Raw genomic sequence first — 72,089 nt, forward strand, 5'->3', positions numbered from 1 at the left:
AATGGAAACTCTGGGAAGAAGCCCAACCCATTCAACAAGGGACAAGTGAACCACGTGAATGTGGAGGAGGTTGAAGAGCAGCCAGATGCAGTTATCGGTAAGTTTCTGGTTAAGTCATTTACCGCAATAGTTCTTTTTGATACTGGTGCATCGCATTCATACATTTCAAGGGGTTTTGTGGACAAGTTTAAGTTACCCACCTTAGCCCTTAGTACACCCTTGCTAGTGAGTTCACCAGGTGCAGAGTATATGGCCAGCCGATGGTGCGACCGGTTACCCTTAACCATTGGCAGCCATGTTTTCCCCTCAGACTTAATAATTTTGGAATCCCAAGGATTTGATGTGATACTCGATATGGATTGGTTATCGAAGTATGGAGGAAACATTGATTGCGCTAGTAAGTCGATTTTTCTCACCACCCCGGAGGGAAAAAGGATCAAGTATGTATCCCGGCATACTCCTAAGAGTACTCACGTAAATTCTCTCATGGGAGTTGTTCAGGAAGAAGTGCCTGTAGTGAAGGATTACCCGGATATATTTCTAGAGTAATTACCAGGCATGCCGCCCGACCGTGATATTGAGTTTTTGATAGAGCTATTGCCAGGCACCGGACCGATATCGAAGAGACCCTACCGGATGCCCACAAATGATCTGGAGGAGATTAAGAAGCAGATCAAGGAGTTATTGGAGAAGGGTTACATTCGACGAAGTTCATCACCATGGGGAGCCCCAGTGCTCTTGGTTGAGAAGAAGGATAAATCTCTAAGAATGGTTGTTGATTATCGCGCATTGAATGAAGTGACGATCAAGAACAAGTACCTACTGCCGATGATCAATGATTTGTTTGATCAGTTGCATGGAGCTAAAGTATTTTCCAAGATTGATCTGCGATCAGGGTACCACCAGCTGAAGATTCAAGAAAAGGATATACCTAAGACAGCTTTCACCACAAGGTATGGGCTATATGAGTATACGGTTATGTCATTTCGACTGACTAACGTCCCTGCCTACTTCATGAGAATGATGAATAAGGTGTTCAAGGAATTCTTGGATAAGTTTGTTGTGGTGTTCATTGATGATATCTTGGTATACTCAAAGGATGAAGAGGAACACAAGGAGCATTTGCGTTTCGTTCTTGAGAAGCTCAGGGAACATCAGTTATATGCCAAGTTTAGCAAATGTGACTTTTGGTTGAAGGAAGTTGGATTTCTTGGACATGTTATATCAGGAGAAGGTATAGCAGTGGATCCTACCAAGGTTCAGTCAGTCACTAACTGGTTGGCACCCACCTTAGTTGGAGAGATCCGTAGTTTTCTTGGACTCGCGGGATACTACCGGAGATTCATTGAGAATTTTTCCAAGATTGCGAAACCTATGACGACATTGTTGAAGAAGGACACCAAGTTCCATTGGACTGAAGAATGTGAAGCAAGTTTCCAGGAGTTGAAGAAACGTTTGATTATGGCCCCAGTGCTAATTCCGCTAGATATACGTAAGGATTTCCAAGTGTATTGCGATGTGTCTCGCTTAGGACTTGGAAGTGTACTTATGCAAGACGGAAGAGTTGTTTTGGATGCCTCACGACAACTTCGCCCGCATGAGTTGAATTATGCCACGCATGATTTGGAGTTAGCAACTGTAGTGCATGCACTCAAAACCTGGAGACATTTTCTTATTGGGAACCGTTGTGATGTGTACACGGATCATAAGAGTTGGAAGTACATTTTCACACAGAAGGTGTTGAACCTCAGGCAGAGGAGATGGTTGGAGCTTATAAAGGATTATGATATGAAGTTGCACTATCATCCATGCAAGGCCAATGTCGTAGCAGACGCTTTCAGCCGGAAGAGTTATGCCAATACCCTAGTAATATAAGGTTTGCCAAGGGAGTTAGCAGAAGATCTCAGGGAGCTTCATTTGGAGATCGTCCCTAGAGGTTTTGTTACAACCATGGAAGTTCAGTCGACATTGTTGGGAAAGATTCGAGAAGCTCTGAAGGATGACAAAGAAATTGCCGAGATAAAGGAGAAGATGGCTGAAGGCAAAGCCAAAGGTTTTCGTGAGGATGAACATGACACCCTGTGGTTTGAGGACCGTATATATGTACCCAATAATGCCGAGATCAGTAAGTTGATATTACAGGAAGCTCATGACTCGCCATACTCGATACACCCCGGAAACACCAAGACGTATTTGGATTTGAAGGAGCATTTCTGGTGGACTAGAATGAAGAAGGATATTGCCGAGTATGTAGCCATATGTGATGTATGTCAGAGAGTGAAGGCAGAACATCAGAAGCCAGCAGGATTACTGCAGCCTATGCCGATACCCGAATGGAAGTGGGATAATCTTGGCATGGATTTTATCACCGGGTTACCCAGGACCCGATCGGGATATGATTCTATCTGGGTAGTAGTGGACCGCTTGACCAAAGTAGCTCACTTTATCCCAGTGAAAACCACCTATACAAGTGCGAAGTTGGCCAAGATATATATGACCAGGATCGTATGTTTGCATGGAGTTCCGAGGACCATCATATCGGATAGAGGAACGCAGTTTACTTCAAAGTTTTGGCACCAGCTGCACCAAACTTTGGGAACCAGGCTAGAGTTCAGTACCGCATTTCATCCGCAGACAGATGGACAGACCGAGAGAGTAAATCAGATTCTGAAGGACATGTTGAGAGCTTGTGCGCTTGATTATGGATCTAGTTGGGACGACAACTTGCCTACGTAGAGTTCTCACACAACAATAGTTACCAGGCTAGTTTGAAGATGGCACCGTTTGAAGCCCTGTATGGACGAAGGTCCAGAACACCGTTAATGTGGGATGAAGTTGGAGACCGTCAGTTGTTTGGACCAAATTTGATTAAGGAATCCGAATAAAAGGTTCAACTAATTCGGGATAGACTGAAGGTAGCTCAGTCCAGACAGAAGAGTTATGCAGACTCAAAACGCAAGGAGGTAGTCTATGAAATCAGAGACAAAGCATATCTGCGAGTGTCACCTCTGTGAGGAGTTAAACATTTTGGAGTTAAGGGAAAGTTAGCCCCGAGATTTGTAGGACCGTATCGAGTTTTTGAACGCATGGGAGAGGTTCCCTATAAGTTGGAATTACCCGAAGGATTGTCAGGAGTACATAATGTGTTTCACGTTTCCTAGTTGAAGAAGTGCCATGCAGAGATGGCCAAAATCCCTCTGAGAGATATGGTGCCCCTGGAAGCAATTCAGTTGGATAGTGATTTGACATATGAGGAAAAAACCAGTCAAGATTCTCGAGTTTGCCAGCCGAGTTACTCGTAGCAAGGTTATCAAGTTTTGCAAAGTTTAGTGGAGCCACCATACAGAGGATGAAGCCACCTGGGAACGAGAGGACAATCTATGCAAAGACCACCCACACCTATTTTCTAGCAAACCCGAATCTCGAGGACGAGATTCATCTTAAGGGGGGTAGGTTTGTAACATCCCAAATTTTCAATTTGGAATGTGATACATAGGTCATTCATGCATATCAGATTTTATCGCATTTTGTTTCGCGATCCTCGAAATTCTAAGCAACTCAAGGACCCACGGACAGAGTTGGGAATTTCGTTATTTTCATATTTGAGCTTTCTCAAATTTTAAAAAGAGAATCATTTGGTTTAATTAATTTTTCCCTCTGAAAATATTTCATATTAAAATATATGAGGGGAGATAATATGACTTCTCCAAAATAAAGGGAATATTGGAGGAAAAATATTAAAATCGAATAAGTTATTTTATTTGGGTTTTATTGCTATTTTATTTGAATTAGGAAAAAAATTGTTTTTCAAAATTGCATTAGAGGCCTAAATAAATGTTCACTTTGTCCGCAATATTATTAGAGGACCGTGAAAATTTATATCAGGATTTTTGGAGTCCGTTTAGTATTTCTTTTATTTGTTTTTACGCGTCAGGATTTAAAAAAAAGTAACCGACCTAACCGGGCCGTGTCCGGCTAGGACACTGCACCCGGCCGGACTTATAAGCCGAGGCCGCAGCGCCCCGAGGCCCAGCTCGCGCCCCCGCCCTGAAACCCTAGCGCGCCGCCCGATCCGCCTCGCTGCGCCGCCGCCTTGCCACGCCGCCGTCCGCCGCCGCCCCGCTGCCGAGGTAGCCGCCGCTGTCGCCGCCGGTTTTCCCAAGAAAACCATTCGGGTTTTTTTTCGAAACCCTGGATCGGTTTTTGTTTGGTTTTTTTTCTTTGGTTTAGTTAAATAGCGGACGTTCGTCCGTACATTCATTTTAACGAATGTCGTTCATCCGTTAGCCGTAGAAAGAGAACGTTCGTTCGTTAGCCTGTTTGTCAGTTTTCTTTTTCCAGGGTTTTTCTGTGATTATTTTCGATCGCGATTTCTGCCCTAATCTTTGTTCTAGTATATCTTTTCGCTCGTTTATCCGAATCAGGTGAAACAAGCGCCTAGATCTTCGTCTCAAAGCCCTCTTTCCATTTAACCAACTTGAACAAGATTTTGATACAATAAAATTTGACTTTAGTCCAGATTAGTATTCGGATCTTGTTTCTTTCATAGTTTGAGTTTCGTTGCTCCGTTTGATTCGATTCTTTTTGCAAACCGGAGTTCTTTAGTTGAACTTTCTGGTTAGATCTTCTTATTTGAGTTTTACCCGTGCATCTTTTCTTGAGTGTTTATGTATGCTATTGTTTTGTTTGCGATAGAATACCCGAAGTGTGAAGCGTGCTACTACGAGTCTTTAGGTTTTGCGGATCGTCAGCAAGGCAAGTAACCCTTTATTACCCAGTTTTTATGCATTAGTTTCAACCCTCACACATTGCATGAGTAGGATCTCTTAACATGTGGGTTTGGGAATTAGATGATGAGGTAGAACCTATTGCATTTTTATTATCAACCCCTGGGAGTTACTTCTACGTTATGCTTATATTGCTATGCTATGCTCATAGACGTGGATTGGGTTTGAGTGTATCCATGACAGATGTGAGTTAGTAATTAATGGTTCAACTTAAGGTGGCAACTTTAATACACATCTGGCTGGATTGCTTGTGGGCACCTGGAGAATTCAGTGTTGTCCTAGGATATCCCGAGTACCCGTGTGATCATCCTACGGTCCGCCACCCAGGCTCAAAGGGATCATAAGATTATTCATGCTAGAAACTTCTGTGTGCAGCCACAAGCCATTATGGGCTCTGGCATAGTTGAGTATGTTGTGTGACCTCTTCCAGTGTGGTAGACTGGCAGATGTAGGGGATGTAGGTTGGTATGGTCTACCCAGGGTTAGAGTTAATGCTTCTGAAAGACTGTGTCTCGGTCATCCGTTTCTCAAACACCATGTAGTGCGAGAAATCCAACGGAGGAGATCGAGTCTTGTGGGGAAAAGTGTGCAAACCTCTGTAGAGTGTGTAAACTAATCATGGTTAGCCGTGTCCCCAGTTATGGACATCTTGAGTATCCGGTACTTGAATTATTGATTTGATCTCATTACTCTAATTAATTTGTTGGGATGTTAATGACTACTTTAATTGGGATTGAGTTGGAGGAACCTTCTCAATGTTGTTTCAACTACCATGATAGTTAAATAAAATATATTCCTTTGTTGTAGGGAAAAATTGGATTTTCGCAAAACAATATAACCATAGAGCCTCCACCAGCCATATATGCATGTAGTGATAGCATTTATCTATTCATTGCTCTCTTGTGTTATATTGCCAGCATATTCCATGTGCTGACCCGTTTCGGGTTGCAACATATCATGCTGCGGACTTTTCAGACGACGAGTAAGATGTCGTAGGTCATTTGTCATGCACTCAGCTATGCCGTTGGAGTTGATGGACTCGCTTTATCTTCCAAGCCTTCCGTTGTTATCTTATTTAGATGGCCTTAAGCCACACTTATTGTAATAAGTTCTCTTTCAAGACCTTTGATGTAATAAGTGTGTGATTGCTACTCTGTTATAAATCCTTCGAGTACTGTGTGTGTCAGCATTACCGATCCAGGGATGACACTGAAACACAGAGACTTGACCATTTGAGGTCGGGTCACTGCATAAGTGATGGTGATGGGATACTCCCCCACCGAGCGCCAGAGTATAACTGGCCGTCTTAATTGTCAGCTAGATTCGTTCCCCATGACCTACCTAGGGATACCCATTAGTGACTCATGGTTATCCGTGGCGGACTTGCGATCAACAGTGAACAAGCTCCAGCACCGTGTCGAGCCCTAGCAAGGTAGATTGTTGTCTAAGGCGGCGCGGACGATACTCATCAATTCATCCCTCTCCAGCCTGCTCCCGTTCATCATGAGCTTCTACAGCCTCCATGAGACTCTCCATCATGACATCACCAAGGTCCAGGCTAGATTCGTCTGGGCCGGGGATGGTGATAAGCAGAAGTATCATATGGTCCGTTGGCCCGACATATGGAAGCCACGTGACCAGGACGGGCTTGGGAACATGTCCTCTAAGCGCATGAATGTTGCTCTCCTGACCCGCTGGTTGTGGCAGATTATGAATGGGGAGGGCGGCCTCTGGCTTGACATCATCCAAAACAAATATCTGCAAGGCCAGTCGCTCGCCTTTTGTCAGCGGTCTGGTGGTTCACAGTTCTGGTAATCCGTCATCCAGTTGCTCCCAATCCTCCGCAACGGGACCTCCATCGTGGTTGGATCAGGAGCTTCCACCCTGTTTTGGTTTGACAGATGGGTCGGGGATCTCCCCTTTGCTGCCCGGCTCCCAGACTTGATCTTCATCACTGTGGAGGCTCGAATCTCCGTCGAGTTGGACCTTATTTACTTAGGGCGCCTCACGTTTCGGCGCTCGTTTGGGCCTCCGGAACTTATCGCCTGGCATTGATAACCCACAAGTATAGGGGATCGTTTGTAGCCTTTTCCGATAAATAAGAGTGTTGAACCCAACGATGAGCTAAAGGCAGAAAAAACATTCCCTCAAGTTCTATCGACCACCGATACAACTCTACGCACACTTAACGTTTGCTTTACCTAGAACAAGAATAAAACTAGAAGTACTTTGTGTTAGGTAACGTAGTAATTTCAAAAAAAATTCCTATGCACACGCAGGATCATGGTGATGCATAGCAATGAGAGGGGAGAGTGTGTCCATGTACCCTCGTAGACTGAAAGCGGAAGAGTTTGCACAACGCGGTTGATGTAGTCGTACGTCTTCACGATCCGACGTACCGAGTGTGTCCAAGTACCGAACGCACGGCACCTCCGAGTTCAGCACATATTTAGCTCGATGACGTCCCACGAACTCCGATCTAGCAGAGCTTCGAGGGAGAGTTCCGTCAGCACGACGGCGTGATGACAGTGATAATGATGCTACCGACGCAGGGCTTCGCCTAAGCACTGCTACGATATGACCGAGGTGGATTATGGTGGAGGGGGGCACCGCACACGGCTAAAAGATCAATGATCAATTGTTGTGTCTAGAGGTGCCCCCTGCCCCTGTATATAAAGGAGAGAGGGAGAGGCGCGCCAAGTGTGGGGAGTCCTACTAGGACTCCCAAGTCCTAGTAGGATTCCCCTTTCCTTTCCGGAGTAGGAGAGAAGGAAAGAGGGGGGGAGGGGGAAGGAAAAAGGGGCTGCACCCCTTGTCCAATTCGGACCAGAGGGGGGGCGCGCGCCTCCTTCCTTTTGGCCTCTCTCCTCTATTCTCGTATGGCCCAATAAGGCCCAATACTTTTCCCCGTGAATTCCCGTAACTCCCCGGTACTCCGAAAATACCCGAATTACTTGGAACCTTTCCGATGTCCGAATATAGTCGTCCAATATATCAATCTTTACGTCTTGACCATTTCGAGACTCCTCGTCATGTCCCCGATCTCATCCAGGACTCTGAACTACCTTCAGTACATCAAATCACATAAACTCATAATACAATCGTCACCGAAACTTTAAGCGTGCGGACGCTACGGGTTCGAGAACTATGTAGACATGACCGAGACACGTCTCCGGCCAATAACCAATAGCGGAACCTGGATGCTCATATTGGCTCCCACATATTCTATGAAGATCTTTATCGGTCAAACCGCATAACAACATACGTCGTTCCCTTTGTCATCGGTATCTTACTTTCCCGAGATTCAATCGTCGGCATCTCAATACCTAGTGCAATCTCGTTACTGACAAGTCTCTTTACTTGTTCTGTAATACATCATCCCGCAACTAACTCATTAGTTACAATGCTTGCAAGGCTTATAGTGATGTGCATTACCGAGTGGGCCCAGAGATACCTCTCCGACAATCGGAGTGACAAATCCTAATCTCGAAATACGCCAATCCTAATCGGAGCACCTTTATAATCATCCAGTTACGTTGTGACGTTTGGTAGCACACAAAGTGTTCCTCCAGTAAACGGGAGTTGTATAATCTCATAATCATAGGAACATGTATAAGTCATGAAGAAAGCAATAGCAACATACTAAACGATCATGTGCTAAGCTAACAGAATGGGTCAAGTCAATCACATCATTCTCCAAATGATGTGATCCCGTTAATCAAATGACAACTCATGTCTATGGCTAGGAAACATCACCATCTTTGATCAACTAACTAGTCAAGTAGAGGCATACTAGTGATACTCTGTATGTCTATATATTCACACATGTATCATGTTTCCGGTTAATACAATTCTAGCATGAACAATAAAAAGTTATCATGATATAAGGAAATAAATAATAACTTTATTATTGCCTCTAGGGCATATTTCCTTCAGTCTCCCACTTGCACTAGAGTCAATAATCTAGTTCACATCGCCATGTGATTTAACACTAATAGTTCACATCGCCATGTGATTAACACCCATAGTTCACATTGTCATGTGACCAACTCCCAAAGGGTTTACTAGAGTCAATAATCTAGTTCACATCGCTATGTGATTAACACCCAAAGAGTACTAAGGTGTGATCATGTTTTGCTTGTAAGAGAAGTTTAGTCTACGGGTCTGCCACATTCAGATCTGTGTGTATTTTGCAAATTTCTATGTCAACAATGCTCTGCACGGAGCTACTCTAGCTAATTGCTCCCACTTTCAAAATGTATCCAGATTGAGACTTAGAGTCATCTGGATCAGTGTCAAAATTTTCATCGACGTAACCCTTTACAACGAACCTTTTGTCACCTCCATAATCGAGAAACATATCCTTATTCCACTAAGGATAATTTTGACCGTTGGTCAGTGACCTACTCCTAGATCACTATTGTACTCCCTTGCTAAACTCAGTGTAGGGTATACAATAGATTAGGTACATAGCATGACATACTTTATAGAAACTATGGATGAGGCATAGGGAATGACTTTCATTCTCTTTCTATCTTCTGTCGTGGTCGGGCTTTGAGTCTTACTCAATTTTACACCCCGTAACACAGGTAAGAACTCTTTGTTTGACTGTTCCATTTTGAACTACTTCAAAATCTTGTCAAGGTATGTACTCATTGAAAAACTTATCAAGCGTCTTGATCTATCTCTATAGATCTTGATGCTCAATATGTAAGTAGCTTCACCAAGGTCTTTATTTGAAAAACTCCTTTCAAATACTCCTTTATGATTTCCAGAAAATTCTACATTATTTCTGATCAACAATATGTCATTCACATATATTTATCAGAAATGTTGTAGTGCTCCTACTCACTTTCTTGTAAATACAGGGTTCACCACAAGTCTGTATAAAACTATATGCTTTGATCACTTTATCAAAGCATATATTCCAACTCCGAGATGCTTGCGCCAGTCCATAGATGGATCACTGGAGCTTGCTTACTTTGTTAGAACTTTTAGGGTCGACAAAACCTTCTGGTTGCATCATATACAACTCTTCTTTAAGAAATCCATTAAGGAATGTAGTTTTGACATCCATTTGCCAGATTTCATAAAATGTGGCAATTTGCTAACATGATTTGGACAGACTTAAGCATCGCTACGAGTGAGAAAATTTCATCATAGTTAACACCTTGAACTTTGTCAAAACCTTTTTCAACAAGTCTAGCTTTGTAGATGGTAACACTACTATCAGCGTCTGTCTTCCTCTTGAAGATCCATTTATTTTCTATGGCTTTCCGATCATCGGGCAAGTCAACCAAAGTCCACACTTTGTTCTCATGCATGGATCCCATCTCAGATTTCATGGCCTCAAGCCATTTCGCGGAATCTGGGCTCATCATCGCTTCCTCATAGTTTGTAGGTTCGTCATGGTCAATTAATATGACCTCCAGAACAGGATTACCGTACCACTCTGGTGCGGATCTCACTCTGGTTGACCTACGCGGTTCGGTAGTAACTTGATCTGAAGTTACATGATCATCATCATTAGCTTCCTCACTAATTTGTGTAGGAGTCACAGAAACAGATTTATGTGATGAACTACTTTCCAATAAGGGAGCAGGTACAGTTACCTCATCAAGTTCTACTTTCCTCCCACTCACTTCTTTCAAGAGAAACTCCTTCTCTAGAAAGGATCCATTCTCAGCAACAAAAATCTTGCCTTCGGATCTGTGATAGAAGGTGTACCCAACAGTTACTTTTGGGTATCCTATGAAGACGCACTTCTCCGACTTGGGTTTGAGCTTATCAAGATGAAACTTTTTCACATAAGCATCGCAACCCCAAACTTTACGAAACGACAACTTTGGTTTCTTGCCAAACCACAGTTCATACGGTGTCGTCTCAATGAATTTAGATGGTTCCCTTCTTAACGTGAATGCAGCTGTCTCTAATGCATAACCCCAAAACTATAGTGGTAAATCGGTAGGAAACATCATAGATTGCACTATATCCAATAATAGTACGGTTATGATGTTCGGACACACCATTATGCTGTGGTGTTCCAGGTGGCACGAATTTGTGAAACTATTCCACATTGTTTTTAATTGAAGACCAAACTCGTAACTCAAATATTTGTCTCTGTGATTAGATCCTAGAAACTTTATTTTCTTGTCACGATGATTTTCCACTTCTGGAAGTGCGTTATATCGACTAGAGGGGGGTGAATAGGCGATTTTTATGAAAGTCTTCAGAACATAGAAGTTTTAAAGACAAACGATAAAATTAAACCTATTACCATGCAGCGGAAGGTAGACTACACTAGGCAAACCATAGTCAAGTATTCAATGAAGTGAAAGCACAAAGACTAATAGCAGCTAGGTAGTAAGGATCAGGTAGGAAGATATTGTGAAGCCAAACAGAACACGCAGTCACTCAGTGAAGACAAATGATAGTGCAAACATACAATGACTTCACAAGGAGTAACAGTAAGTAAAGGGAAGTGAAGATGAAACCAGTGACTCGTTGAAGACAATGATTTGTTGGACAAGTTCCAGTTGCTGTAACAACTGTACGTCTAGTTGGAGCGGCTAGGTATTTAAACCTTAGGACACACAGTCCCGGACACCCAGTCCTGAACACGCAGCTCAGGACACCCAGTCCTCACCGTATTCTCCCTGAGCTAAGGTCACATAGACCTCGCCCAATCACTCTGGTAAGTCTTCAAGGTAGACTCCCAAACCTTCACAGACTTCGTTCACTGGCAATCCACAATGTCTCTTGGATGCTCAGAACGCGACGCCTAACCGGCTGGAGGATGCACAGTCCTCAAGTGTAATAAGTCTTCAGATCACACAGACAAGAAGACTTAAGTGATGCCCAATTCTCTCTGGCTCTGGTGGTTAGGGCTTTATCCTCGCAAGGAATTCTCTCTCAAAGGCTTCGAGGTGGGTTGCTCTCAAATGACAAAAGCCATACTTTCAATCTGAGCAGCCAACCGTTTATGGTTGTAGGGGGTGGGCTATTTATAGCCACTTGGCAACCCGACCTGATTTGTCCGAAATGACCCTGGGTCACTAAGGAACTGACACGTGTTCCAACGGTCAGATTTCAAACTCACACGGCAACTTTACTTGGGCTACAAGCAAAGCTGACTTGTCCGACTCTGGACAAGATTCGCTCTCATAGTCTTCACTCGAAGACATAGGTTTTTGGTTTAGGCATCACTTCAGTCATTCTGACTGGTTCTCTTGGACCCCACTTAACAGTACGGTGGTTCCTATGACTCAACACAAAACAAAAAGAACTATGAAAGATCTAAGTCTTCAAGCTCCATAGGCTTCATATAGTGTCTTCTCTTGTCATAGTCTTCAATGTGAATATCTTCATATACCACCTTTGACTTCAATGTCTTCATACATTTTTAGGGGTCATCTCTGGTAGTAAAACCGAATCAATGAGGGACTTCTACCTGTGTTATCCTGCAATTCTCACAAACACATTAGTCCCTGAACTAGGTTTGTCGTCAATACTCCAAAACCAACTAGGGGTGGCACTAGATGCACTTACAACTTCACTCTGAAATTCTTTGAACCTTCCAAATGTTTCAGACTTATGTTTCATCAAGTAGATATACCCATATCTGCTCAAATCATCTGTGAAGGTCAGAAAATAACGATACCCGCCGCGAACCTCAACACTCATCGGACCGCATACATCAGTATGTATTATTTCCAATAAGTCAGTTGCTCGCTCCATTGTTCCGGAGAATGGAGTCTTAGTCATCTTGCCCATGAGGCATGGTTTGCAAGCATCAAGTGATTCTGAAAGCCCATCAGCATGGAGTTTCTTCATGTGCTTTACACCAATATGACCTAAACGGCAGTGCCACAAATGAGTTGCACTATCATTATTAACTTTGCATCTTTTGGCTTCAATATTATGAATATGTGTATCACTATGATCGAGATTCAACAGACCATTTTCATTGGGTGTATGACCATAGAAGGTTTTATTCATGTAAACAGAACAACAATTATTCTCTAACTTAAATGAATAACCGTATTGCAATAAACATAATCAAATCATATTCATGCTCAATGCAAACACCAAATAACACTTATTTAGGTTCAACACTAATCCCGAAAGTATAGGGAATGTGCGATGATGATCATATCGATCTTGGAACCACTTCCAACACACATTGTCACTTCACCCTCAACTAGTCTTTGTTTATTCTGCAACTCCCGTTTCAAGTTACTACTCTTAGAAACTGAACTAGTATCAAATACCGAGGGGTTTCTATAAACACTAGTAAAGTACACATCAATAACATGTATATCCAATATACCTTTGTTTACTTTGCCATCCTTCTTATCCGCCAAGTATCTAGGGCAGTTCCACTTGTGACCATTTCCTTTGCAGTAGAAGCACTTAGTCTTAGGCTTAGGTCTAGACTTGGGCTTCTTCTCATGAGTAGCAACTTGCGTGTCGTTCTTCTTGAAGTTCCCCTTCTTCCCTTTGCCCTTTTCTTGAAACTAGTGGTCTTGTGAACCATCAACACTTGATGCTTTTCTTTATTTCTACCTTCATAAATTTCATCATCATGAAAAGCTCGGGAATCGTTTTTGTCATCCCTTGCATACTATAGTTCATCACGAAGCTCTACTAACTTGGTGATGGTGACTAGAGAATTTTGTCAATCACTATTTTATCGGGAAGATTAACTCCCACTTGATTCAAGCGATTATAGTGCCCAGACAATCTGAGCACATGCTCACTGCTTGAGCTATTCTCCTCCATCTTTTAGCTATAGAACTTGTTGGAGACTTCATATCTCTCAACTCGGGTATTTGCTTGAAATATTAACTTCAACTCCTGGAGCATCTCATATGGTCCATAACGTTCAAAATGTCTTTGAAGTCCCGATTCTAAGCCGTTAAGCATGGTGCACTAAACTATCAAGTAGTCATCATATTGAGCTAGCCAAACGTTCATAACTTCTGCATCTGCTCCTGCAATAGGTCTGTCACCTAGTGGTGCATCAAGGACATAATTCTTCTGTGTAGCAATGAGGATAATCCTCAGATCACGGATCCAATCCGCATCATTGCTACTAACATCTTTCAACTTAGTTTTCTCTAGGAACATATCAAAAATAAAACAGGGGAGCTAAACGCGAGCTACTGATCTACAACATAGATATGCTAATACTACCAGGACTAAGTTCATGATAAATTAGAGTTCAATTAATCAAATTACTTAAGAACTCCCACTTAGATAGACATCCCTCTAATCTTCTAAGTGATCACGTGATCCATATCAACTAAACCATGTCCGATCATCACATGAGATGGAGTAGTTTCAATGGTGAACATCACTATGTTGATCATATCTACTATATGATTCACGCTCGACCTTTCGATTTCAGTGTTCCGAGGCCATATCTGCATATGCTAGGCTCGTCAAGTTTAACCTGAGTATTGCGCGTGTGCAACTGTTTTGCACCCGTTGTATTTGAACGTATAGCTTATCACAGCTTATCATCACGTGGTGTCTCAGCACGAAGAACTTTCGCAACGATGCATACTTAGGGAGAACACTTATACCTTGAAATTTAGTGAGAGATCATCTTATAATGCTACCATCGATCTAAGCAAAAAAAGATGTATAAAAGGTAAACATCACATGCAATCAAAATATGTGACATGATATGGCCATCATCATCTTGTGCCTTTGATCTTCATCTCCAAAGCATCGTCATGATCTCCATCATCACCGGCATGACACCATGATCTCCATCATCTTGATCTATATCAATGTGTCGTCACATGGTCATCTCGCCAACTATTGCTCTTGCAACTATTGCTATCGCATAGCGATAAAGTAAAGCAATTATTTGGCACTTGCATCTTATGCAATAAAGAGACAACCATAAGGCTTCTGCCAGTTGCCGATAACTTCAACAAAACATGATCATCTCATACAACAACTTATATTTCATCACGTCTTGACCATATCACATCACAACATGCCCTGCAAAAACAAGTTAGACGTCCTTTACTTTGTTTTTGCAAGTTTTACGTGGCTGCTACGGGCTGAGCAAGAACCGTTCTTACCTACGCATCAAAACCACAATGATAGTTCATCAAGTTAGTGCTCTTTTAACCTTATCAAGGACTAGGCGTAGCCACACTCGGTTCAACTAAAGTTGGAGAAACTGACACCCGTCAGCCACCTGTGTGCAAAGCACGTCGGTAGAACCAGTCTCGCGTAAGCGTACGTGTAATGTCGGTCCGGGCCGCTTCATCCAACAATACTGCCGAACCAAAGTCTGACATGCTGGTAAGCAGTATGACTTTATATTGCCCACAACTCACTTGTGTTCTACTCGTGCATATAACATCAACACATCAAACTCACACGGCAACTTTACTTGGGCTACAAGCAAAGCTGACTTGTCCGACTCTGGACAAGATTTGCTCTCATAGTCTTCACTCGAAGACATAGGTTTTTGGTTTAGGCATCACTTCAGTCATTCTGATTGGTTCTCTTGGACCCCACTTAACAGTACGGTGGTTCCTATGGCTCAACACAAAAGAAAAAGAACTACGAAAGATCTAAGTCTTCGAGCTCCATAGGCTTCATATAGTGTCTTCTCTTGTCATAGTCTTCAATGTGAATATCTTCATATACCACCTTTGACTTCAATGTCTTCATACATTTTTAGGGGTCATCTCTGGTAGTAAAACCGAATCAATGAGGGACTTCTACCTGTGTTATCCTGTAATTCTCACAAACACATTAGTCCCTCAACTAGGTTTGTCGTCAATACTCCAAAACCAACTAGGGGTGGCACTAGATGCACTTACAATCTCCCCCTTTTTGGTGATTGATGACAAACTAGTTCAAGTTTTCAACGGGGAATATAATCTGTGAAATTGTAAAGGATAAGGAATTGTCTTCATAAGTTGCAAGGGCTCCCCCTGAAGATGTGCATATGAGTTAATTTGCTTTTGGAATGCAAATGCACATGGCAGGTTGTACTTGTGGAGATCCACTTCAACTTATGATGACAATCCACTATGCATGTGAAAGTATATGAAGATAATGACATGCATAATGGAAAATGGACGTCTGCAGAATTAGCTAAGTGCGGAATTTATTGTCGCACATGCGGAATTTATCTTCGCAAAACAAGGTGGCAAATAAGTAGCAGACGACCATCTAGTTTAAGTGTTACAACGCATAAGAACCAAATGTAGCAAAAACGAGAGTTGTAAGCACGAAGCAAAATATAAAGCACCCGCCCATATGGACCCGCTTGAAGACTATCAATCGCATATGCTTCTCCCCCTTTTGTCAGTAATGAAAAAAGGGTTTGAAGACATAGAGCCTCTACTCGTTCCCATGAGGAGTAGGTGAAGTAGCAGGGTTGTTGGTATTGTTTGGTGGTGCAGAAGAGCTTGGAGGTGCTGAAGGAGGTGGCGGTGAAGTAGCATCGTCTTCTTCCTCAATAATTCTGGCAGTCACTGTGGCAGCAGAGGAAGAGAACTCAGAGTCTTCAAGGGATGGAGTTCCTAGCAGCACAGCCCTTCGAGGAGGTGTGGAGTCAAACTTGAATCTCTCAGTGAAGCCATCCTCTTGAAGATCAGCTTCAGAACACATCATCGTGAGCCCTTTCCATGTGCGGTGACAGGTTTCATGGGCAACGAAAGCATTCTTGGTGGCAAGATTTCGAGTGCGATTAACATCCACCAAGAGGCTTTTCATCTGACGCTTCAGCCAGTCATGATGCCTATCCTGTTTCTGATGTAGAGCCACAAGAAGCTCTCGGTCGTTGAGAACACGAGTGCGCTTCTTGGGTCTTGGAGCAGTGGCACTGTCAGTGGCTTCAGTGGAAGCAGGGTGTGGTGCACGTGTAGTGCCAGCCAAAGGATACACCCGAGAAACTGCTTCAACTCCTTCAACGTTCTGAGTAAAACTCTGATGTTCTGCATTCTGAAGACTTAGAGGTTGCTTGGCAGGCTCAGAATATATGGCTTCAGTAGACATGTCCACGTCAGGCAAGAAGATCCGATGGTTGCGGGCTGAGGGCTGATACGAGATGGCGGAGTGTAGCTTGATCAACCGCATGACCCAAGGGGCGTAGAACTTCAAACCAAACAGATCAATGCCTGATGCAGCAAGTTGGCGTATGAAGAAGTCCTGTGCATTGAAGCATTTGCCATGAAGTATATAGAAGACCAAAGTCTTCATTGCACCCTGAAGCTTGGCATTTGGAGAGTGCCCTTTGATAGGCCAGAGAGTTCGCCTGATGATGTGATAGATGGTTCTTGGCAGGTACTCAAGGTCTTCAACGAAGAACTCTGTGGGATAAGCAGCATCTTGGGGCAATGGCTTCATCATGCTGAGCATCTGACTCATATCAGGTTCTGGCCGCTGAAAGATGCTCTCAATAGCTTCAGCATGCAGCTGACAACCTTGCTCGAAGAGATCGCCAGGAGTGGGCAAGCCAGTGAGCTCAATGATGTCAAATGCATTGGCTTCGTGATGAACGTTGCCGGTCATCCACTCCAGGACCCAAGTCTTCGGATCTCTGCTGTACCCTCTGATGTGAAGTGTGGCATAGAATTGAAGCAGCAGCTCTTCATTCCAATGCTCTTCGTCAGTAATGAACGGCAGCAGTCAGACTTCCTTGAAGCAATCTAAAGCTTCTTCCAAACAGGGCAGACCAGCTATAGCTTCAACATCAAGGCGCTTGTGTGGGAAGATGCGACCTTGCGCTTCTCAGCCTCATTATAGGCTTGCACACATCTGTCAGCCAGAGTCTTCATGCGCTCACGCAAACCCTGAGCTTCTGCACGCTTCTTCACAAAGGCTTCCTTGAGCTCGTGCATCATTGTCTTGAAGTTCTTCACTTCTTGCACGCTGAGCTTGGCCATATGCTTCTTGAACTGAGCCTTTTCATAGTCAATCTTCTGCTTCAGTTCAACAATGCGCTGGGCAATAGCAAGTTCTGAAGCAATGGCGCCTTGGAAGGTGACACTGAGGCCAATGGGTAGCTGCAGATCTTCAAAGCTAATGTTTGGCGTGTCAAACCACTCGTCAATGAAGTTGTCGATGATGGTGACATCAAAGAGAGGCAGATCATTGAAGATTTCTGCTTCTTCTTTGCTCTTGATGAGTTGCTCAAGAGCGTCATCTGCAAGATCTTCATCACTTGACAGATCAATGTTGTCATTGCGCAGAATGGCAGCAGCTGTTAGCTCTTTGCCAGTGTGAGACAGAGGCATCTTGGCCTTCTGGGGCTTGGAGACGCGTGATAAGTCTTCAGACTGCACACTGTCTTCAGGAGGTGCAGTTGCCAATGGCTTTGCCCTTGAGATTTTTGGTGAAGGGGCCGGCTTTGAAGCTTTTGGCTTCTTCAACTGCTTTGGCTTCGGCACTGCAGGCGCGTCATCAGACTCAGTGTTAGCTGCAGGCTCATTCACTGCAGTCCCTTGAACCAAGATGTAGGTGATGAGGCCTTCAAGGTTGGCGAAAGGACCGATGACATTGGGTTCTGCATGTCGTGTGCCATCTGCCCTTGGAGATGAGGGACCAGGGTTGAAGTCTAACCCAAAAGTCTTCTTGTTCTGCTTCGCTGAGTTCTGAGCAAACTAGAAGTTGCGCTTGAACAGATTGTCGTCACGACACCATAGCAGTGACGACGAGTGTGCATCAGCAGGCTGTGGTCCACTCGGGTATTTGCTTGAAATATTAACTTCAACTCCTGGAACATCTCATATGATCCATAACGTTTAAAACGTCTTTGAAGTCCCGATTCTAAGCCGTTAAGCATGGTGCACTAAACTATCAAGTAGTCATCATATTGAGCTAGCCAAACGTTCACAATGTCTGCATCTGCTCCTGCAATAGGTCTGTCACCTAGCGGTGCATCAAGGACATAATTCTTCTGTGTAGCAATGAGGATAATCCTCAGATCATGGATCCAATCCGCAGCATTGCTACTAACATCTTTCAACTTAGTTTTCTCTAGGAACATATCAAAAATAAAATAGGGGAGCTAAACGCGAGCTACTGATCTACAACATAGATATGCTAATACTACCAGGACTAAGTTCATGATAAATTAGAGTTCAATTAATCAAATTACTTAAGAACTCCCACTTAGATAGACATCCCTCTAATCTTCTAAGTGATCACGTGATCCATATCAACTAAACCATGTCCGATCATCACATGAGATGGAGTAGTTTCAATGGTGAACATCACTATGTTGATCATATCTACTATATGATTCACGCTCGACCTTTCGGTTTCAGTGTTCTGAGGCCATATCTGCATATGCTAGGCTCGTCAAGTTTAACATGAGTATTGCGCGTGTGCAACTGTTTTGCACCCGTTGTATTTGAACGTATAGCTTATCACACCTTATCATCACGTGGTGTCTCGGCACGAAGAACTTTCGCAACGGTGCATACTCAGGGAGAACACTTATACCTTGAAATTTAGTGAGAGATCATCTTATAATGCTACCATCGATCTAAGCAAAAAAAGATGTATAAAAGGTAAACATCACATGCAATCAAAATATGTGACATGATATGGCCATCATCATCTTGTGCCTTTGATCTTCATCTCCAAAGCATCGTCATGATCTCCATCATCACCGGCATGACACCATGATCTCCATCATCTTGATCTATATCAATGTGTCTTCACATGGTCATCTCGGCAACTATTGCTCTTGCAACTATTGCTATCGCATAGCGATAAAGTAAAGCAATTATTTGGCACTTGCATCTTATGCAATAAAGAGACAACCATAAGGCTTCTGCCAGTTGCCGATAACTTCAAAAAAACATGATCATCTCATACAACAACTTATATTTCATCACGTCTTGACCATATCACATCACAACATGCCCTGCAAAAACAAGTTAGACGTCCTTTACTTTGTTTTTGCAAGTTTTACGTGGCTGCTACGGGCTGAGCAAGAACCGTTCTTACCTACGCATCAAAACCACAATGATAGTTCATCAAGTTAGTGCTCTTTTAACCTTATCAAGGACTGGGCGTAGCCACACTCGGTTCAACTAAAGTTGGAGAAACTGACACCCGTCAGCCACCTGTGTGCAAAGCACGTCGGTAGAACCAGTCTCGTGTAAGCGTACGTGTAATGTCGGTCCGGGCCGCTTCATCCAACAATACCGCCGAACCAAAGTATGACATGCTGGTAAGCAGTATGACTTTATATTGCCCACAACTCACTTGTGTTCTACTCGTGCAGATAACATCAATGCATAAAACCTGGCTCTGATACCACTGTTAGGTAACGTAGTAATTTCAAAAAAAAATCCTACGCACACGCAGGATCATGGTGATGCATAGAAACGAGAGGGGAGAGTGTGTCCACGTACCCTCGTAGACCGAAAACGGAAGCATTAGCACAACGCAGTTGATGTAGTCGTACGTCTTCACGATCCGACCGATCCAAGTACCGAACGCACGACACCTTCGAGTTCAGCACACGTTCAGCTCGATGATGTCCCACGAATTCCAATCCAGCAGAGCTTCGAGGGAGAGTTCCGTCAACACGACGGCGTGATGACAGTGATGATGATGCTACCGATATAGGGCTTCGCCTAAGCACTGCTACGATATGACCAAGGTGGATTATGGTGGAGGGGGCACCGCACACGGCTAAAAGATCAATGGTCAATTGTTGTGTCTAGAGGTGCCCCCCTGCCCCCGTATATAAAGGAGAGAGGGAGAGGCCAGCCCTAGAGGGGGCGCGCCAAGTGTGGGGAGTCCTACTAGGACTCCCAAGTCCTAGTAGGATTCCCCTTTCCTTTCCAGAGTAGGAGAGAAGGAAAGAGGGGGAGAGAGAGAAGGAAAAAGGGGCTGCACCCCTTGTCCAATTCGGACCAGAAGGGGGGCGCGCGCCTCCTTCCTTTTGGCCTCTCTCCTATATTCCCGTATGGCCCAATCAGGCCCAATACTTCTCCCGGTGAATTCCCGTAACTCCCCGGTACTCCGAAAATACCCGAATCACTCGGAACCTTTCTGATGTCCGAATATAGTCGTCCAATATATCGATCTTTACGTCTCGACCATTTCGAGACTCCCCGTAATGTCTCCAATCTCATACGGGACTCCAAACTACCTTCGGTACATCAAATCACATAAACTCATAATGCAATTGTCACCGAAACTTTAAGCGTGCGGACCCTACGGGTTCGAGAACTATGTAGACATGACCGAGACACGTCTCCGTCCAATAACCAATAGCGGAACATGGATGCTCATATTGGCTCGCACATATTCTACGAAGATCTTTATCGGTCAAACCGCATAACAACATATGTTGTTCCCTTTGTCATCAGTATGTTACTTGCCCGAGATTCAATCGTCGGTATCTCAATACCTAGTTCAATCTCGTTACTGGCAAGTCTCTTTAATCATTTCGTAATACATCATCCCGCAACTAACTCATTAGTTACAATGGTTGCAAGGCTTATAGTGATGTGCATTACCGAGTGGGCCCAGAGATACCTCTCCTACAATCGGAGTGACAAATCCTAATCTCGAAATACGCCAACCCAACAAGTACCTTCAGAGACACCTGTAGAGCACATTTATAATCACCCAGTTATGTTGTGACGTTTGGTAGCACACAAAGTGTTCCTCCGATAAACGGGAGTTGCATAATCTCATAGTCATAGGAACATGTATAAGTCATGAAGAAAGCAATAGCAACATACTGAACAATCAAGTGCTAAGCTAACGGAATGGGTCAAGTCAATCACATCATTCTCCTAATGATGTGATCCCGTTAATCAAATGACAACTCATGTCTATGGCTAGGAAACATCACCATCTTTGATCAACAAGCTAGTCAAGTAGAGGCATACTAGTGACACTATGTATGTCTATGTATTCACACATGCATCATGTTTCCGGTTAATACAATTCTAGCATGAATAAGAAACATTTATCATGATATAAGGAAATAAATAATAACTTTATTATTGCATCTAGGGCATATTTCCTTCACTTTGAGAGAATAAAACTACGAATAAATTGCAAGATAATAAAAGTAGATAGCTTTTGTCACACAAGAAAGTCATTTGTCCCTAGGTGATCGATAACTAAACCAGTTATCATTATTGCAATTTTATATGAGGGAGAGGCATGAGCTAACATATTTTCTCTACTTGGATCATATGCACTTATGATTGAAACTCTAGCAAGCATTCGCAACTACTAAAGATCATTAAGGTAAAACCCAACCATAGCATTAAGTATCAAGTCCGCTTTACTCCCATACACAACAACCCACTTACTCAGGTATGTGCTTCTGTCACTCACGCCACCCACCATAAGAAAATCATGAACATATTGCAACACCCTACAGCAGGGATCCCACATGCTTGTACGACACGGAGGGCACCATAGGACAACACCAAGATAAAACATACAACTCAAACCAATCACGATCACCAATCAACCCATAGGACAAAACGAATCTGCTCAAACATCATAAGATAGCCATAGATCATTGAGAAATAATATATAGCGTTGAGCACCATGTTTAAGTAGAGATTATAGTGGGAATAAGAGAGGTTACACCGCTGCATAGAGGGGGAGAGAGTTGGTGTTGACGGCGGTGAAGTTGGAGGAGTAGATCACAGTCATGATGATTGCCCTGGCGGTGCTCTGGCGCCATCGGGAGAGAGGGGGAGAGAGCCCCCCTCCTTCTTCTTCTTCCTTGGCCTCGCCCCTATATGGGAGGAGAGTTCCCCCCTATGGTCCATGGCATCCATGATGGCCGAGGGGCAGGTGCTGTTGGGGAACGTTGCAGAAAACAAAAAAAATTCCTACGGTTTCACCAAGATCCATCTAGGAGTTCATCTAGCAACGAGTGATTGGATTGCATCTACATACCTTTGTAGATCATGCGCGGAAGCGTTCAAAGAACGGGATGAGGAAGTCGTACTCGACGTGATCCGAATCACCGGAGATCCTAGCGCCGAACGGACGGCACCTCCGCGTTCAACACACGTACGGTCAGCGTAACGTCTCCTTCTTCTTGATCCGGCAAGGGGGAAGGAGAGGTTGAGGGAGATGGCTCCAGCAGCAGCACGACGACGTGGTGGTGATGGAGCTGCAGTACTCCGGCAGGGCTTCGCTAAGCACTATGGAGGAGGAGGAGGTGTTGGAGAGGGAGAGGGAGGCACCAAAGGCAAAGTTAGGAAGTCCTCCATCTCCCCACTATATATAGGAGGGCCAAGGGGGGGGGGCGCCGGCCCTAGGAGATCTAATCTCCTAGGGGGGTGCGGCCAAGGGGAGGAATCCCTCCTCCCCAAGGCACCTAGGAGGTGCCTTCCCCTCCTAGGACTCTTCCTTTAGGGTTTCCCCCACCCTAGGCGCATGGGCCCTAGGGGGAAGTGGCGCCCCAGCCCACTTTGGGCTGGATCCCTTCCCACTTCAGCCCATGGGGCCCTCCGGGATAGGTGGCCCCACCCGGTGGACCCCCGGGACCCTTCCGGTGGTCCCGGTACAATACCGGTGACTCCGAAACTTGTCCCGATGGCTGAAATAGCACTTCCTATATATAATTCTTTACCTCCGGACCATTCCGGAACTCCTCATGATGTCCGGGATCTCATCCGGGACTCCGAACAACATTCAGGTTACTGCATATACATATCCCTATAACCCTAGCGTTACCGAACCTTAAGTGTGTAGACCCTACGGGTTCGGGAGACATGTAGACATGACCGAGATCGCTCTCCGGTCAATAACCAACAGCGGGATCTGGATACCCATGTTGGCTCCCACATGCTCCTCGATGATCTCATCGGATGAACCACGATGTCGAGGATTCAAGCAACCCCGTATACAATTCCCTTTGTCAATCGGTATGTTACTTGCCCGAGATCCGATCGTCGGTATCCCAATACCTCGTTCAATCTCGTTACCGGCAAGTCACTTTACTCGTACCATAATGCATTATCTCGTGACCAGACACTTGGTCACTTTGAGCTCATAATGATGATGCATTACCGAGTGGGCCCAGTGATACCTCTCCGTCATACGGAGTGACAAATCCCAGTCTTGATCCGTGTCAACCCAACAGACACTTTCGGAGATACCCGTAGTATACCTTTATAGTCACCCAGTTACTTGTGACGTTTGGTACACCCAAAGCACTCCAACGGTATCCGGGAGTTACACGATCTCATGGTCTAAGGAAAGGATACTTGACATTGGAAAACTCTAGCAAACGAACTATATGATCTTGTGCTATGTTTAGGATTGGGTCTTGTCCATCACATCATTCTCCTAATGATGTGATCTCGTTATCAATGACATCCAATGTCCATAGTCAGGAAACCATGACTATCTGTTGATCAATGAGCTAGTCAACTAGAGGCTTACTAGGGACATGTTGGTGTCTATTATTCACACATGTATTACGATTTCCGGATAACACAATTATAGCATGAATAAAGACAATTATCATGAACAAGGAAATATAATAATAATGCTTTTATTATTGCCTCTAGGGCATATTTCCAACAGTCTCCCACTTGCACTAGAGTCAATAATCTAGTTACATTGTGATGAATCGAACACCCATGGAATTCTGGTGTTGATCATGTTTTGCTCTAGGGAGAGGTTTAGTCAACGGATCTGCTACATTCAGGTCCGTCTGTACTTTACAAATATCTATGTCTCCATCTTGAACATTTTCACGAATGGAGTTGAAGCGATGCTTGATGTGCCTTGTCTTCTTGTGAAATCTGGGCTCCTTGGCAAGAGCAATAGCTCCAGTGTTGTCACAGAAGAGCTTGATCGGCCCCGATGCATTGGGTATGACTCCTAGGTCGGTGATGAACTCCTTCACGCAAATTGCTTCATGTGCTGCCTCCGAGGCTGCCATGTACTCCGCTTCACATGTAGATCCCGCCACGACGCTCTGCTTGCAACTGCACCAGCTTACTGCCCCACCATTCAAAATATACACGTATCTGGTTTGTGACTTAGAGTCATCCAGATCTGTGTCGAAGCTAGCGTCTACGTAACCCTTTACGATGAGCTCTTCATCACCTCCATAAACGAGAAACATTTCCTTAGTCCTTTTCAGGTACTTCAGGATATTCTTGACCGTTGTCCAGTGTTCCTTGCCGGGATTACTTTGGTACCTTCCTACCAAACTTACGGCAAGGTTTACATCAGGTCTGGTACACAGCATGGCATACATAATAGAACCTATGGCTGAGGCATAGGGTATGACACTCATCTCTTCTATATCTTCTGTCGTGGTCGGACATTGAGCTGAGCTCAATTTCACACCTTGCAACACAGGCAAGAACCCCTTCTTAGACTGATCCATATTGAACTTCTTCAATATCTTATCAAGGTATGTGCTTTGTGAAAGACCTATGAGGCGTCTTGATCTATCTCTGTAGATCTTGATGCCTAATATATAAGCAGCTTCTCCAAGGTCCTTCATTGAAAAACTCTTATTCAAGTAGGCCTTAATGTTGTCCAAGAGTTCTATATCATTTCCCATCAAAAGTATGTCATCTACATATAATATGAGAAATGCTACAGAGCTCCCACTCACTTTCTTGTAAACGCATGCTTCTCCATAAGTCTGCATAAACCCAAACGCTTTGATCATCTCATCAAAGCGAATGTTCCAACTCCGAGATGCTTGCACCAGCCCATAAATCGAGCGTTGGAGCTTGCACACCTTGTCATCATTCTTAGGATCGACAAAACCTTCCGGTTGCATCATATACAATTCTTCCTTAAGGAAACCATTAAGGAATGCCGTTTTGACGTCCATTTGCCATATTTCATAATCATAGAATGCGGCAATAGCTAACATGGTTCGGACGGACTTCAGCTTCGCTACCGGTGAGAAAGTCTCATCGTAGTCAACCCCTTGAACTTGTCGATAACCCTTAGCGACAAGCCGAGCTTTATAGATGGTCACATTACCATCCGCGTCTGTCTTCTTCTTAAAGATCCATTTATTTTCTATGGCTCGCCGCTCAACGGGCAAGTCAGTCAAAGTCCATACTTCGTTTTCATACATGGATCCTATCTCGGATTTCATGGCTTCTAGCCATTTGTCGGAATCCGGGCCCGCCATCGCTTCTTCATAGTTCGAAGGTTCACCGTTGTCCAACAACATGATTTCCAAGACAGGGTTGCCGTACCACTCTGGTGCGGAACGTGTCCTTGTGGACCTACGAATTTCAGTAGGAGCTTGATCAGAAGTATCTTGATCATCATCATTAACTTCCTCTCTAGTCGGTGCAGGCACCTCAGGAACATTTTCTTGAGTTGCGCCATTTTCCGGTTCAAGAGGTAATACTTCATCAAGTTCTACTTTCCTCCCACTTACTTCTTTCGAGAGAAACTCCTTCTCTAGAAAGGATCCATTCTTGGCAACAAAGATCTTGCCTTCGGATTTGAGGTAGAAGGTATACCCAATAGTTTCTTTAGGGTATCCTATGAAGACGCATTTTTCCGACTTGGGTTCGAGCTTTTCAGGTTGAAGTTTCCTGACATAAGCATCGCATCCCCAAACTTTTAGAAATGATAGCTTAGGTTTCTTCCCAAACCATAATTCAAACGGTGTCATCTCAACGGATTTCGACGGAGCCCTATTTAAAGTGAATGCGGCAGTCTCTAAAGCATAGCCCCAAAAAGATAGCGGTAAATCGGTAAGAGACATCATAGATCGCACCATATCTAATAGAGTGCGATTACGACGTTCGGACACACCATTACGCTGAGGTGTTCCAGGCGGCGTGAGTTGTGAAACTATTCCACATTTTCTTAAGTGTGTGCCAAACTCATGACTCAAGTATTCTCCTCCACGATCTGATCGCAGGAACTTGATTTTCCTGTCATGTTGGTTCTCAACCTCACTCTGAAATTCCTTGAACTTTTCAAAGGTTTCAGACTTGTGTTTTATTAAGTAGACATACCCATATCTACTCAAGTCATCAGTGAGGGTGAGAACATAACAATAGCCCCCGCGAGCCTCAACACTCATTGGACCGCACACATCAGTATGTATGATTTCCAATAAGTTGGTTGCTCGCTCCATTGTTCCTGAGAACGGAGTCTTGGTCATTTTACCCATGAGGCATGGTTCGGACGTGTCAAATGATTCGTAATCAAGAGACTCTAAAAGTCCATCAGCATGGAGCTTCTTCATGTGTTTGACACCTATGTGACCAAGGCGGCAGTGCCACAAGTATGTGGGACTATCATTATCAATCTTACATCTTTTGGTATTCACACTATGAATATGTGTAGCATTACGCTCGAGATTCATTAAGAATAAACCATTCACCATCGGAGCATGACCATGAAACATATCTCTCATATAAATAGAACAACCATTATTCTCGGATTTAAATGAGTAGCCATCTCGTATTAGACGAGATCCTGATACAATGTTCATGCTCAAACTTGGCACTAAATAACAATTATTGAGGTTCAAAACTAATCCCGTAGGTAAATGTAGAGGTAGCGTGCCGACGGCGATCACATCGACCTTGGAACCATTCCCGACGCGCATCGTCACCTCGTCCTTCGCCAGTCTCCGCTTATTCCGCAGCTCCTGCTTTGAGTTACAAATGTGAGCAACTGCACCGGTATCAAATACCCAAGAGCTACTACGAGTACTGGTAAGGTACACATCAATTACATGTATATCACATATACCTTTTGTTTTGCCGGCCTTCTTGTCCGCTAAGTATTTGGGGTAGTTCCGCTTCCAGTGACCACTTTCCTTGCAATAAAAGCATTCAGTCTCGGGCTTGGGTCCATTCTTTGGCTTCTTCCCGGCAGCTTGCTTGCCGGGCGCGGCAACTCCCTTGCCGTCTTTCTTGAAGGCTTTCTTACCCTTGCCCTTCTTGAACTTAGTGGTTTTATTCACCATCAACACTTGATGTTCCCTTTTGAATTCTACCTCTGCTGATTTCAGCATTGCAAATACTTCAGGAATGGTCTTTTCCATCCCCTGCATATTGAAGTTCATCACAAAGCTCTTGTAGCTCGGTGGAAGCGACTGAAGGATTCTGTCAATGACCGCGTCATCCGGGAGATTAACTCCCAGCTGAGTCAAGCGGTTATGTAACCCAGACATTGTGAGTATGTGCTCACTGACAGAACTATTTTCCTCCATCTTACAGCTGAAGAATTTGTCGGAGACTTCATATCTCTCGACCCGGGCATGATCTTGGAAAACCATTTTCAGCTCTTCGAACATCTCATATGCTCCATGTCTCTCAAAACGCTTTTGGAGCCCCGGCTCTAAACTGTAAAGCATGCCGCACTGAATGAGGGAGTAGTCATTGGTACGTGCCTGCCAAGCGTTCATAACGTCTTGTTCTGCAGGGAGAACAGGTGCGTCACCTAGCGGTGCTTGTAGGACATAATCTTTCTTGGCAGGTATGAGGATGATCCTCAGGTTCCGGACCCAGTCCGTGTAGTTGCTGCCATCGTCTTTCAGCTTGGTTTTCTCTAGGAACGCGTTGAAGTTGAGGACTACGTTGGCCATTTGATCTACAAGACATATTGTAAAGATTTTAGACTAAGTTCATGATAATTAGGTTCATCTAATCAAATTATAATGAACTCCCACTTAGATAGACATCCCTCCAGTCATCTAAGTATAACATGATCCGAGTTAACTAGGCCGTGTCCGATCATCACGTGAGACGGACTAGTCAACGTCGGTGAACATCTTCATGTTGATCGTATCTTCTATACGACTCATGCTCGACCTTTCGGTCTTCTGTGTACCGAGGCCATGTCTGTACATGCTAGGCTCGTCAAGTCAACCTAAGTGTTTTGCATGTGTAAATCTGTCTTACACCCATTGTATGTGAACGTTAGAATCTATCACACCCGATCATCACGTGGTGCTTCGAAACAACGAACTGTCGCAACGGTGCACAGTTAGGGGAAACACTTTCTTGAAATTATTATGAAGGATCATCTTACTTACTACCGTCGTTCTAAGCAAACAAGATGCAAAAACATGATAAACATCACATGCAATCAAATAATAATAGTGACATGATATGGCCAATATCACATAGCTCCTTCGATCTCCATCTTGGGGCTCCATGATCATCTTGTCACCGGCATGACACCATGATCTCCATCATCGTGTCTCCATGAAGTTGCTCGCCAACTATTACTTCTACTATGGCTAACGCGTTTAGCAATAAAGTAAAGTAATTTACATGGCGTTTCTCAATGACACGCAGGTCATACAAAAAATATAGACAACTCCTATGGCTCCTGCCGGTTGTCATACTCATCGACATGCAAGTCGTGATTCCTATTACAATAGCATGAACATCTCATACATCACATATAGATCATTCATCATTCATCACAACTTTGGCCATATCATATCACAAAGCACTTGCTGCAAAAACAAGTTAGACGTCCTCTAATTGTTGTTGCAAGTTTTACGTGGCTGAAGTAGGGTTCTAGCAAGAACGTTTTCTTACCTATGTGAAAGCCACAACGTGATTTGTCAACTTCTATTTACCCTTCATAAGGACCCTTTTCATCGAATCCGCTCCAACTAAAGTAGGAGAGACAGACACCCGCCAGCCACCTTATGCAACTTGTGCATGTTAGTCGGTGGAACCGATCTCACGTAAGCGTACGTGTAAGGTTGGTCCGGGCCGCTTCATCCCACAATACCGTTGAAGCAAGATAAGACTAGTAGCGGCAAGAAAGTTGACAACATCAACGCCCACAACAAATTGTGTTCTACTCGTGCAAGAGAACTACGCATAGACCTAGCTCATGATGCCACTGTTGGGGAACGTTGCAGAAAACAAAAAAAAATTCCTACGGTTTCACCAAGATCCATCTAGGAGTTCATCTAGCAACAAGTGATTGGATTGCATCTACATACCTTTGTAAATCACGCGCGGAAGCGTTCAAAGAACGGGGATGAGGAAGTCGTACTCGACGTGATCCGAATCACCGGAGATCCTAGAGCCGAACGGACGGCACCTCCGCGTTCAACACACGTACGGTCAGCGTAACGTCTCCTTCTTCTTGATCCAGCAAGGGGGAAGGAGAGGTTGAGGGAGATGGCTCCAGCAACAACACGACGGCGTGGTGGTGATGGAGCTGTAGTACTCCGGCAGGGCTTCGCTAAGCACTATGGAGGAGGAGGAGGTGTTGGAGAGGGAGAGGGAGGCACCAAAGGCAAAGTTAGGAAGTCCTCCATATCCCCACTATATATAGGAGGGCCAAGGGGGGGCCGGCCCTAGGAGATCTAATCTCCTAGGGGGGTGCGGCCAAGGGGAGGAATCCCTCCTCCCCAAGGCACCTAGGAGGTGCCTTCCCCTCCTAGGACTCTTCCTTTAGGGTTTCCCCCACCCTAGGCGCATGGGCCCTAGGGGGAAGTGGCGCCCCAGCCCACTTTGGGCTGGATCCCTTCCCACTTCAGCCCATGGGGCCCTCCGGGATAGGTGGCCCCACCCGGTGGACCCTCGGGACCCTTCCGGTGGTCCCGGTACAATACCGGTGACCCCGAAACTTGTCCCGATGGCCGAAATAGCACTTCCTATATATAATTCTTTACCTCCGGACCATTCTAGAACTCCTCGTGACGTCCGAGATCTCATCCGGGACTCCGAACAACATTCGGGTTACTGCATATACATATCCCTATAACCCTAGCGTTACCGAACCTTAAGTGTGTAGACCCTACGGGTTCGGGAGACATGTAGACATGACCGAGATCGCTCTCCGGTCAATAACCAACAGCGGGATCTGGATACCCATGTTGGCTCCCACATGCTCCTCGATGATCTCATCGGATGAACCACGATGTCGAGGATTCAAGCAACCCCGTATACAATTCCCTTTGTCAATCGGTATGTTACTTGCCCGAGATCCGATCGTCGGTATCCCAATACCTCGTTCAATCTCGTTACCGGCAAGTCACTTTACTCGTACCGTAATGCATGATCTCGTGACCAGACACTTGGTCACTTTGAGCTCATAATGATGATGCATTGCCGAGTGGGCCCAGTGATACCTCTCCGTCATACGGAGTGACAAATCCCAGTCTTGATCTGTGTCAACCCAACAGACACTTTCGGAGATACCCGTAGTATACCTTTATAGTCACCCAGTTACGTTGTGACGTTTGGTACACCCAAAGCACTCCTACGGTATCCGGGAGTTACACGATCTCATGGTCTAAGGAAAGGATACTTGACATTGGAAAACTCTAGCAAACGAACTATACGATCTTGTGCTATGTTTAGGATTGGGTCTTGTCCATCACATCATTCTCCTAATGATGTGATCTCGTTATCAATGACATCCAATGTCCATAGTCAGGAAACCATGACTATCTGTTGATCAACGAGCTAGTCAACTAGAGGCTTACTAGGGACATGTTGGTGTCTATTATTCACACATGTATTACGATTTCCGGATAACACAATTATAGCATGAATAAAGACAATTATCATGAACAAGGAAATATAATAATAATGCTTTTATTATTGCCTCTAGGGCATATTTCCAACAGGTGCCCCTCCTAGATTGGATATATCTCTCTGTTCTCTTCTGTTTCGGGTTCCTGTTTTTTGGCCCTTCACCGTTTCTTACATTCCCGGAGATCCATAACTCCGATTGCGCTGAAATTTTTACACGATTTTTTTATGAGTTATCTTTCTTGCGCCTGAAGAAGAGCCCCAACCGACTTACGGGGAGCCCACAAGACACCTAGGTGCGCCAGGGGGTGCCTGGCGCGCCCTGATGGGTGGTGGAGGCCGTGGGCGTCCATTTGCGTTGATTTCACCTCCTAAAAATCACATATATTCCAAAATAGTTCTGCGTAAATTTTTATCGTGTTTGGACTTCGTTTGATATGGATATTCTGCGAAACAAAAAACATGCAACAAACCGGAACTGACACTAGGCACTGGATCAATATGTTAGTCCAATAAATCATATAAAAAGTTGCCAAAAATATGTGAAAGTTGTATAATATTGGCATGAAACAATAAAAAATTATAGATACGATGGAGGCGTGTCAGGCATGAACTCCTTGAGTGCATCACTCTTCACAAACCGGAGGTGGATCCGGCGCATGATCTCATATCATCGCACCTAGAGCCGTGTGATAGCTTCTCCACTAAATCCTTGTACCAGGCCATCACGGCCACGCCTGGCCCAAAGCCTCTTGTCCAGATATGGACCATCTGTCTACCACTGAAGATTCAGATCTTCCTGTGGCAGTGGATCCGGGGTCGGGTCCCCTCAGGAGTGGAGGCACTCAAGCGGAATGGCCCAGGCGATGGGATTTGCCCCCTATGTGGGAGGAGGAAGACTCGAACCACATTTTCTTCTCTTGCGTGTCCGCTCAATTCCTGTGGAGCTTTTTTCGCAAACTAGTTGGTGGTCGCTAGTGCCACAACTACTTCCCAACCTCTTCGCTGAAATCCAGGCATCCCCACAAACGATTCGCCACATTAGGTGGCTGACTATTAGGGTCCTTGCCTGGACGCTCTGGATGATCCGGAATAAACTTGTGATCCAGTGTGTGCCTCTTCGACGTGCTACTGACGCGGTGTTCAAATTGTGTGGCTATTTGCAACTTTGACGGCCGCTTAGCCACCCTAAAGATCGAGACGCCATCAACATCATCATAACAGATCTTCGCACGATGGCTCTCCATGTGTTATCGTCTTTGTTTTTTGTCTTGTTTCAGAGCTTGTTGAGATGTGCCCTCAGCAAAACCCTCTTCGTACTATGTGTTGTGCTACCATTGTGTGTGTGAGAGAGGTGTGAACTCCTGTTGGATTGTTTGGCTCTGGTGGTTTGCTTTATATATAAAGCGAAGCGAATGCCTTTTTCGGTAATAAAGTTTATTATTCTCTTGTATGAATTTGCACTATGACTTTGTATCATTGAGTTCATTACTCAATATTTATTTAGTTGTTTACGTAAATTTCCAATTCAGTAAGTGAGATGTACTTTTGCAATGTGATCCTTGTATGATATTATTTGAATTGTGATCCAAATGTCTAGAAAAGAGTGAAGGTCATGCCCAAATTTCTAACATGGTCTAATTCTTTTAGGTCTGAAAAGTATGTTTCCAATTTCCCCCAAATAGGGATGCATGAACGCAATGCACATTTGGAAAAAAAATCACGCTCTCTCCTAAACTACTGGTTGTTGCACTCGCGCACCATAGTCTCCGTCAACGATGTCATCCTTGTCATGGGCGCCCCTAGCCCGCCGTTCGTGCCACGCACTCGGTACAACTCCTCCTTCAACGAGGAGCATGATGCCAACACCCTTCATTAGAGGAGGGCGCCAACACCCTTGAACCCCCCTCATCACTTTACCTGTCAAGCCCGAGCCTGATGACTCAATAGGGGTCGTGCTTGAGCTATTTTCCTTTGCATAAGCCTGCCGTAAGCGCTTCGGGCTCGCAACCGACGATGGGAAGGAACACGGGTAGACTACCCTCCTCACTCACAGCTCTGAGGAGGAGGCCACGGTTCAAGGTAGAGCACGCCCGCCGATGCAAGGTTGGTTCTGCCGCTCGTCGACAACCACGACCTTGATGAGATTGAGGAGGAAGACAAAGAGGTCGACGATGAAAAGACAACGTCAGTGTCAAAGTAATTAGCACTAGTAATAGCTAGCAATGTTGAACAGTGACATTCCAATTTGCAAAATAAATATAAATACGATGAATTTTGGCCATGAATATAATTTCAAATTAAGTGATCGTATTTGATTATGTTTATTCATTGTTTGAATGGCTTAAACTGAAACTGCAAATTTGAAGAACATGCAAAAAGAAAAATGGAGCATGCCTTTGGCAATTCTGTATTTGCGCACAAGGCCGGCAGCCTCCAAAAAATTATGGACGAAGCTATGCTAGAATTGCTCTTAGTTATTGTTTTACTGTCTGTTGAATAACTAAGAGATTGCTTACACTTTTAAAAGGGAGATTTATTTGCAAATGATCATGCTATAGCTAATTGAAATATTATCCAGTTAATTATTTGGTGGAATTTCTGAATTAGTTAACTAACACATATTGTTCAACAAAGACGATATTTTGCATGCACGCTTGGTTGATTACTACGGATAGAAAGGCGGATCATGCTTTAGCAAAAATATTTGAGAGAATGCTTTAGCAAATTGAGCACACTAATAAAAACTTAATTCATTAAAATCCGACAGCGTTAATCACCTCAGACAGAATAAGCAAACAAACCCCTCAAAAAAAACCTAAAAAAAGAATAAGCAAACAAACACTACTCTGTAGAAAGCAAATAACAGATCTATGAACACTCCAGCAAATAACATGCGTAACTTTGCCAATTCAGATCAACAGAACACTGCAGCGCAACAACCACATTAAGACTACCTCAAAAGATGATCAACCTCACACCGCAAGCACACAAGCGAGGCGTCCGATTTTTGCTCCTGATGGTACCATGGGAAATTTGGAAGGAGAGGAACAACTGTGTGTTCAGGACGAAGACACCGTAGCGAAGATATCATCCGTGCTGTCCGCACAAACATTGAGCAATGGAGACTAGCTGGAGCAACCTGTTTAGAGCCCCCGTTTGGGGACCCGATCATGAGATGGTGGCCTTGCACCCTTTAGTCTTTCCTGTTCTTCCTTCTCTATGTAACACCACCATTGATCACTTGATCATCATGTTTCCCACTGCTTTCTTCTAAATCAATGAAGCCGGAGGACCCGGATATTTCAAAAAAAAAACATTAAGACTACCTCAGGTAACTTAATATAAGACGTTTCTTGACACCATGACTGTGTTAAAAAAAGTCTTACATTTTGATAGAGGGCTACGACCAAAAAGTTATATACAACTGTACACGCATCACAAAATAAAGTAGTCACTTGTATATGACCACACTGAGAAGTCATCATTCCATTGTCATCGAGGAGTTGGCAATTGTATCATAGATTGTTCGTGTCAACAGCGTCAGGTCTAGCTGAAACATTTTCCCCTTGTAATGGTTCTAATCCCAGTGACTATCTCCAAGATCTTTTTAACCTTTCTGGTTCAACAAGCCCAATGGCCGATTATGATTATCTACCTCTTTTTTCCATATATCTCACAAAAAGAAAAACATTTGTGGAATGTTCATCCCCAAATTGCCCTTTACATCTCTTCCACAGTAAAAGAACTACTCCCTCTATAAAGAGATATAAGAATGTTTAGATCACTATAGAAGTGATCTAAACGCTCTTATATTTCTTTACGGAGGGAGTAGCATATAAGAATAAAGTGACAAACTCATGAAAGTACCGCTACCATGCATTTGTACATGTCAACATACACACAAACATCAAATTCGCTGGATTTGGTTGAGCTTTTGGCTTAAAAGACCCTAAGGCCCAATCAAACACAACCTAAGCTGTTCCTAAGCTTTGGGTTTGGAACGGCTTCTGGTTTATCTGGACCATAAGCTGAGGTAGAAGCCATCTCAAACCAAGTCATAAGGTGCTCTGAGCCATGTTTGGATATGCCCTATTTACTAGATATGCTACTACAGTTGTAGCTTATTTAGTTCTATGACATGTCTCACTGGAAATCCCAATCGAACTGGACCATCTTGTGAACAAAATGGCAGTTATTATACACAAAAGAAGAATCTCCGGAATGTGAGAATAAGAGCGGCGAAGCGTGCAAGACCACCTTCAACTATTATAGTGATGAGGACTTCCAGATGCTCTCAAACTTGCGGTGCTGCAAACATAGGATAATTAAGCCATTACAGAAATGCAGCTTCTGGAGTACTTGGACCGGAGCAAACAGATGGTACATGAGACATCATTACCACAGAGATTGGCATTTTGGTTCGCACAGCCTCAACTTTTGACAAGTCGATATCTGCTACTGCAAATCCAGTGGACAGTCGATCTGTAGCAAAAATTCAGATCATTTATCTAACAATAAAAAAGGGTACTAGTGGTAATACCTTGTAAAAGTAGTCCATAGAATATTATTTTTTAAAAAATGAACAAAAATGAACACAAAATTATCAGCATTACAAAATTGACGACTATTTTCCAGCACAACCATATGAAAGAAGCAAATACTGACAAGTAGCTCAAGAGAAAGTCACTATTGATGGTTCTTAACAGTTAAGATACAAAACATGAAAAGAACCCAATATAATCTTCCAAGTCACAAGAATCATAACTTAGTATGTAACAGCTAAGTATAACAAAGTGAAAAGCCGTACCTGGAAGTCGAGCTATAACTGTTCCCCATGGGTCAATAATTATAGAATCGCCATAGCTTTCTCTTTTCTCATTGTGTTTTCCAGCTTGAGCCGCAGCAATAACCTAAGAAATATTGGAAAAGTGTTTTTAAGCTGCCTAACTTCGAAAGTCAACCAAACAATTTTCATATTTAACTGAATTCCACATAAAGCAAAAGCTTTTGAAATATAAGCATAGCTCACTTGTTCTGAATCTGCAATCAGAGGCATATATATGGTGGATTAACAAGTAGCTCATGTACCAACTATTCACCTCCACTGATGTGATGAGGTTTGCACATGTGTTTCATGTGTAAAATTACAAATACAGTAGGTATCTGTACTAATAGTCTAGCATTCTTCTACATTATCGAATCCCATGTTGCCAAGTGTCAACTATACGAAACAACTAAACCTACATGCAAAAGTCAATAGGCAGCGAGAAGTGTTTAGATTTACGTACATAACATTGTGTCTCAATTGCACGAGCACGAAGGAGAATTTCCCAGTGTGCTTCCCCAGTTACCTTTGTGAATGCAGATGGTACGAGCAAGACCTAAAAAAAAGATGAAATGTTAAGAAAAGACTCGAAAACTAAGAAATTTCCTGAACAATCTAAAGGGTATGAATGTATGATCAATAACAACTTAATACAAGGGTATCTTAAATACACCCTCTGTTCCTAAATGTAAGACGTTTTGGCAGATCAGCTTAAACTGCCAAAACATCTTATATATTTAAAAACAGCGGTAGTATTATATATATACTGAGTATAGTACAGTGGCATACACAATCACCTGAGCTTGATGCTTAAAACGCAAACATTGGTAAAGCTCTGGAAATCTCAAATCATAGCAAACAGTAAGGCCCAATCGTCCAAAAGGGCTATCCACCGCTACGACGGTATCACCTGATAAGTGAGTAAACATACAATGAGAAATCACATATAAATCTGTGAACTAGAACTCAATCAAAGAATCTGCAGGTACTGTTATAACACTGTTGAATCCCTTCCACAGTCAGGTCAATCCGTATTCGGCTGCCAGTGTGTTTTCAAAGAAAAACATCTTGGTGGGTTGCACGTACAAAAAATTGCAAATTTTCCTTGCACAGTTTCCTAATGATCCAAGAAAATTTGAAGGCTACTGGATATGTTATCTTTCCTACTTATAAAGGTTGGAGTTGGTGGTGAGTTCACATGTGGGACCACCAACCTTCAAAAATAAACGAATGCAACAATAAACGACTGCACCCATACCCACATGTGAGACCAACAATTCTTCACCAATAAACAAATGCACCTCTACCCACATGTCGGACCAACAACCTTTACCAATAATCAAATGCACCCCTACCCACATGGGACCAAAAACCTTCCAAAACATAAATAAATGTACTTTACTCACATATGAGACCTACCACCAATAAACAACTACATTATTACATTACTACTTTTATGCGAGATCAACACTTAAAGAAAGAACACATAACAAATGCAAAAATGCAACTGGAACTCAAAATAATGCCCTTGTTTTTAGTTTCTTCCTAACCAATTTTTCCCGGTTCTAAATGGTTCCATATCATAGAATTATGAGAGTGGACAAATTGTAATTCCAAAGTGACGATAGCCATTGTCCTACCATTGCTTGTGCAGTCAACTTACTAATTGTCTATTCCCACATGTTTCAGCTTTCAACATTCGAAATGTTGTGTCTTGCAATGATCGCTTAAGATTCTCCAATGCCCACCGTATGATTTTTCATAGTATTTCTGTTCTTTTTAATTGTAAACTATGCGCAAAGGCTGCATGACATGATATTTTGATGACTTTCTAAGACAGTGACTGAACTCGTATTTTATAATTTCGTAGCAACACATGGGCGTCGTGCTAGTTTGTATAAGAGTTGGACTTTTTGGAAAGACAATATAAGAAGGTCCCTACCCAGCCTCATATATGTGAATTGTGAGCGGCATCAAAAAAAGACAGAGGAATATGGGGTAGACCACAAACCTTAAATTCCTAACAGTGCTCTCTTGCATCTATGGGGTAAAACAGAGAATGGACGGTTGCATAAGTACAAAGTTATTATCGACAGAATGTCTTCCTAAAACGGCATCCGCTCTCTGATGGACAATTTGTGTCTGCCATATATGCAGAATAGTATTGCTTCTGTTGTTATAATATCTGAAGCTGCAAAAATATGCTTCACAACTACGTATAACTTCGAATGTCAAATGCATACAATTCCAAAGCCGGACTCCAACCCGACTCAATAGCCAAGACTAACGGACTTTGAACTAAGCCAAGTCCACAACCAAGGTCATGTACGATGCAAGGTGTTTTAAAAAATAAACCAGCTTTACCTTAAGCACGGTGCATATTTGTGGGGAGCAAATGTGTAGAAAAATAAACCGGCTTTACCTTGAGAAGCCATACTTATTTCTAGAGAGCATATGCTTAACTACGCAACCCAGCTATAGATATAAGCACTGATGTTTCCACAAAAATTGGATTATCCCCAGCTCTATATATATAAGCACTGATGCTTCCACAAAAATTGGATTATTTAACGAAACACCTCTGTAAGCAGCTTGCATTGTTGTAAATATGGGCCATCTTTTTTCTTATCCTGTATTACATTATTTAAAATATGTACTTTTAGTGATCTAAACACTCTTATATTTCTTTATGGAGGGAGTAATTCATTACAAGTGGGTGAAATACTGCCTTCTCTTAAATACTACTCCCTGTGATCCAAAACAAGTGTCGTGGTTTTAGTTCAAATTTGAACTAAAATCACCTCACTGATTTTGGATCGGAGGGAGTATTTTTTTTTCTTTGAAGAATGAACTCCAAGGGACTGAACCAACAAATCTTGAGATTGACGAAGTGACCATGGACACATCGTACTTAACAGGTACACCATACCGCTAAAAAATGCGATCACCCATGCCGAGTTTAGGACTGTAACCTAGGGGGACAGATTCTTTCACAACGAATCTAGCCACTTGTGAAATCCTTAGTTCGCCTGCGTGTCCGCGCAGTTCCTCTGGAGCTGTTTCCGCGAAATAGTGGGTGGAAGCTGGGATCACAACAGCTTCCCCGCTCTCTTCGCCGAACTCCAGGCGTTACCACCCTTGTCTCGCCACATTAGGTGGTTGACCATCGGTGTGCTAGCCTGGACGATGTGGACTATTAGGAATAAGCTTGTGATTCAGTGTATCCCTCTTCGTCGCGCTACGGACGCTCTGTTCAAATGGTCTGGTTACTTGCAGCTTTGGCGGCCGCTTAGCCGCCCCAGGGAGAGAGACACCATCACCTCCATCATCACCCAGCTTCGTGCGATGACTCTCCGGATGGCTCTGCTGCTTCCCCAACCACCACCGGAGCCGGATTAGCTCTTCTCTACCTCGTCACCGTCACCGCCATGTGTGTGTTGTGCGTGCCTGTTGTGTCTATGTTGGGCTTGTTGTGCTGTGCCCACAGCTGAACCCGTGTAGTGTTTGTGTGCCTGTGTGTTGGACCTTGCCTGCGGTGGGTGTGTTGTTCGGTTGGTACCTTGTTGACTTTGTGCTCGGTGGTTGCTTTATTTATGAAGCGGGGCGAAAGCCTTTTTCAGTAAATGCTCAGTTCGCATTTTTCGGTAAATGCCCCGGGCAGTCCCAAGACGACGAGACGGGCGGGCTGCCTGCCCCGGTCGGCTGCTCCGACCAACCGGCTGCCCGAAGTCAACCGCGACGTCACATCGGACCTGCGTGGACAAGACGTCCACACCCTGGCCACTGTTGATGAATAAGCGGACACTGCACGCCTGTCATGTGTCATCGTCTACAGTGTTGTTAGGCGCCGCAGGCCCTTCCTAGTCCCCTGGGCACCAGCCTATAAGGCGTGCCAGGGAGCCACCCGTCGAGTCATGCTCATGAACACCCCTCCCCGCGCCCTCAATGCTCACGGCTGCTCTGCTCCGTTCCCCTCGCTCCCCATCGTGCACCGCATTCCTCCCATGGCTCCCGGCCTCACTCCCTCTCTCTTTGCCAGCCTCCCGAGCTCCATCGCTGCGCCTGCCGCGTCGAGCCACCTTTCCTCAACCTCCAGCTCCGGCAGCCGCGCATCTTCGTCTCTGCAAGTCATCTGCCGCCACCACACCGGCTCTGGCTGCCTGCAAGCCCGACGTCGTGCCGTTCCGCGTGCAGCGCACCTGCCTGCCTCACCACAGACGCCGTGGTCCCCCATTCCTTCGCAGACCGACACCGAGTACCTCCCGTCGCTGCTCTCTTCCCCGCAAGCCCCTCTCTGCCTTGTCTCCCTGGTCGCTGCTCCCTGCCGCCAGATGCCCTCCGTTCTGGACGCCGTCGTGCTCGACCCCCGCTCGACAGCCAGATAGCACTTCCCCGAGCTGTCACCGTCCTCGTGCCAAGCCACCGGACCTCCCCTGCCCCGACGCCCAAGGAGGGGCACGAGGCAGTGCCTCCTCGCGTCGGGGACCTGGCCAGCCGCCCCGTCTCGGCACCGCACTTAACGCCCCTTTCCTTCGTCAGTCCGTCGCCGGGCCTGGACGCCCTCGACCCGACGCCCGCCCCCCACGGCGCTTCTTGTGTTGGCCCCCTCCTCAACCACCAACGCCGACTGCGTCGCCTGGGTCTCCGCCGCGCTCGGCCCGCTCGAGCGGGCTCACCCTCGCGTCGCCGCTTCGCTCGCTCGTTGCGCTCGACCTCACCGTCGTGCTCCTCCTGTTGCCTAATGACTCCACCGCCTCTTCCCGCTTCGGGAGCCCCGTGTCCTTCGCCGCCGTCCCGCTGCGGCCGCACCGCCCCGTCCCCAACCCCGACAACACCCAGTGGGTGCGGAGGAGCTGGGCTGCACCTTAGCTCCCGAGCCCCCCCCCCCCCCCCCCGCCGCGCTTCCTCGTCATCTCGCCGACCGTGCCTGCTCCATCCCCGATGTCCGTGCGCCTCGTCTCGCCGACCGCGCCGCCCCGTCCCCGGCGTCCGTGCACCCCGGCTCGGGCCACGCCCGCACGCTCGCGGGCTCCGCCCCGCTCCGGACGTCTCTACCCCACTCTTGCTGGCTCCGCGCCTGCACCACCGCGGCCGCGGCCCGCCCGCTGGCTCGGCGCTCCAACCGGCTTCGCGCCCACACCGGCCACATCCCGACTGTCAGCTCGCCGCTCCAGCTAGCTCCGCGCCCGCATCGCCTCGCACCGCACCCACGCAGCTGGCTCCCTGCCGCCTGCTTCGGCTGGCTGGCCGAGGAAAAGAAGAGAAGAAAAAGAAAAGAGGACGGCCGTTTGGGCCAGCCGGCCCTTTCAATTGTCTGACCAGCCGGGGCCAGGCCGGCTGAGGGCCAGTTCGGCTAGGCTAGCCTGCCCACTCAGCTTCCTGGACGGTTCGGGCCAGACCGGCTGGGCCACCCCCGGACCGCCCGGAGGCTCGGGCCGTCTGCCGGAAGACGCCTCCGCCCGTCTGTGTGAAAAGCAATGCGAGCACCCGTCCGCATATCTTTGCACCGCACACAAATGGGGGCCATCTCCGCATTTTTCGAGCTGCTTTGTTGTTTGGCACGGGCCAGCTAGTCTCGGCCCAGGGCTGGCCGCAATGTGAGCACCCGTCCGCATATCTTTGCACCGCACACAAATGGGGGCCATCTCCGCATTTTTCGAGCTGCTTTGTTGTTTGGCACAGGCCAGCTAGTCTCGGCCCGGGGCTGGCCGGTTGGCCCTATACGTTCTTCCCCGCAGACATCTTAGTAGCGTGTACGGTACCGAAGGCCAACTCTTAATCCAAAAATGTTTCATGGAACTATTGAAGAAAAGATACCATATCTAGGCACTAAAAATGAAAAGGTACCAATGTGATGGACAAGACCCATCCGTTAGCTTAGCATATTGATAGTTCAGTTTTATTACTATTGCTTTCTTCATGTCAAATACATATTCCTTTGACTATGAGATTATGCAACTCCAGGATACCGGAGGAATACCTTGTGTGCTATCAAACGTCACAACGTAATTGTGTGATTATGAAGATGCTCTACAGGTATCTCTGAAGGTGTTTGTTGGGTTGGCATAGATCGAGATTAGGATTTGTCACTCCGAGTATCAGAGAGGCATCTCTGGGCACTCTCGGTAATACACATCATGATAAGCCTTGCAAGCAATGTGAATAATGAGTTAGTTACGGGATGATGTATTACGGAACGAGTAAAAGAGACTTGCCGGTAACGAGATTGAACTAGGTATGAAGATAGCAACGATCGAATCTCGGACAAGTAACATACCGATGACAAAGGGAATAACGTATGTCGTCATTACGGTACGACCGATAAAGATCTTCGTAGAATATGTAGGAACCAATATGAGCATTCAGGTTCCGTTGTTGGTTATTGACCAGAGAGGTGTCTTGGTCATGTCTACATAGTTCTCGAACCCGTGGGGTCTGCACGCTTAACGTTCGATGACGATTTTGTATTATATGAGTTATGTGATTTGGTGACTGAATGTTGTTCGGAGTCCCGGATGAGATCACGGACATAACGAGGAGTCTCAAAATGGTCAAGAGGTAAAGATTCATATATAGGACGATAGTATTCGAACACCGGAAATGTTCCGGGGATACCGGGTACGTATCGGGTCACCGGAAGGAGTTCCGAGCATCCCTCGGCAAACTATATGGGCCTAATGGGCCAAGAGAGGGACAGACCAGCCCCTAAGGGGCTGGTGCGCCCCCCTATAGGCCGAAATAGGAGGAAAAGGAAAGGAGGGAAGGGAGAAGGAAAGGGGAGGATTCGGCCTCCCCCCTCTCTTTCCTTCCCCCTCCGATGCATATGGAAGGGGGGAGGCCGACTTGGAGGAGGCGGCCAAGTAGGATCCCTCCTACTTGGGGCGCCCCTTGCTGCTCCCCTCCCTCTCCCGCCTATATATATATGTGGGGGGGGGGGCACCTCTAGAAGACACAACATTGATTCCTAGCCGTGTGCGGCGCCCCCCTCCATAGTTTACGCCTCCGGTCATATTGTCGTAGTGCTTAGGCGAAGCCCTACGCAGATCACTTCACCATCACCGTCACCACGCCGTCGTGCTGATGGAACTCTCCCTCGACACTTTGCTGGATCAAGAGTTTGAGGGACGTCATCGAGCTGAACTTGTGCATTACTCAGAGGTGCCGTACGTTCGGTGCTTGATCGGTCGGAACGAGAAGAAGATCGACTACATCAACCGTGTTGTGAAACGCTTCCGCTTTCGGTCTACAAGGGTACGTGGACGCACTCTCCCCCTCTCGTTGTTATGCATCTCCTAGATAGATCTTGCGTGAGCGTAGGGAATTTTTTGAAATTGCATGCTACGTTTCCCAACATAAGCATCTTCACCACCGTTGGCCGAAGCATCGCCGCCACCACCTCCTCCACCTCCAAACCCAAGACCACCACCTCCACCTCCAAACCCAACACCCCCACCACCATTGCCGAATGCAAACCCTCCTCCAAAACCTCCAAACCCACCACCATCGCCACCTCCAAACCCACCATTGCCGAAAGCAAAACCACCACGACCGGCCATAAGATTTTGAAGCTCCACCCTCCTTCGGCACATGATCTCCATCCTTTTCATCTCCCAAAATTCTCTTGTCATCACATCCATGCCCTCCGGATTCATCATCATGAACCGGTCCTCCTCGGCGGTCTTCTCATCTCTCCTTTGCTCCTCTAGAGCAATCTTGTGCTCCTCAAAGACAGACCTCCTTGCCCACTTCTCTTTGTGCTTGTCTTTCTTCTCAGTCAATTCAACCTTTGTTGCCAAATGCTTGGCCAACAAAGTTTCTTTGATCTTCACCATATCACCAATTTGATCCCTCAAAGAAACCACCTCGGCCGACCTCTTCACCCTCTCCTTCTCCTTCCTATTTCCATCCGGTTTCCTTTGTTTCTTCCTCCCTTTGGTGCACCATCACTATCTTCATCATTCTCCAAGTTAACAAGTGAGCCTTTCTTTGGAGGAGCTTCCTTGTCCCTCAACTTCCACTTCTCACTATCCTTGAGCAAGAGCCAACAATGTCCAAGTGTGAATGACCTACCCTTGAAACCCCAGGCTTTGCTTGAACAATTCGTTGGCAATGCGATCCTACAAGTCATTGGAAAAGATGCAACGGTGAGATCAATTAGTCATCAACATAATCATGAATTATGAGATAGAAAGAAAACTACTCACGTAGTCGTGATAGTGGATCCACTAGGAGGGGCATTTCTCACTTGGGTCAAGCAACCACTCCAACGACTACATGTTTTCTTGATAGTTATCCATCGGCCTTGAAGTGATTTCAAGGAACGGCCCGAAGGAACCGGCACAATCTTGTGATATTTTACTTCAATACGTTGCCAATACTTCTTGCCATTTTGATTTTTGTCGGTCACCGCATCGAGAGACACACTCTCCCATGCTCGAATCAAGCAAGCGTCCTCCACCTCGGTGTAGTTCCGGGTCCTTCTCGCGAAATTGGCTTGGCTAGCATCAAACTCCTCATCAAGCTCTTCCACTTCGTCATCACCGTCAACCCTCTCCTCCCATCTCTGGATAGGGCTCGGCTTGCGGTTGCATTCCCGGTTCAAAATCATCAAGTGGCGCACTCAAGTCCACCATGTTCTCCTCTAACAATTCGCTATATGTTGGATCAACATGGTACAAAACTGTACCACCCACCAGTGTTGCCTCTGTCTCCCTCTCCAATCAGCAGCAGCAAAAAAACTTCAGCAGCGGCACAACACCCAGCAGCAGCAGCTCATCACCCACAGCGCCACTGCACCCAGCAGCTTCCTCTGCCAAGCACCGAGAGCTCAGCAGTCAGCCACAGCTCAGCACTGTGTCGTCTTCATCTTGTCCCAGAACGAGGCTGAGACACACCCGAGCCGCGCCTCCCCTTGCGCAGCAACAGTAGCTCGTCCCCTTCTCCAGCACGACCTCTTCTTCCACCTCTTTCCTGTCCAACCTCAAGAGCCAGCAACCAGGGGAAGAACTAGCAAGCAGCAGAACAGAAGGACCAGCAAGGAGCCAGAGGAATCTGGACATGTACCAGCCCCGCTGTCGCCGTTCACGTCCCGTCGACGTCTGCGCTGCCTTGCTACACCACAAACTCGCACGCAGCCCCACTTCCTCGCATGCTGCTTGCCCAGATTCGACGTCTCACTGCCGGATCCTGCTGCCTCAGCGGCCGTCGCCACCATCATCTCCTCACGCCCCGTCCTCTGATACAATGTAGGGATGTGGTGACTAAGGCCAACTCCAACGCAGGGACGCAAAACGGATGCGCATTTTGTCCGTTTGGGTCGCCACTTTGGCCGCTGTCCGGCCTTGTCCGCGCCATTCTTCCCAGTGCACCCAACCGGCCAACCCATTTGGTCCGGCTCGGCCATTTTGTTACCAATTTTTCTCAAATTAGACATTCTATACATATAAATCAAAAGAACAAATAAAAATGAAACTAGTAGAACCAGGGGTCCTACCGGACCTGCTCCGGAGGTTGTAGGGGAAGGATGGAGTGGGACGGGGCGATGGACGGGCGCGCCGGCGGCTGGGCGCCGTCGCGTCGGAGGGAGAAGGCGGCGGCGGCTAGGGTTAGAGGCGGCTAGGGTTCCGGCTCCTCTGGGAGCCGGGCAATAGGGATAATGATATTCTTATTGCTTAATTCCAAAAAGAGTCTTACAGCCTATATTTATAACCTAGATAACTTGCATAAGAATTAACCTAAGATAACTTGCATAAGAATTAACCTAAGATAACTTGTGGGCTAAGATTGCCCGGTGGGCCTAGCTAAACCGGCGATAACAGAAACATTGCTCACAATTAAACAAATAAGTCAAATAGTTTTTATTACAACACAATAAATAAAAATCGCATAGTTTACAACCAAATGAATTTGAAACTGTAACAATACATTGAAAGAAAAATAGCAGATACATCTATTGGTTGCCTATGTGAGTCCACATATGCTCAACCAAATCATTTTGAAGTTGAATATGAGTTATCTAATCACGTATTTCTTGGTGAAATTGGGTGAACTGTGCATATGTTGCCGCTCCATACACAGGCTCAACGTTCTCACCCTGGAAATCAAACCCTTGGTCAAAGAGGCTGTCATCACGTTCATCCTCTACGATCATGTTGTGCATGATCACACAACATGATGTAGGGTGGAACCCTGATGGTCGATCTTTTCACACTTGGAGATGGGGAAGAGAGTAAATCAAAGAGAAACACAAGATGAACACTCAAATAGACAAGATCCAATCACACATGTGCTAAATCCACATATACATAGAGGAAATACAAGGATCCAAAGTCAACACAAGAGGATACAAAGGTGACTAGTTCATCCCAATCCTTGGAGGAGAGGTCTTGAATTCTAGAAGGATCTTCCCATGAAGGGGTCTTGAATCCACTTGGGGGATCTTCTCACATGGAGGTCTTGAACTCCATGGGAGTGGTAAGTGGATGAGAAAAGCTCTATCTCAAATGAGCTCTAACCTTTGCTAACCCTAAAACGTAGGTAGTAGACAAATATATATAGTCTAGGGGAGTGAAGGGGTACATGGGCCTCGGCCCGAGTCGCTGTGCACAGACAGGCATCGGACATCCGGTAGTTACCGGTCGTCCGGTGGCTCGCGAGCTCCGGACATCCGGTGATTTAGTGATTTGGTTCTGGACAGGTGTCGCCGGATTTCCGGTGAATGTCGGACATCCGGTGTCTCGGGCATCTGGAAGACTTCGGTCTTCTAGCATTTTGGTTCTAGATAGGTGGCACCGGACTTTCGGAGGGCGTCAGTCGTCCGGCCGACGAAAGGTGTCGGGCATCCGGTACTCGCCGGTCGTCCGGCCGATGTAACATTCGTCGGCTGGGCCTTCTGGCTGGCTGATTTTCAGGGCGCCGGACGTCCGGTAAGGGCCGGTCGTTCGGTGGCTATAGTTCTTCTGCAGCTCTTCCTCTTGCTTCTTGCGCTTGGTGTCCTCGCCATCTTGTCCATTGGTCATAGCAGACTCGTGGCCTTCCTCCGAGTACCTGATCACACACAAGATCTCTGCTTGAGGTAGTAGCCATGTCTCACATGTGGAATGTGTTAGTTGGGAGAGGAGCGAGTTCACCTCGGTTTCGATAGCCCTTGCACGAGCTCTAGTCATGGGTCCACGTGGTGTCTTGGGAGACGAAGGTACATCCATGGGGATGACCGTAGGATGCTCCGCATCACAACATGTCATCACCTCCCACATCTTCTGAGTGCTCCATGTTCTACCCTGTCGAACAATAGTCCATCGAGATTGGAGCACAGCAAAAGCACGCTTCACATCCTTCCCAACACTCTTGTTATTGGGCAAACCTAGCCCTCTTCTCACCTACGGGCTCCAAGGTTATCTTCACAATAGTTGCCCACTGAGGATAGATACCATCAGCTAGGTAGTATCCCTTGTTATATTGTTGGCCATTGACCTCAAAGTTGACATCTGGGGATTGGCCTTCAGAAAGCCTAGCAAACACCGAAGTGTGCTGAAGCACGTTGAAGTCATTGTGAGAACCTGCCATGCCAAAAAGAAGAGTGCCAAATCCAGAGATCTTGTGATAGCACAGCTTCAAGTATGACCGTGCAAGCCTTAAAATGTCTCTTATATTGCCCCTGCCAAGCAAATGGACAGTTCTTCCACGCCCAGTGCATACTATCTATGCTTCCAAGCATCCCCAGAAAGCCTCTCGATTCATTGATTGCTAACAACCGAGTTGTATCCGTAGCATTTGGTTCTCTAAGTACTCCTTGCCAAACAATGCAACCACAGCTTTGCAGAACCTGTAAAATGCCATCACCGCGAATGCCGTATGCAAGCATCCGAACAGCTGCAGTACATTTTTGATAAGAGAAGCCAACCTTCCCAAGGGCATCAGGCTTGCATTGCAAGTAATCATTGATTGCTAACAACCGAGTTGTATCCGTATCATTTGGTTCTCTAAGTACTCCTTGCCAAACACTACAACCACAGCTTTGCAGAACCTGTAAAATGCCATCACCGTGAATGTCGTATGCAAGCATCCGAACAGCTGCAGTACATTTTTGATAAGAGAAGCCAACCTTCCCAAGGGCATCAGGCTTGCATTGCAAGTAATCATCATACTCAATCCCCCCCCCCCAAGACGGTTGAACACATGTCTCACCATTCGGAAGCGTTGCGGGAAAAGCTTGGCATTGAAAAGTGGGCTTGTGAGCTCGAAATAATCGTCGTAGAGTAGGCAATGGCTGCTTTCTCTATTACGATTCAAGCCCGGAGCGTGGCCTCGGATGGATCCCCTAAACATTGGCCGCTAGCTCGAGATGTGCTCGTTGACGACCATAAAAGCAACCACGAATTCCACATCGCCGGTCGATGTACATAGGATGTTGAAAAAAAACTCATCCGAGCTATCCATCGTTGCCCCTTCGAAGTTGTGGTGAATCCGTACCTTGTGGTGTGGAGGAGGCTCGGCCGAGCAAAAGGACGAACACCTTGCGGGCGCCGATTGCCTCGGGCGTGGAAGAGGGGCGCCCAGCGAACGGACCCGCCCTTGCCTCATCGCAACAAGCATGTGGAAGCCCGCATCCTTCGGCAGTGTCTATGGAGGTAGAGGTGTTATCGGCGACCTGGGCCTCGACGTGCCTCATAGTCCTCCAATGGCGGCGAGTAGTGGCAACAACACCGACAAAGAGTGGGCGGCGGTGGCGGTGGGGTCGTCGATGGATGCGACCGCAACGGCTGGGGAGGTGGCGAAGCGGCCGGAATTGGGTGCCGGCGGCGAGGGTGACGAGGTCGGGGTGTTGCAGTGGAGGGCGAGGTGAACAATGGTCGTTGTGCCACAGACAAGCGGGCTAGGGGAGGACATGGGGAGGGCGTTGAGAGCGTCTGCGGCGTGTCCGCGCGTACGCAAACCCGGCCCGAATTTGGGCTAGAAATGGGTCGTGGCGGACAAGGACCCAAACGGACGTGAACAGACCTAATGCGTCCCAGCGTCGCAGTTGGCCTAACCTCTTGATAGCTCTGGCGGCGCTAACTGCCAGACATCGACGACCTCCTCCTCTTCTAGGCCGGGTACATGGGCTTGGACCTTATGGGCCAGCCTGGATATGGGCTCACATACAACAGATTTCAAGATTTTCTAACATTTAGCTTTACCGCACAGAGAACACTAAAATATCCGGTAATCCATAATGAATGTCTTGCAAGATCTTCTAAGACAATAAGTATATTGCAAATGGCAAACCAGATACACCATAAACAATTCTGTTCAAATTTAGGTATCTAGAATAAATGGGACACAGAGTATTACTGCAATTGAATATCATATTATACTTATAGCATGATCTCTATCATTGAAAGTTGTTTAACTAGACGACAACATGACGTTAGGAAAAGTGACAACGAGTTAGAAATTAAAAATAATTTCAATATGAGAGTAAACTTATAAGAGAAACCTATGCACCACAGATATACAAGATTTTAAAACAAATCCGATGGATAGAATGTTCATTTAAGACCAACTCTAGCAAATATACATATATTGCACAGAATAGACAAAACTTGGAAAACGGGAGTAATAAATAGCACCTGCTGTCGTGAAACGGCTTTCCTTATACACCATGTTGCCAGGTACATCCACATCAAACCTTCAGCATAACAATGCCAAGGTTAACTACCGAACTACAGTATTGCAAATGCACCACAACAAGAAGGGAAAAGTAAAAAGGAAGAAAGAAGCAACAGTCATTTGCCAAAAGTTCATTATTTAGACACAAGTCCAGAAATATGATTGTGCAGCTCTGTGATATGACGTGACAAATGTAGTTGTGATCAACATTTCTCTTATTTGGAAGTGACAATATATGCAGCTTATAGCCCTTCAATTCATAGCATTATTTGCCCTTACCATGTAAATTGAAGACCTACTGTTCAACATTCTATTACTGGAAGCCCCAACAACATACTTGACTCACTGCAGAATGAAGCTATGATAACGACTGATAAAATATAGACAGCTAAAATAAAGTACTCGCAAATATTACTGAACGCAAGTTTCTCACAAATATTACTGAAAGCAAGTTTCTCCCAAGAGCTGTGAAAGAAGCACTTACAAATGAATTTTCCGGTATGAGCTCCTAACTTTTCCAGATTCATCGATTAATACATGAGTGTTGTACTGGTGTGAATCATCTGGGCCCCTTTCTTGAAACCCTCCAAGAGACAACCAAATACTTGACTCACTGCATAATGAAGCTTTGATAAGGACTCGACATGCTGATTCACTCCATTTAAAAACCTCAAAATCGCAAGGATTTTTTGTGCCAGCAGATAGTTAATGAAGGAGCATTACATACACTTGCGTACGTATCTATATAAGCTAAAAGATATTTGTAAGCTAACAGATGTACGAAATAAAAAACCACATAAAAGTTAGAAAGAATCATCTGTAAGATAGTGCGAAACAATTATTCCTAAATCTAAGAGCTGATAGCGTATCAAATCAAAAGGCTTACTCACTACAAAGTACAAGTGAGAAAGCTCTGCTTTGAAATGGAAAAATAAATTGAGAAAGATATTCTTACTAACTTTGCAAGTGAGCAATTGAGAAAGATGTTCTTACTAACTTTGCAAGTGAGCAATATCTCTGCATTATTGGGCCATCTAATGGTTCGGCTAGCTTAACAGACTCGCCATCCTTGGATCCTATGAAGGAGAAGACCTCAGGGAAGCAAAGAAATTTGACTCCGGCCGCAGCAGCTTCCTAAGAAAAGATTATCTCATGTTAGTCTATATGCATTTATCTATCAATAAAGTAGGAAAACAAAAAAGAACAGCATTAAGTACTGTAGAAAGAATAAAACCAATGAGGACTGCGAATCTGCGATAGGTGCAGCACACACATAACATAGAACTCAGTTTCTAAAGGTTTGCTTATAATTCATCTATTCGTGCATTCCAGATCCCAGAAGAGCATATCAAATGCAGAATTCCTCCTCTTACTAGCTTTGTCCGAGACGAAATGCTACAATTTCTTCATTTCAATAGCCAAAACACATTGTCTCATAACTACACACTTGCATATCTCCTTCTCGCTGCAACTAAATGTTTCTTCCAGTTCCAAATCGCAGCAGGCGACCAACTCCATGCTCCCGGCGGTGCAGGGTTAGATCTTAGGGGAAGGGAGGAAGGCTTGCCTTGGTGAGGCGGGAGCAGGTGGCGTAGTTGGCGTCGAGGTCCCCCACGGAGGTCATCTGCACCACACCCACCCTCGTCTGCGACGCAGCGGAGACGGAGGAGAACGACATGGCGCGGCGGAGGACGGCGGCGCAGGCGGCGATTGGGGGCGACACCGCGAAGGAGGCCAAGGCCATGACAAGTAGGGGAAGTCGATGCCCAGCCGCCTGGATCACCTGCTCGGGGCCACGAGCCGACAGCCGAGGAAGAGGTCCCACCTGGTCTCATCGCGACCGTTGGATCTTAGAGCATCTCTGCACATCCGGCAAACCGCTCTGCTATAAATTTCGTTTACAGTATGCCTTAAACGACACCGGAGTTCTAAGAGCATGTCTAAGTAGAACCCTCAAACTCTCAAACCCTTAAAGCAGTTTTAAGGGTTGAGAAGTATCAGTTTTTGATATTTTTAAAGATTGAAAGGCAGGGATTTAAGGGTTGGGTTTGAGGGTTCTAGTCTTTGCCTCAACCCCAACCTTTAAATCTATCATTTCACATATCACATATTTCATCACATTTCATCATATGACATATCACAAATTCTATCACATTTGACATAAAACAATAATCATTGTAGTTATTATTACACCACCAAATAAAACAATAATCATTCAAATTATTACAACAATGTTTGAGCAAATTACAATAATTGTTTGAATCAAATAGGACATAGAAAAGTAAAACAAAGATACATCATGGGCCAATGCGCAGCCCATCCAACTGCCAGCGGTGCTCTACTAGATCATTTCGGAGCCGACCATGAGTGGTTGCATCCTCAATCTCACGATGTGCTTGAAGAAAAGCGTGTATGCGAGAAGGGTTTCTTTTCGGTTGCACACGGGTACCAACATTGTCATAGAAACAAGGGAGGTTTAACCCTCTCTCATCCTCTAGGATCATGTTGTGTAGAATCACACAACATTTCATGATGTTCACCAAGGTTTTTTTGTCCCAAAACCGAGCTGGACCCCGAACTATGGCAAACCTTGCTTGCAAAACACCGAAAGCTCTTTCAATATCCTTGTGGGCTGCCTCTTGTGCCTTGGTGAAATGAGCCTCTTTTCTTGTTAAGGGCACCCCATTTTTCTCCTTGATGGACTTCAGAAGAGTTGCCCATTCGGGATAGATGCCATCGGTGAGATAGTATCCCATCGAGTACTCATTGTCCATGATTTTGTAGTTGCAAGCTGGAGCATCCCCAGAAATTAATCTTTTGAACAACGGAGATCTATTGAGGACATTGATATCATTGAGTGTTCCCGGCAACCCAAAGAATGCATGCCAAATCCATGTGTCCTCCGATGCTACGGCCTCAAGCACAATGGTAGCATCACGGCTTTTACTGCAATACATTCCGTGCCATGCCTTTGGGCAATTTTCCACCTCCAATGCATGCAATCAAGACTACCAAGCATCCCCGGCCATCCCCTTTTTCATTCATTTCCATTAATCTCTTTGTATCTTCCTCGTTTGGTGCCCGAAGATACTGCTCACCATACAACCGGATGACCAACTTGGCAAACCTATGGACGGACTCCGTGGTTGTATCTTGCCCAATGCGAAGATACTCGTCGGTATAATCCGCGGGTATGCCATAAGCGAGTACCCGCATTGCCGCCGATATCTTTTGATATGCACTAAACCCCATGATACCGGCGGCGGATCTATGACGTTTAAAGTAATCGGAGGCGGCCTCACAATCGGTGACAATCTTCACAAACAAACTATGACGCATTCGGTACCTTCTGCGAAAGAGACAAGGAGGGTATGTAGGTACCTCCGCGAAGTAGTCTTTCATCAAATGCTCGTGTCCGAGAGCGCGGTTCCGGTAGATGGTGATTCGCCCCATCTTCGACCCTCTCCTCTGATCCATAAGCTCGGGGGCCGGCGTCGAGCCGGGCGGGGACGCGTCGGGGGCCGGCGTCGAGCGGGGCGGGGATGCGGGCAGGCGGCCGGGGAGGGGACGCGGGCGGGCGGCCGGGGAGGGGACGCGGGCGGGCGGCGTCCAGGACGGGGCGGGGCGGGCGGCCAGGGCGGGCGGCCGGGCGGGCGCAGAGGGGCGACGGGCGGGCCATCGGGACGGGGCGCGGAGGGGCGGCGGGCGGGCGGCCGGGGCGGGGCGCGGAGGGGCGACGGGCGGGGCGCGGAGGGGCGGCGGGCGGGCGGCCGGGGCGGGGCGCGGAGGGGCGGCGGGCGTCGGGGGCACGGAGGGGCGGCAGGCGGGCGGCGGGCGGCGGGGGCGCGGAGGGGCGGCGGGCGGGGCACGGAGGGGTGGCGGGCGGGCGGCCGGGGCGGGGCGCGGAGGGGCGGCGGGCGGGCGGCGGGGGCACGGAGGGGCGATGGGCGGGCGGCGGGCGGCGGGGGCGCGGAGGGGCGACATGCGGGGCGCAGAGGGGCGGCGGGCTGGCGGCGGCGGCGGGATCGGGGAAGGGCGCGGCGCGGGGATGAAACTTCCCTCCCGCGCGAGGGTGGAAGAGGAGTGCGGGTTGGGGGGAGTTTTTCCTCCCAGCCCTCACTTGTACAGGTTGTGAAAATGTTTAAGGGTTGGACCTCTAAATTTTTTACGGGTTTAAGGGTTTAGGGGTTCTAGTCTATGGCTTTTTTCCGACGAAAACTATAAAAAAAACAGTTATTTTTAGAAGTTTGAAGGTGTGAGGGCTCTACTAGACTTGCTCTAAGACCTGTAAACGGTCGCTCCTAAAGCGCTAAGAGGAAAACAGAAGGACGGAAACTCCTACCTAGAGGACATGTGAAATTGAATGTGGATGTCTCCTTTGACGATGATCTGCTTGTGGGAACGGCGGGTGCAATCATCAGAGATGATAGAGGTAATTTTATCAGCGCGGGTAATTAAAAACTTGATTTCTGTTATGACATTCTTTCAGCCGAAGCAACTGCATTGCGATATGGTTTATCTTTAACACAGACTATAGGTTGTAATAGGTCATCATTAATTTCGATAATTTGGAAGTGGTGAATACTATGAATGAGGGAGGAAGATCGGCAGGACCAGCAGCATCAATCTTCGACGACGGTTATCACATGGCATGCTATTTTCTTTATACTTCTTTTGTGCATTGTCCTAGAGAGGCAAATATGGTCGCCCATGAACAGGCAAATTTGGCAAAGGGGCCTTTATGTAGTAGTTTTTTTATAAGACGCCTAGTGAATTATCCTGCTTTTACTCAGCGATGTAACTTTTGTAACACAGTAATAGAGTGGGATGTTTGTTTTGAAAAAACTCACCGAAGTTTACTCAATTTTCATACTAGTAGTTTGCGCCATTTAAACATCACCAGAGTTCGACATAAACATTGTTTAGTTCATACAAGCTTAATAAAACGGGAATTAAACATAGTTCATACTACGCGACATAAACATAGTTCATAAAACATGCTTCAAACTTAAACTAGTTCATACTTGAACTTAAAGTACTTGTCACCAGAGTTCTGCTCGTCGTCACCATCACCATCACCGGACTTGCCGATGCTAAGGTGGTGCTCCATGAGGGAGTTGGAGAGGACGAAGGTGAACTGCTGCTCCTCCTTCAACGCATCGAGCGGCACTACTACAGCTTCGTCCCTGACGGCGGCCACCTCCTGCGCCTCAAACCAGGCGTCCTCGGCCGCCCGGAGCCGCTGGATGGCTGGATCTCCATGCCTATGTGCTGGCGCTGCTGGGGCGAGCGCCGCGCGTGTGCGCTTACGCACGATGGCACTCCTCCACCGGCGGGCGAAGGGAGGAGATCCCCGCGCTCACCATCGTTGCGGCGCTTGAAGGCAGCTCGCCACCGCGGCCGCCAAGCCTGTTACGCCCTCGATGCGGCTATATCTCCTACGTGTCGAAGCACGAATTAGAGGCATAACCGCATTGAAAGCAATGTCGCAAGTGAGGTAATCTTCGCAAACAACCCATGTAATACAATAAGGGAAAAGATACATAGTTGGCTTACAATCGCCACTTCACACAAATACATGAATAAAGCATTACATCAACCAGATACACACAAGGTCCGACTACGGAACCAAAATAACAGAAGAACCCCAAATGCAACAAGGTCCCCGATCGACCCCAACTGGGCTCCACTACTGATCAACTAGAATGAAACAACACAAAGGGCAGGATCTTCAACGAGCTCCTCCTTGAGCTTGGTTGCGTCATTTGCACGAACTCATCGGCACCTGCAAGCTGGTTTTGGAAGTATCTGTGAGCCACGGGGGCTCAGCAATCTCGCACCCTCGCGATCAAGACTATTTAAGCTTATGGGTAAGGTAAAGGTACGAGGTGGAGCTGCAGCAAGCGACTAGCATATATGGTGGCTAACATGCGCAAATGAGAGCGAGAAGAGAAGGCAAAGCACGATCGAGAAACTATGATCAAGAAGTGATCCTAGAACAACCTACGTCAAGCATAACACCAACACCGTGTTCACTTCCCGGACTCCGCCGGAAAGAGACCATCACGGTTACACACGCTGTTGATTCATTTTAATTAAGTTAAGGTTCAAGTTATCTACAACCGGACATTAATAAATTCCCATCTGCCCATAACTGCGGGCACAACTTTCGAAAGTTCAAATCCCTGCAGGGGTGTCCCAACTTAGCCCATGACAAGCTCTCACGGTCAACGAAGGAATAGACCTCCTCCCGAGACATTCCGATCAGACTCGGTATCCCGGTACAACAAGACATTTCGACAGGGTAAAACTAAACCAGCAACACCGCCCGAATGTGCCGACAAATCCCGATAGGAGCTGCACATATCTCTTTCTCAGGGCACACTCAGATTGTCCTAGGTACGGGTAGGCCAGCCCAGAGTTGCCCCTGGTGGTCACCGGCAGCTGACAGGTGGACCAACACTCAGAGGAGCACTGGCCCGGGGGGGTTAAAATAATGATGACCCTTGAGTCCGCGAAACCCAAGGGAAAAAGAGGCTAGGTGGCGAATGGTAAAACCAATGTTGGGCATTGCTGGAAGAGCTTTACTTAAGGCGAACTGTCAAGGGGTTCCCATAATAGCCCAACCGCGTAAGGAACGCAAAATCCAGGAACATAACACCGATATGACGGAAACTAGGGCGGCAAGAGTGGAATAAAACACCAGGCATAAGGCCGAGCCTTCCACCCTTTACCAAGTATATAGATGCATTAATTAAATAAGATATATTGTGATATCCCAACAAGTAAAACATATTCCAACAAAGAACAACATCTCCATGTTCCAACAAGGAACAATATTCACCTGCAACTAACAACGCTATAAGAGGGGCTGAGCAAAGCGGTAACATAGCCAATCAACGGTTTGCTAGGACAAGGTAGGTTAGAGGCTTGGTTCAGCAATATGGGAGGCATGACAAGCAAGTGGTAGGCATCGCAGCATAGGCATAGCAAAAGAGCGAGCATCTAGCAAAGCAAAGATAGTAGTGATTTCGAGGGTATGGTCATCTTGCCTGAAATCCCGCAAGGAAGAAGAACGAGTCCATGAAGAAGACAAACGAATGTAGTCGAACGGATCCTCACAAACGCGACGTTACCGGAACCAACCCGAAGAAGCAAACACCGGAAAGAAGCAAACAACATAGTAAACAACCTCACATAAACATGGCATGATGCACAACCAAGTATGATGCATGTCCGGGTTAAATATGCATGGCATGGCAAGATGCACAAACAATCCTACAAATTAAGTGGAGCTCAATATGCAATGGAGTTGCATATTGAAGAAAACACCACATGACTTATTTAGTTCTCTCTCATTTATGTACCCAACAAGATTAAATGTTGTTAGCATGGCAAGAGGTGAAACAAAGCAAAACTACCTATCTAGGCAAGTTTAAATGAGGCCGGAAACAACGAACAACAATTCCGGTAAAGCCCCATATGCCTATTTTAGATTTGGTGCGGTTCTGCCCTAAACATAATTTTATAGTTGTTAAACATGCAAAGTGAAGCCACCATGTTAAAGTAGGCATTTTTCTACCCCATTTACATATAAAGTTTATTAAAATCCAAGTTACGGTTATTTGGTTATGAAATAAATCATTTTAGCATGGCATAGGAGCAAATTTAAACAAACAGCAAATTAAACATTTTAAACATGGGTGAAAATGACATATTATGAAACTAGATGCAATTCTAAGCATTTTTCATATTAAGTTTATTTTAATATGATGCATCGTTTGTGAGTTACAATATGCACGATCATGAAGGGGTTTTCTGCAAAACTGCTATCTCTGGAAAAATAGATAAATTCGCCGAACTGAAAAAAACAAGAGCTGGACCGCAACAGGGGCGGCTGGGCGCTGGGGTTGGCCTCACCTAGTGGGCTGAGGCCCGCTCGGTGCAGAGGCTGGTGCGCTAGGCCAGCTGCGCAGTGGGCTGGGGAGGTGTTGGGCTGTGGTTGGGCCAACGAGGCCGGCTGGCCCAGGCAAGCGAGGCGTGCTCGTCGTCCTCGTGCTCCCGCACGAGCAGGGAGGTTGACGGTGGCGCTGACGATGGCAAGGAGGAGCGGAGGCGGTGTGATATGAATGGGGCTCGCCGGATCCGCGAGCGGAGGCGTCGGGGCGGCCAGATCCGAGCACGGGAGGTCACCGGGGTTCCGTTCTTGGTCGCGAGGAGGCTCGGCAGTGACCTAGTCGCGGGTTCGGCGGACCTTCGATGGTGCAGGCAACAGCAAGATGGCGAGGTGCGGGCGCGGAGCGGGAGGCGTCGGGCGATGGCGGCGGTGGCGCAAGGCCGGCGGGCGGCGCGGGCAAGGAGACGAGGCGGCGCGGGCGAGCTGCGGCGGCGCGGTGCCGGCGCGGTGGCGGTGGGGAGGCGGCGAGCGGCGCGGGAGGAAGGAGAAGGGCGCGGTGGAGGCGCGGGCGGCGATGGGCCGGGCGGGCCTACTGCGGGCTCGCCGGGCCGCGGCGGCGGCTGGCGGCGCAGGTGCCACGTGGCAGTGTGGGAGTGGCGCGGTGGCTGTGTCCGGCGCGATGCGGACAATGTCCGGCCGCGCGGAGACGAATTTTAGGGTTTCGGGGAAGAGGAAGATCCGGATTCGGAGGGGTTCTATTTATAGCCATAGAGGGAGCTAGGAGAGTCCAAATGAGGTGCGGTTTTCGGCCACGCGATCGTGATCGAACGCTCTAGATGATGGAGAAGGTTTAGATGGTTTTGGGCCAAATTGGAGGGGTGTTGGGATGCAACACACACGAGGCCTTTTCGGTCCCTCGGTTAATCGTTGGAGTATCAAACGAAGTCCAAATGATACGAAACTTGACAGGCGGTCTACCGGTAGTAAACCAAGGCCGCTTGGCAAGTCTTGGTCCAATCCGGAAATGTTTAATCCCCACACATGAAAGAAAGCTAGAAATGACCACCGGAGGAGAACGAAGCGCCGGAATGCAAAACGGACAACGGGGAAAAATGCTCGGATGCATGAGACGAACACGTATGCACATGAAATGCACATGATGACATGGTATGCAATGCATGACACGCAAGCAATGACAATGCAACAACAGCGAATAACTGGACGACACCTGGCACATCGGTCTCGGGGCGTTACAACACTCCACCACTACGAGAGGATCTCGTCCCGAGATCTAGAATGGCACCGGAGGGAAAACAAAAGAGAAAGAGAAGAGGTAAAACAAATTGCTTCTTTGACCAATGAGTGAAACCAAAGAACCTTGAGAGGTTGAACAATTGAAAGAAAGAATGCAACAAGAATGAACGAACTTGAAAGCACTCCATTAGGAAAAGGAACAAGGAAGAACAAATTCGGGCAGCACTCCGATTGAAAAGAAAAGGAATTGAATAAGAACATGGTAAGGTGAGAAGATGCTTGATGAAATCACAACACACTGCCTCCGGAACTATTGAATGAATGTAACAAGGGGTAAGAAAGATCTCAGACAGCACTCCGGTTGAACAAAGATGAAAGGCTTGATAAGGCGAAAATAACTTGAGCAAAATGGCACAACACTCCGGTTTAATGAATAGGCATGAAAAAAACATGATCTTTTGATGAAACGAGATGATGGTTGAAGACAGCAACATCACAATGCCTCCGGAACAAAAGAATAGAAGATAGATAATTGTCATAGGAGAATTGAGAAGAAAATGCCAACTTCTGCCACAAAAGAGCTTGAAAAGGCATCTTTAGGAGAAGGGTCGAACGAAATTGTTGGAAAGGAAAGAGTTGAGAAGAAAATGACATCTTCTACCACAATAGAATTTGAAAGGCATCCTTAAAAGAAGGATTGAACGAAGTTGTTGGGAAATCAACAACGAAAAGAGTAAGCTTGTAGTGGACTTATGGAGAACAACTCAAAACTATGAGGTGAGATTCTGCCACTCACGGGAAAAAAATGGATTGATATGAACGAGGAGACGAGAAACTATATCACCGGGAGGATAAATGAAGAACTTGGGTCATTTATAAGCACCATAAATAGCAACAGCCCTTAGGGAAAGCTTTAGGTGAAATATAACCGAAGATAAATCCAAAGAAGAAATTGATGGGTTTAAATATCTCATTCCTGACAACTTTTGAACCATGAAGGGAAATTGTCAAGGAAGACATAACACCATCTCAAAAGAAAAGTTAAAAGAATTGCACTCCGGAATGTAAGAAGAAGAATGATTGAACTCCTTAAAAGAATCTCGATGAAAACTTTGAAAAGGAAATAAATCCTTGATAAACCATCATGTAGTGCCTCCATGAAGAACTCCAGTAACAAAGAATGATCAAACGAAAGGAAAAAGAGGTTGAAAACACAAGGTGAATCCTTGTACCGATTTAGATGAATCTCCGTGGTGAAATAGTTGAAAAAGATTGGAACTCCGGGAAAAAGAGAAGATGAAACAAAAGGAAACAAGAATAAGTATGATGAACCACTCCGGAAAACAGGAATTAGTCACTTGGATGAACAAGAATAAGAATTATATTATGCTTAACCTTCACCAATTAAATTGATGACAAACAACGGATTTGGCATACTACTTATTCTCGTAGAAAGGATTAAGATATATATAGAGTCAACTTGGAAAGGTCTTCCATGAACCATCGGTCGGGTTGAAACAACGAATAAATTGATATGATGAACGAAGGAAGGAAGACAAAATCTTGGAAGAACCACCGTAAGAATTAAGAATGAACGAAAATACATGAGAGAGTTTAGATACAAGAGAACAAAGAGATCATGAACTGATTAGACAATATACTTGAATGATGCACCGGTTAGATTTGGAGAATGAGAGCTGAAAGCTGGAATGAATAATCCTGAATTGACGGCCTTCATATAAACAAACTGAAAAGACTCCTGAATTACTCCGAATGGGTGAAAAGAATTCTCATAATCAAAACAATTATGAGGGGATGGCAACAAGCTAGAATCACGAATCTTGAAGAGAATGGAGCAGGATTGCGAGAAAATCTTCTTCGGTCTTCAAATTTTGAATTACGACGAGAAATACCACCATGAATTGTTTAGACACCCCGGAAGAATCAAAACAAAGAGGTTGAGCCAATGATGAAAAGAATTTGAAAGATCTTGGAGAAACCCTCTGACTGATGAAAATTCATTCTTACGTCAAACTTCAAAAGAATTTAGGCTAGCTCGGGAAAAAAATTAGAAGAGTCAGGTAAGATCCTGGGAAAAAACCTGTGGGTTAGGGCCCACTCAAAAGTAACACCGTTGAAAAGATTACTTGAAAAGGAGAAAGCACCGGTTGAATTAGATGACTTGAATGAGATAACATCCTCGAAAGAGCTTGAATGAATGTAGAGTGGAAAACACAAATCTTCGAACTATCTTCAGCACTCCGGAACAAATGAATAGCGAGAGGTGAATGATTAAGGATTGCACCGGCATGAGAAAGCATTGAAACAAGGAAAGGACATGATCAACAAAGCTTGACTTGAAACCACCGGGGAAGAAAAATGAGTGAAGAGTGACGAACTTGAAGCTCCATTAGAATCTTCATGAGAATCACCGGATAAGAATATTGATTGAAAAGAATGGAGAGACTTCACATCAGTAAAATGGATACTTGATTAAGAAATTTGAGTCGTTGAAGAAAAACAAGGGAGGGAGGGCGGGAAAACAAAGGCAACTTGGGAAGGATGAAACAAACACCGTTGAGAGAGCTGAGATTGGATCTTGCGGATGTTGAAATGTTCGGATCCACTTGAAGAGAAACACACTGGTGAAAAGGATTGACATGACAATCTCGATTATCATGAAGGATTGGTATTCACATCGGAGTATCAAAACACCATTTGGGGAAGGTATGGAATCAACATTTGACTTCGAAGCAACTCGAATACCACAACTCAAAAGAAAACAAAGGATTGGCTTGCAGAATAAGGCGGAACAAACATATGATAGAGATTTCGTCCGAAGTTTTTGTGGTGGGGCCTACACGGGCTCGATCGTACGGCACCATCATGTACAAGGCAGTGCACATGACATACGAAGCGTCCCCGAGTCGGCATAGCCAAGGACTCTTTAAGACACAACGAGACCACTGTAAAACCAACCGTGAATAGGCGGACCACTAGACGTCGAACCCCAATTTCATATCATACATCTGTTGGAAAGATATCCTAAGAGCTACTTGAATTCCCACCTATGGAACTCCCGAACCTTTCCGGTAATGCAATCAGGTGTTGGGGATACAGGGGAAGCATAATATCTCACCCAAACTAGCAAATCCTACATCCAGCTGTATCCATCCTTCAACACATAACCAAGAAACCTTTGGAAATCATCTAACTCAACCTTCGAAAAGCATCCGTTATACAAGTTATGGCAATACTCCCGAACTCCCGCCCCAGTACTGGGTGGCGTCGAGGTTATCTCACCAATGAACTGCATAAAAGAGATTTTCGATGTCGGCGTACTAAACTCAGGTATTCCGGAACTGCAACGATAAAATTATGACGACAACACCTCGGAGCTCAACTCCCCGGGACACTTCCACAAAACCCCTGACACGAGGCACCAAGACAATGTTCTCGTCACAAAACCATCGGAACGATTCCAAGATACCCGCGAGATCCTAAAATTTTTTTAGTGAAATTTGAGAAGAGAATAGTCAAAACTCTACGTCAGGATGCCTTACCAGAGCGACGAGGAGACTGGGAAGTAAAAAGAATTCCTAAACTCTCTGATATATAATTCCTAAATGACTCAAAACATTTTTCTAGACACAACTCGGACGCTAATTCAATCAAGTAATGGGGCTCCTAAGGTCGGGGAAGGCTCTGATTACCAACTTGTTACGCCCTCGATGCGGCTATATCTCCCACGTGTCGAAGCACGACTTAGAGGCATAACCGCATTGAAAGCAATGTCGCAAGTGAGGTAATCTTCGCAAACAACCCATGTAATACAATAAGGGAAAAGATACATAGTTGGCTTACAATCGCCACTTCACACAAATACATGTATAAAGCATTACATCAACCAAATACACACAAGGTCCGAACACGGAACCAAAATAAAAGAAGAACCCCAAATGCGACAAGGTCCCCGATCGACCCCAACTGGGCTCCACTACTGATCAACTAGAACGAAACAACACAAAGGGCAAGATCTTCAACGAGCTCCTCCTTGAGCTTGGTTGCGTCATCTGCACGGACTCATCGGCACCTACAAGCTGGTTTTGGAAGTATCTGTGAGCCACGAGGGTTCAACAATCTCGCACCCTGGCGATCAAGACTATTTAAGCTTATGGGTAAGGTAAAGGTACGAGGTGGAGCTGCAGCAAGCGACTAGCATATATGGTGGCTAACATGCACAAATGAGAGCGAGAAGAGAAGGCAAAGCACGACCGAGAAACTATGATCAAGAAGTGATCCTAGAACAACCTACGTCAAGCATAACTCCAACACCGTGTTCACTTCCCGGACTCCGCCGGAAAGAGACCATCACGGTTACACACGCTGTTGATTCATTTTAATTAAGTTAAGGTTCAAGTTATCTACAACTGGACATTAACAAATTCCCATCTGCCCATAACCGCGGGCACGACTTTCGAAAGTTCAAATCCCTGCAGGGGTGTCCCAACTTAGCCCATGACAAGCTCTCACGGTCAACGAAGGAATAGACCTCCTCCCGAGACATTCCGATCAGACTCGGTATCCCGGTACAACAAGACATTTCGACAGGGTAAAACTATACAAGCAACACCGCCCGAATGTGCCGACAAATCCCGATAGGAGCTGCACATATCTCTTTCTCAGGGCACACTCAGATTGTCCTAGGTACGGGTAGGCCAGCCCAGAGTTGCCCCCTGGTGGTCACCGGCAGCTGACAGGTTGGACCAACACTCAGAGGAGCACTGGCCCGGGGGGTTAAAATAATGATGACCCTTGAGTCCGCGAAACCCAAGGGAAAAAGAGGCTAGGTGGCGAATGGTAAAACCAATGTTGGGCATTGCTGGAAGAGCTTTACTTAAGGCGAACTGTCAAGGGGTTCCCATAATAGCCCAACCGCGTAAGGAACGCAAAATCCGGGAACATAACACCGATATGACGGAAACTAGGGCGGCAAGAGTGGAACAAAACACCAGGCATAAGGCCGAGCCTTCCACCCTTTACCAAGTATATAGATGCATTAATTAAATAAGATATATTGTGATATCCCAACAAGTAAAACATGTTGCAACAAAGAACAACATCTCCATGTTCCAACAAGGAACAAAACTTCAATATTCACCTGCAACTAACAACGCTATAAGAGGGGCTGAGCAAAGCTGTAACATAGCCAATCAACGGTTTGTTAGGACAAGGTGGGTTAGAGGCTTGGTTCAGCAATATGGGAGGCATGACAAGCAAGTGGTAGGCATCGCAGCATAGGCATAGCAAAAGAGCGAGCATCTAGCAAAGCAAAGATAGTAGTGATTTCAAGGGTATGATCATCTTGCCTGAAATCCCGCAAGGAAGAAGAACGAGTCCATGAAGAAGACAAACGAACGTAGTCGAATGGATCCTCACAAACGCGACGTTACCGGAACCAACCCGAAGAAGCAAACACCGGAAAGAAGCAAACAACATAGTAAACAACCATCACATAAACATGGCATGATGCACAACCAAGTATGATGCATGTCCGGGTTAAATATGCATGGCATGGCAAGATGCACAAACAATCCTACAAATTAAGTGGAGCTCAATATGCAACGGAGTTGCATATTGAAGAAAACACCACATGACTTATTTAGTTCTCTCTCGTTTATATACCCAACAAGATTAAATGTTGTTAGCATGGCAAGAGGTGAAACAAAACAAAACTACCTATCTAGGCAAGTTTAAATGAGGCCGGAAACAACGAACAACAATTTCGGTAAAGCCCCATATGCCTATTTTAGATTTGGTGCGGTTCTGCCCTAAACATAATTTTATAGTTGTTAAACATGCAAAGTAAAGCCACCATGTTAAACTAGGCATTTTTCTACCCCATTTATATATAAAGTTTATTAAAATCCGAGTTACGGTTATTTAGTTATGAAATAAATCATTTTAGCATGGCATAGGAGCAAATTTAAACAAACAACAAATTAAACATTTTAAACATGGGTGAAAATGACATATTATGAAACTAGATGCAATTCTAAGCATTTTTCATATTAAGTTTATCTTAATATGATGCATCGTTTGTAAGTTACAATATGCATGATCATGAAGGGGTTTTCTGCAAAACTGTTGTCTCTGGAAAAATAGATAAATTCGCCGAACTGAAAAAAACAAGAGCTGGACCGCAACAGGGGTGGCTGGGCGCTGGGGTTGGCCTCACCTAGTGGGCTGAGGCCCGCTCGGTGCAAAGGCTGGTGCGCTAGGCTAGCTGCGCAGTGGGCTGGGGAGGCGCTGGGCTGTGGTTGGGCCAACGAGGCCGGCTGGCCCAGGCGAGCAAGGCGTGCTCGTCGTCCTCGTGCTCCCGCACGAGCAGGGAGGTTGACGGTGGCGCTGACGATGGCGGGGAGGAGCGGAGGCGGCGTGATACGAATGGGGCTCGCCGGATCCGCGAGCGGAGGCGTCGGGGCGGCCAGATCCGAGCACGGGAGGTCAACGGGGTTCCGTTCTTGGTCGCGAGGAGGCTCGGCAGTGACCTAGTCGCGGGTCCGACGGACCTTCGATGGTGCGGGCAGCAGCAAGATGGCGAGGTGCGGGCGCGGAGCGGGAGGCGCCGGGAGATGGCGGCGGTGGCGCAAGGCCGGCGGGCGGCGCGGGTAAGGAGACGAGGCGGCGCGGGCGAGCTGCGGCGGTGCGGTGCCGGCGCGGTGGCGGCGGGGAGGCGGCGAGCGGCGCGGGAGGAAGGAGAAGGGCGTGGTGGAGGCGCGGGCGGCGATGGGCCGGGCAGGCCCGCTGCGGGCTCGCCGGGCCGCGGAGGTGCCATGTGGCAGTGTGGGAGTGGCGCGGTGGCTGTGTCCGGCGTGGTGCGGACAATGTCCGGCCGCACGGAGACGAATTTTAGGGTTTCGGGAAGAGGAAGATCCGGATTCGGAGGGGTTCTATTTATAGCCATAGAGGGAGCTAGGAGAGTCCAAATGAGGTGCGGTTTTCGGCCACGCGATCGTGATCGAACGCTCTAGATGATGGAGCAGGTTTAGGTGGGTTTTGGGCCAAATTGGAGGGGTGTTGGTCTGCAACACACACGAGGCCTTTTCGGTCCCTCGGTTAACCGTTGGAGTATCAAACGAAGTCCAAATGATACGAAACTTGACAGGCGGTCTACCGGTAGTAAACCAAGGCCGCTTGGCAAGTCTCGGTCCAATCCGGAAATGTTTAATCCCCACACATGAAAGAAAGCTAGAAATGACCACCGGAGGAGAACGAAGCGCCGGAATGCAAAACGGACAACGGGGAAAAATGCTCGGATGCATGAGACGAACACGTATGCACATGAAATGCACATGATGACATGATATGCAATGCATGACACACAAGCAATGACAACGCAACAACAACGAATAACTGGGCGACACCTGGCACATCGGTCTCGGGGCGTTACAACACTCCACCACTACGAGAGGATCTCGTCCCGAGATCTAGAATGGCACCGGAGGGAAAACAGAAGAGAAAGAGAAGAGGTAAAACAAATTGCTTCTTTGACCAATGAGTGAAACCAAAGAACCTTGAGAGGTTGAACAATTGAAAGAAAGAATGCAACGAGAATGAAAGAAGTTGAAAGCACTCCATTAGGAAAAGGAACAAGGAAGAACAAATTCGGGCAGCACCCCGATTGAAAAGAAAAGGAATTGAATAAGAACTTGGTAAGGTGAGAAGATGCTTGATGAAATCACAACACACTGCCTCCAGAACTATTGAATAAATGTAACAAGGGGTCAGAAAGATCTCAGACAGCACTCCGGTTGAACAGAGATGAAAGGCTTGATAAGGCGAAAATAACTTGAGCAAAATGGCACAACACTCCGGTTTAATGAATAGGCATGAAAAAAACATGATCTTTTGATGAAACGAGATGATGGTTGAAGACAGCAACATCACAATGCCTCCGGAACAAAAGAATAGAAGATAGATAATTGTCATAGGAGAATTGAGAAGAAAATGCCAACTTCTACCACAAAAGAGCTTGAAAAGGCATCTTTAGGAGAAGGGTCGAACGAAATTGTTGGAAAGGAAAGAGTTGACAAGAAAATGACATCTTCTACCGCAATAGAATTTGAAAGGCATCCTTAAAAGAAGGATTGAACGAAGTTGTTGGGAAATCAACAACGAAAAGAGTAAGCTTGTAGTGGACTTATGGAGAACAACTCAAAACTATGAGGTGAGATTCTGCCACTCGCGGAAAAAATGGATTGATATGAATGAGGAGACGAGAAACTATATCACCGGAAGGATAAATGAAGAACTTGGGTCATTTATAAGCACCATAAATAGCAACAGCCCTTAGGGAAAGCTTTAGGTGAAATATAACCGAAGATAAATCCAAAGAATAAATTGATGGGTTTAAATATCTCATTCCTGACAACTTTTGAACCATGAAACATGAAGGGAAATTGTCAAGAAAGACATAACACCATCTCAAAATAAAAGTTAAAAGAATTGCACTCCGGAATGTAAGAAGAAGAATGATTGAGCTCCTTAAAAGAATCTCGATGAAAACTTTGAAAAGGAAATAAATCCTTGATAAACCATCATGTAGTGCCTCCATGAAGAACTCCGGTAACAAAGAATGATCAAACGAAAGGAAAAAGAGGTTGAAAACACAAGGTGAATCCTTGTACCGATTTAGATGAATCTCCATGGTGAAATAGTTGAAAAAGATTGGAACTCCGGGAAAAAGAGAAGATGAAACAAAAGGAAACAAGAATAAGTATGATGAACCACTCCGGAAAACAGGAATTAGTCACTTGGATGAACAAGAATAAGAATTATATTATGCTTAACCTTCACCAATTAAATTGATGACAAACAACGGATTTGGCATACTACTTATTCTCGTAGAAAGGATTAAGATAGATATAGAGTCAACTTGGAAAGGTCTTCCATGAACCATCGGTCGGGTTGAAACAACGAATAAATTGATATGATGAACGAAGGAAGACAAAATCTTGGAAGAACCACCGTAAGAATTGAGAATGAACGAAAATACATGAGAGAGTTTAGATACAAGAGAACAAAGAGATCATGAACTGATTAGAGAATATACTTGAATGATGCACCGGTTAGATTTGGAGAATGAGAGCTGAAAGCTGGAATGAATAATCCTGAATTGACGGCCTTCATATAAACAAACTGAAAAGACTCCTGAATTACTCCGAATGGGTGAAAAGAATTCTCATAATCAAAACAATTATGAGGGGATGGCAACAAGCTAGAATCACGAATCTTGAAGAGAACGGAGCAGGATTGCGAGAGAATCTTCTTCGGTCTCCAAATTTTGAATTACGACGAGAAATACCACCATGAATTGTTTAGACACTCCGGAAGAATCGAAACAAAGAGGTTGAGCCAATGATGAAAAGAATTTGAAAGATCTTGGAGAAACCCTCTGACTGATGAAAATTCATTCTTACGTCAAACTTCAAAAGAATTTAGGCTAGCTCGGGAAAAAAATTAGAAGAGTCAGGTAAGATCCTGGGAAAAAACCTGTGGGTTAGGGCCCACTCAAAAGAAACACCGTTGAAAAGATTACTTGAAAAGGAGAAAGCACCGGTTGAATTAGATGACTTGAATGAGATAACATCCTCGAAAGAGCTTGAACGAATGTAGAGTGGAAAACACAAATCTTCGAACTATCTTCAGCACTCTGGAACAAATGAATAGCGAGAGGTGAATGATTAAGAATTGCACCGGCATGAGAAAGCATTGAAACGAGGAAAGGACATGATCAACAAAGCTTGACTTGAAACCACCGGGGAAGAAAAATGAGTGAAGAGTGACGAACTTGAAGCTCCATTAGAATCTTCATGAGAATCACCGGATAAGAATATTGATTGAAAAGAATGGAGAGACTTCACATTAGTAAAATGGATACTTGATTAAGAAATCTGAGTCGTTGAAGAAAAACAAGGGAGGGACGGCGAGAAAACAAAGGCAACTTGGGAAGGATGAAACAAACACCGTTGAGAGAGCTGAGATTGGATCTTGCGGATGTTGAAATGTTCGGATCCACTTGAAGAGAAACACACCGGTGAAAAGGATTGACATGACAATCTCGATTATCATGAAGGATTGGTATTCACATCGGAGTATGAAAACACCATTTGGGGAAGGTATGGAATCAACATTTGACTTCGAAGCAACTCGAATACCACAACTCAAAACAAAACAAAGGATTGGCTTGCAGAATAAGGCGGAACAAACATATGATAGAGATTTCGTCCGAAGTTTTCGTGGTGGGGCCTACACGGGCTCGATCGTACATCACCATCATGTACAAGGCAGTGCACATGACATACGAAGCGTCCTCGAGTCGGCATAGCCAAGGACTCTTTAAGACACAACAAAACCACTGTAAAACCAACCGTGAATAGGCGGACCACTAGACGTCGAACCCCAATTTCATATCATACATCTGTTGGAAAGATATCCTAAGAGCTACTTGAATTCCCACCTATGGAACTCCCAAACATTTCCGGTTATGCAATCAGGTGTTGGGGATACAGGGGAAGCATAATATCTCACCCAAACTAGCAAATCCTACATCCAGCTGTATCCATCCTTCAACACATAACCAAGAAACCTTCAGAAATCATCTACCTCGACCTTTGAAAAGCATCCGTTATACAAGTTATGGCAATACTCCCGAACTCCCGCCCCAGTACTGGGTGGCGTCGAGGTTATCTCACCAACGAACTGCATAAAAGAGATTTTCGATGCCGGCGTACTAAACTCAGGTATTCCAGAACTGCAACGATAAAATTATGACGACAACACCTCAGAGCTCAACTCCCCGGGACACTTCCACAAAACCCCTGACAGGAGGCACCAAGACAATGTTCTCGTCACAAAACCATCGGAATGATTCCAAGATACCCGCGAGATCCTAAATTTTTTTTAGTGAAATTTGAGAAGAGAATAGTCAAAACTCTACGTCAGGATGCCTTACCAGAGCGACGAGGACACTGGGAAGTAAAAAGAATTCCTAAACTCTTCGATATATAATTCCTAAATGACTCAAAACATTTTTCTAGACACAACTCGGCCGCTCATTCGATCAAGCAATGGGGCTCCTAAGGTCGGGGAAGGCTCTGATTACCAACTTGTTACGCCCTCGATGCGGCTATATCTCCCACGTGTCGAAGCACGACTTAGAGGCATAACCGCATTGAAAGCAATGTCGCAAGTGAGGTAATCTTCGCAAACAACCCATGTAATACAATAAGGGAAAAGATACATAGTTGGCTTACAATCGCCACTTCACACAAATACATGAATAAAGCATTACATCAACCAGATACACACAAGGTCCGACTACGGAACCAAAATAAAAGAAGAACCCCAAATGCGACAAGGTCCCCGATCGACCCCAACTGGGCTCCACTACTGATCAACTAGAACGAAACAACACAAAGGGCAAGATCTTCAACGAGCTCCTCCTTGAGCTTGGTTGCGTCATCTGCACGGACTCATCGACACCTGCAAGCTGGTTTTGGAAGTATCTGTGAGCCACGGGGGCTCAGCAATCTCGAACCATCACGATCAAGACCGTTTAAGCTTATGGGTAAGGTAAAGGTACAAGGTGGAGCAGCAGCAAGCGACTAGCATATATGGTGGCTAACATGCGCAAATGAGAGCGAGAAGAGAAGGCAAAGCACGATCGAGAAACTATGATCAAGAAGTGATCCTAGAACAACCTACGTCAAGCATAACTCCAACACCGTGTTCACTTCCCGGACTCCGCCGGAAAGAGACCATCACGGTTACACACGCTGTTGATTCATTTTAATTAAGTTAAGGTTCAAGTTATCTACAACCGGACATTAACAAATTCCCATCTGCCCATAACCGCGGGCACGTCTTTCGAAAGTTCAAATCCCTGAAGGGGTGTCCCAACTTAGCCCATGACAAGCTCTCACGGTCAATGAAGGAATAGACCTCCTCCTGAGACATTCTGATCAGACTCGGTATCCCGGTACAACAAGACATTTCGACAGGGTAAAACTAAACCAGCAACACCGCCCGAATGTGCCGACAAATCCCGATAGGAGCTGCACATATCTCTTTCTCAGGGCACACTCAGATTGTCCTAGGTACGGGTAGGCCAGCCCAGAGTTGCCCCTGGTGGTCACCGGCAGCTGACAGGTGGACCAACACTCAGAGGAGCACTGGCCCGGGGGGGTTAAAATAATGATGACCCTTGAGTCCGCGAAACCCAAGGGAAAAAGAGGCTAGGTGGCGAATGGTAAAACCAATGTTGGGCATTGCTGGAAGAGCTTTACTTAAGGCGAACTGTGAAGGGGTTCCCATAATAGCCCAACCGCGTAAGGAACGCAAAATCTGGGAACATAACACCGATATGACGGAAACTAGGGCGGCAAGAGTGGAACAAAACACCAGGCATAAGGCCGAGCCTTCCACCCTTTACCAAGTATATAGATGCATTAATTAAATAAGATATATTGTGATATCCCAACAAGTAAAACATGTTCCAACAAAGAACAACATCTCCATGTTCCAACAAGGAACAAAACTTCAATATTCACCTACAACTAACAATGCTATAAGAGGGGCTGAGCAAAGCGGTAACATAGCCAATCAACGGTTTGCTAGGACAAGGTGGGTTAGAGGCTTGGTTCAGCAATATGGGAGGCATGACAAGCAAGTGGTAGGCATCGCAGCATAGGCATAGCAAAAGAGCGAGCATCTAGCAAAGCAAAGATAATAGTGATTTCGAGGGTATGATCATCTTGCCTGAAATCCCGCAAGGAAGAAGAACGAGTCCATGAAGAAGACAAACGGACGTAGTCGAATGGATCCTCACAAACGCGACATTACCGGAACCAACCCGAAGAAGCAAAAACCGGAAAGAAGCAAACAACATAGTAAACAACCATCACATAAACATGGCATGATGCACAACCAAGTATGATGCATGTCCGGGTTAAATATGCATGGCATGGCAAGATGCACAAACAATCCTACAAATTAAGTGGAGCTCAATATGCAACGGAGTTGCATATTGAAGAAAACACCACATGACTTATTTAGTTCTCTCTCGTTTATGTACCCAACAAGATTAAATGTTGTTAGCATGGCAA

The 72,089-nt window shown here is 45.8% G+C and overlaps 1 protein-coding gene across 1 annotated transcript; it reads right to left on the reverse strand.

Annotated features, from left to right (window-relative positions):
- Nucleotides 1-35,152: 35,152 nt before the first annotated feature.
- LOC123102777 (deaminated glutathione amidase, chloroplastic/cytosolic) lies at nt 35,153-51,600 on the reverse strand. The gene is made up of 9 exons (XM_044524203.1): nt 51,337-51,600; nt 50,767-50,903; nt 50,254-50,382; nt 49,730-49,788; nt 36,917-37,029; nt 36,583-36,675; nt 36,102-36,204; nt 35,694-35,776; nt 35,153-35,602 (listed from the first exon to the last, which is right to left on the reverse strand). Exons 1-9 carry the CDS (start codon nt 51,511-51,513, stop codon nt 35,561-35,563), a joined length of 936 nt encoding a protein of 311 aa, XP_044380138.1. The 5' UTR covers nt 51,514-51,600; the 3' UTR covers nt 35,153-35,560.
- Between the last annotated feature and the right edge of the window lie 20,489 nt (nt 51,601-72,089).

This window comes from Triticum aestivum, chromosome 5A (genome assembly GCF_018294505.1).
Source record: "Triticum aestivum cultivar Chinese Spring chromosome 5A, IWGSC CS RefSeq v2.1, whole genome shotgun sequence".
Taxonomy (NCBI): Eukaryota; Viridiplantae; Streptophyta; class Magnoliopsida; order Poales; family Poaceae; genus Triticum; species Triticum aestivum.

What these genes read in the sequence shown, in the direction of transcription:
- LOC123102777 (XM_044524203.1), bottom strand. Translation starts at nt 51,513, where the DNA reads ATGGCCTTGGCCTCCTTCGCGGTGTCGCCCCCAATCGCCGCCTGCGCC. An exon ending in AAGCCGTTTCACGACAGCAG is followed by an intron (nt 37,030 to 49,729) that starts GTGCTATTTATT and finishes CTCACTTATCAG; the next exon opens with GTGATACCGTCGTAGCGGTG. An exon ending in CCAAAATGCCAATCTCTGTG is followed by an intron (nt 35,603 to 35,693) that starts GTAATGATGTCT and finishes CTATGTTTGCAG; the next exon opens with CACCGCAAGTTTGAGAGCAT.